Source organism: Bufo gargarizans, unplaced genomic scaffold (genome assembly GCF_014858855.1).
Source record: "Bufo gargarizans isolate SCDJY-AF-19 unplaced genomic scaffold, ASM1485885v1 original_scaffold_889_pilon, whole genome shotgun sequence".
Lineage (NCBI taxonomy): Eukaryota > Metazoa > Chordata > Amphibia > Anura > Bufonidae > Bufo > Bufo gargarizans.
The window spans coordinates 351,023-423,111 of record NW_025334745.1 but is presented as its reverse complement, the minus strand read 5'-3'; the positions used below and the strand labels follow the sequence as shown (position 1 = coordinate 423,111).

The window sequence follows — 72,089 nt, the reverse complement described above, 5'->3', positions numbered from 1 at the left end:
CAGCACACGGCTATCTCAGTCCCATAGGGACTGGAAATTACCCCGTGCATTCTCTGTCCATATGTCCGTTCCCCAAAAAACAGAACTCGTCCTATTATTTATAGGACTGCTCTATTAGGGGCCGGCTGTTCCATCCCGTAAAATGCACACCATCGGTATCCGCGTTTTGCAGATCCACAATTTGCGGACCGCAAAACATTCAACAGTCGTGTGCATGAGCCCTAAGAAACATAGAACCAGCCCTGCACCTCACATGGAGACAGAGATCTCCCCATTCATTGCTCTGATTTATTTAATGCTGGCAGCTGTCCTTTCTCAGGGGGCATGTCCTTTCTGCTGCAGCCCTTTCCCTGTAACAGCTACAGCTTCTAACAGAAGATACGACTGGTGACAATTGAAGTTTCAAACTAAGCTCCTGCGACCACCTTAGTGGTGGACAAGAAATAAGGAAAAAGAGCTACCAGCAGGTGGCGCTATACAGATACATTTTATTGAATAGCTCATTGACTATACAACATTTTTAATTACATGCAATTGCAGAAGTATTCAGATCCAGGCGCTGGTTTGAAAAATAAAGAATATTTTTTCGTGGCACAAACCCTTTAAGAGTTATGCGACCCTTTAACAGTCATTGTCTACGATATAAATATGCTTTATCGGATTTATCCCTTATCCTCTATAGGAGAAACAGACTGCCATAAAATTACTGCAAGGACGAGTCGGCGGGGGGGGGGGGGGGGGGGGGCCTTGATTATCAGACCTCTCGTGATCATGAAGGGATCGGATCTGGAAGGTGGATTAGGGAATTGTGTAAATGCGCTTTCCTAATTACAGCGCACGGAGACGCCTACATTCAACAAGGATGCGAAAGGCAGAATGGTAAGAACTGTTACCGCTAAGGGTCGTCCGTCAGTTATTCAGGGGCAATTACTTCTTCAACTGCAGGATTAACGCCACGCATGCTGCGGATAGTCAGGATCTCTGTGTCTAATGATAAGAGGCAAATACTTTACGAAATCCTCGCAACGACTGGTGGAGTGAATCTGACAACAGACCCGGGTGCAGCTCAGCAGTTGTCACACGCCTTCCTCTCGCAGAAGGAGATCCGCCTGAGTGCGTCTATACTGAGAGCGGTGGAGATGTGTGACGAGAAGGGAGACGAGACTTGTCGCAGCGTCTTCCCCTATAGCGCAAAATCCCTTTAAAGGGGTTGTCCAATACTATAAAAATGTATATGCCGGGCCCCTCACAGGGAATATACTTACCTACTCCCTGCGCCCCCTAAGCTTAGAGGGGTTTTGCCATCACATACAATGGGTGCATATCGCTAGGATATCCCCCCCCCCCATTGTCTGATAGGTGCAGGTCCCACACCTACAACGAGAACGGAGCGGGGAAATGAATGGAGGGCGCACAGCGCATGCGCAGCCGCCCTCCATTTATTTCAGAAATAGAAATGAATGGGAGCAGGGGCCGCGCATGCGCTGTGCGCTCCCATTCACTTGTATGGGGGCAGCGCTTGGTGGTGGACAGGCCTCGGATGCTCCAGTCACAGCTCCCCCCGCTCTGCTCGCCTTGTAGGTGCGGGTCCCAGAGGTGGAACCCGCACCTATCAGACAATGGGGGCATATCCTAGCGGTTAGGGAAGGGAAAAATTACGGGCCAGTGCTTTTTCCCTACCCTAACCGCTGGTGAGGCTCCCAGCGCATGTGCAGTGTCAGCCGGTGTCCAGCTGAGAACATCTATCCGATTACCGCGCATGCGCACTGGCCCATAATTTTTCCCTACCCTAACCGCTGGCAAGGCTCCTGGCGCATGCGCACTCTGCTGTCAAATTTCCCTACCCCGTTGTTGTGTGCCTGCGCGGCGCTGCACACCTCCTCACGGCATGTCCGGTGCGACCAGAAGTGACAAGGGTAGGGAAATCTCACGAGGTAGGGAAATATAACGTTACACCCCCATTGTTTGTGAAGGGAATACCCCTTTAAGGGCTCATGCACACGGCCGTTGCCATATTGCGGCCCGCATACAGTGGGTCCATAATACACGGGCACCGGCCGTGTGCACCCCGCATCACAGAGGCAGACCCATTCACTTGAATGGGTCCGCAGTCCGGGAGATGCGGTGCGAAACGGAGGCACGGATCAGAAACCCATGAAAGCGGGTTTTCTGCCTCCGCACCGCATACTTTTTTGTTGCAGACTGTCGGATGCGGATCGCAGACCCCGTTCATGTGAATGGGTCCGGGATCCGCATGCGGCGGCCCCACAGTTGGTGCCGGTGCATTGCGGACCGCAAATTGCATAAGCCCTAAGTGTACAGGACTGATGGATATACCTGAGCGCTATCCAGTGATCGGATACTTATCAACTGTCCTGTGGGTTATGGAAAACCCCTTTAAGAGCTATCCCCTAGCTGGCCCTGTGCTTTGGGTCTGATGCATGACGCTCCGCTCCATGCTTTGGTTGCTGCTCAGGTAAAAGTAGTCATGACAGCATTATTATCATTCATTTTACCGCCAGCATTATATATATATACAGACGTGGACAAAATTGTTGGTACCCTTTGGTCAATGAAAGAAAAAGTCACAATGGTCACAGAAATAACTTTCATCTGACAAAAGTAATAATAAATTAAAATTCTATAAATGTTAACCAATGAAAGTCAGACATTGTTTTTCAACCATGCTTCAACAGAATTATGTAAAAAAATAAACTCATGAAACAGGCATGGACAAAAATGATGGTACCCCTAACTTAATATTTTGTTGCGCAACCTTTTGAGGCAATCACTGCAATCAAACGCTTCCTGTAACTGTCAATGAGACATCTGCACCTCTCAGCAGGTATTTTGGCCCACTCCTCATGAGCAAACTGCTCCAGTTGTGTCCGGTTTGAAGGGTGCCTTTTCCAGACTGCATGTTTCAGCTCCTTCCAAAGATGCTCAATAGGATTGAGGTCAGGGCTCATAGAAGGCCACTTTAGAATAGTCCAATTTTTTCCTCTTAGCCATTCTTGGGTGTTTTTAGCGGTGTGTTTTGGGTCATTGTCCTGTTGCAAGACCCATGACCTGCGACTGAGACCAAGCTTTCTGACACTGGCTAGTACATTTCTCTCTAGAATTCCTTGATAGTCTTGAGATTTCATTGTACCCTGCACAGATTCAAGACACCCTGTGCCAGACGCAGCAAAGCAGCCCCAGAACATAACAGAGCCTCCTCCATGTTTCACAGTAGGGACAGTGTTCTTTTCTTGATATGCTTCATTTTTTCGTCTGTGAACATACAGCTGATGTGCCTTGGCAAAAACTTCGATTTTTGTCTCATCTGTCCACAGGACATTCTCCCAGAAGCTTTGTGGCTTGTCAACATGTAGTTTGGCATATTCCAGTCTTGCTTTTTTATGATTCGTTTTCAACAATGGTGTCCTCCTTGGTCGTCTCCCATGTAGTCCACTTTGGCTCAAACAACGACGGATGGTGCGATCTGACACTGATGTTCCTTGAGCATGAAGTTCACCTTGAATCTCTTTAGAAGTCTTTCTAGGCTCTTTTGTTACCATTCGGATTATCCGTCTCTTAGATTTGTCATCAATTTTCCTCCTGCGGCCACGTCCAGGGAGGTTGGCTACAGTCCCATGGATCTTAAACTTATGAATAATATGTGCAACTGTACTCACAGGAACATCTAGTTGCTTGGAGATGGTCTTATAGCCTTTACCTTTAACATGCTTGTCTATAATTTTCTTTCTGATCTCTTGAGACAGCTCTTTCCTTTGCTTCCTCTGGTCCATGTCGAGTGTGGTACACACCATATCACCAAACAACACAGTGATTACCTGGAGCCATATATATAGGCCCAATGGCTGATTACAAGGTTGTAGACACCTGTGATGCTAATTAGTGGACACACCTTGAATTAACATGTCCCTTTGGTCACATTATGTTCTGTGTTTTCTAGGGGTACCATCATTTTTGTCCATGCCTGTTTCATGAGTTTATTTTTTTACATAATTCTGTTGAAGCATGGTTGAAAAACAATGTCTGACTTTCATTGGTTAACATTTATAGAATTTTAATTTATTATTACTTTTGTCAGATTAAAGTTATTTCTGTGACCATTGTGACTTTTTCTTTCATTGACCAAAGGGTACCAACAATTTTGTCCACGTCTGTATGTCTGTGCTATCCTCTCCTGTGCGCGCCGTGCGTCTGCAGAGCGCTGTCCTCCTGCACCCCCTCCCCTCCGATGTGTGTAGGAGGGGGAGACCCCTGTGGGGAACGGCTGCACATTGGTTCCTGCGCTGCTCGGCTTTCAAGAACAGGATGAAAATCTACACAGATTAATGAGAGGCGCCTCGGAGGAAAGAAGAGGCGATGAAGATGAGATGTCTCCTGCCCTTCCTTTATAAAGCAGTGCTGACAATAATAAAGCAGGACACTATTTCGTGGCGCTCTCCGTGGTTGTCACTCTCCAGACTTTCCTCGGCTAAGATGAAGACTCCAGGTCAGAAACATGGTCAAAACTCACTCTTTTGGTCCCCCCCCCCCCCCCCCCCCCCCCACGAGTAATCAGCAGAGATATCCAGGAAACAAAACACAATAATGCCCAGTTCCGTAATATAAAAGGTAAAGGCTGGAGATTAAAGGGGTCAGTATCTGATCAGTGGGGGCCCAACACCCGGGACCCCCGCCAATCAGCTGTTTGAGCAGACACAAGCGCCCCTGTGTGGGCTGCTGCCTTCTCGCAGCTTACCTAGCACAGCGCCGCACATTGTATGATGGTGGTGCTTGGTATTGCAGCTCAGCCCCATTCACTTGAAGGAGCCACGTGACCGATGAACGCGTTGTCACCGGCCATCAGTAAAAGAAAAGAGCATGATGATTCCCTGAAACAGCTGATTGGTGGGGGGCCAGGAGTCGGGCCCCTGCCGATGTGATAATGATGACCATAATCTTTACCTGGACAACCCCTTTAAGACCTCTTTCCCATAAGTGATAAAGAACGCATCACTTGTGAAAAAACGGATGGTTTTTAATGTAAGTTGAATTAGTTTTGTTTAAGTTGAATTTCAGTCGTTTTCTCCATCAGGATTGCATACATTTCACATCCGTTTTTTGCGAGGGTGAAGAAAAACGGAAGTATAATGCACAGCACCTCCTAGCAACCATCTGGGAAAAACATGGACTGCACCCGATGCATCGCGTCTGCTGTTTTTTTATTTTTTATTCACTCACTCATTGACTTGAAGGAACCAGTCCTGCGTGAAAAACGGATGGAGATATTACATGGAAAATTCAAGTAGTCAGCGGCGGTGACAGCTCCGCTTCACGCAGCAATTTTATTGGTAAGAGGTTTCCATGTTTCTATGGAAGGGAAAATAGCGTGGAAATTGCTCTGAAATCCCAGCATGTAGGGGGTTGTCCCATCACGGGAACGTATCTCCTAGGCTAGGGGATAAGTGTCTGCTCGGTGGGGCTCCAGCCTACCCCGCTGATCTTGAAGGGGGACAGTGTTAAGCCTCATTCATACGTCCGTGAAAAGGTGGTTAGTGATGCCTCCGTGAAGGATCCGTGTCCATTTTATGCTGTCCGTGTGTCATCCGTGTTTCACGGACACCGTGCAGCTGAAAAATAATTTTCAAAGCATCTCTTCCTAATGGTCCGTGAAGCACAGATGAAATCCGTGTCGCATCCGTGGTCTTCACGAACCCATAGACCAGGCATGCTCAACCTGCGGCCCTCCAGCTGTTGCAAAACTACAGCTCCCATCATTCCCGGACAGCCTACACATCTATCAGCCTCCAGCAGGGCATGGTGAGAGTTGTAGTTTTTACAACAGCTGGAGGGTCGCAGGTTGAGCATCCCTGCCATAGACTATAATGAGTGGACAAAAAAGAGCAAAAACACGGACCCGCGGAACGTGGTGAAAACACATTAAAATGAATGGGTGCGTGTGCTGTCTGTGGAGAACACGTACAGCACACGTCTGTAGAACACTGTGTGACATGTGAATGAGGCTTTTATCGCATGCATGTCTGACCCTCCATTCAACTCCACGGGACTGGCGAAGATGGGTGAGCGCTTGTACCCGTGTACATGTGCCGCTCGAGTCAAATGGAGGAACATGGGCTACAATTCTCGTGACCATTGGGGTCGGTTGGAACCCCACCGATCAGACTGCGGATAGGAGATACCCTTACTTGTGAATTCCATATGCTTTTGTATGACCGCCCAATAATCAAGAACTTCTGATAATCAGGTTCCACTGAGGGAAGGACGCTTGGCGGCTGCTGGCTTCCTCACTGCGCCTGCGCCGAACAGCGCGAGATTTACACTGCAGACACGGCCGGCGGGAGGAGAGCAGCGCTGCCTGGCCCTGTCAATCAAGAGAAGAAGGGGCGTGAAAAGAGGTGGGAGAACGGAGCTGAGATTTACCTACCTCGTGAGATCCCCCTACCCTCGTCACTTCCGGCCGACGTGAGTAGGTGTGCCGCGCAGGTGCACAACAACGGGGTAGGGAAAATTCACAGCAGAGTGCGCATGCACCGGGAGCCTCACCAGCGGTTAGGGTAGGAAAAAATAACGGGCCAGTTCGCAGGCGCGGTGATCGGATGGAATGGATGTTCTCAGCTGGACATCGGCCGACACTGCGCATGTGCTGGGAGCCTCACCAGTGGTTTGGGTAGGGGAAAAGCACTGGCCCGTAATTTTTCCCTTCCCTAATCGCTGGTGAAGCTCCCAGCGCATGCGCAGTGTCGGCCGGTGTCCAGCTGAGAACATCCATCCGATCACCGCGCCTGCGCATTGGCCCGTAATTTTTCCCTAACCGCTGGTGAGGCTCCCGGCGCACGCGCAGTGTTGGATGGTGTCCTCCAGCTAATTCTGCTGTCGTTATGCAGGTGCAACGCCCCCCCCCCCCCACCCGCGCTCCTAGAGGCTAATTAGCATATTATAAAAGTTCATTTTTCTCAATAACGGCTATAGGCAGTGAGATGGCGCTAATATAGTTATGTACAGCTGACGGTAGCACATCCCTAGTGTCCGCCAGCTTAATACTTAATAGAGTCTCTCTTCCTTCTGGGATTCCCACCGATCCCTTGGTTGAACTTGATGGACTTATGTATTTTTTCAACCGTATTAACTATGTAATTGCTCTACCACCACTGCTGGAAGCCAGCTCCCAGCATCCACTACTCATTCAGCATAGCCGAGCTGGCTAACATTAGAGGCTTCCGCTGCATTGTAGGCTGCCGATGGTCAGCGACCGTTCTGCTGACCCCAGCTCTGTCCGGCCTCTGCTCTCCGGGAGGCTCCCAGTGCTTCTCCTCGTTTGTCCCTAAGGCTAGATATAGACAATCCTGCCATTGTGATCCCGCCTGCAGCAGTGACATCACGGAACAGTGCAACCTCATGTCAATCCCCTTATCCATGAAGAATACGCCCGTCTGCAGCGCTCGCCGCTCTCATCAGCACGTCTGACTTAATAGCCAGCACTAAACTGTCTGCCGATACAATGGCCCGCGCTGTCCGAGAGTGGCAGTAAAATATGCCGAACATACCCTAAGTGCATAATTGTAAGCTTTCTGCCCGGACTATCACAGCTCTGTGGTCGCGGGCGGCTGCTCCGGTATTGACGTAACCTACTTTCCGACGAGCAGCTAAAGGATTATTCGTACTGAGACTCTGAATGTGGCTGCGGCTTATAAGTATCTGCCCCCACTAAGCCGCTCTTTCTCTACCTGCTATAAAATCTTACATCCCGATTGATCTTTGGCCTCCTTCTACATTCACATTTCTATGCAGCGCAGGCGTTTCGGCCTTGTACCTCTAACTCTCACCCAGCTCTGGCAGGGGGTACAGAACAGGCGTCTGCATGGTGCAAACGTGAGATCGAGCAAAGGAAAAGTGTACAGTTTTTCATGTAGTGTAATTCCTTGAATCTGGCAACCAAAAATGTTGATAGGATACAAGATAATCTGGAATTTCACAAATACGGCAGCCTGAATCGGAGATGAATAATGGACGGGGACAGATGGTATGTCAGAGGGTTCTTTTTGACTTTTTGGACATTCTCTACCTCTACGTGAGTGTTTTATATTTGTGTCTAACCATCTGGAATGGTTCCATTACGATATATGCCACCAAAATCAGATCGGCTGGGCCCCAACCTCAGCGCCCCCCCATCAGCTGTTTCGAGGTACGGAGCTGTCAAAGTTCTGGTGCTTGGTTCCAGCTCGGCAGCTCCCAATAACAGATAAAGATCTTCGGGGATTCCGTCGTGGTTCGGACTTTGCAAAGGATAGGTCAGCACTATTAAAGTCTCGAAGAATCAAGCCAGAAATTGATGTATAACAGTCTCTTTTTACCTGCAAAATATAACTCGTGGCACATGCAGGAGCAATAAATATAAAGTGCAGTTTCTCCAGCACTGGTTGAAGAGGTATGGTGGCAGGTTGGATGGCAACACTTGTGAATTTAGGTGTCCGCTCTAGTATAGGCTTAATGTTAGTCTGACCTAGCGATAGTTTAGGCAGGTGTGGTGTCTGAGCTGTAGTCCCTCACCTTGCAGCAGGGTCTGTAAAGCTGTATCTCGCTGATCACTCTGCTGTCTTGTTTCTAAAGTGTTACTTGAGGCACGGTTAAGTTGTTCTCACCTAAGAAGAATATCTGGTTCCTCAGTTTCCCTCACAGGGGAATAAGATACGGTTCCTGAGAGTAGGAGCTCTGACATGTGCCTCCTCACTATCTGAACAGTAACTCCTTCCTCTCCATTCCTTTCTGTCTGATAGTCTAGAACTTCTCCTCCTGGCAGGAAGCAGGACCAACCCCCTCCTACCAAGAGGGGAGGAACAGGGTGGTTAGCCCTGTCCCTGCCAACCATAATCTTCTCTGCTGGAAAAAATGGCCAATATATGAAAAATGCAAAACATTACAAACATTTGCAGATACCCCCAGGTCTGGGGTACTGCAATGGGTTAAGTTGCAATCTCAGCCATTTCCTGCTGTATTGAGACAGGAGCAGAAACTAGAGCCCAGCGGGAACCCCGACACCGTGGTAAGGGCAGTGTCGGAGGATGGGAGGGGTGAGGGCAAATTGTGTTATGTTTTTGCAGCATGGGGGGAAAGCTTTTTTTTTTGCACTGGAATACCCCTTTAAAGCATTCTCAGTAGTTTAAAAAAAAAAAACAAAAACAGCTGGACAACCCCTTTAAATGTGTCACTCCGACGTTCTCATAATTGAAAACATATCATAATCCAAAATGTATCAAGTTCCGATGATGCCAAATTAGAAAAAATAAAAATACTGCACAGATTTTTTCCTTTGCTCTGACCACCCGAAATCCGGCTCCGGTCGGGAGGACTGTCCTAAGGCTGTAATCGGAACCCATTGATGCCAGATTAACGGAATTCTGCCGTGTTCGAAGCAAGTGATCGCAGAGACGGAGCACAGTGATGTCAGCGCCCCTCAGCTGCTGCACAACCTCTTTGGAGATGAGAGCTTCCTGACAATCACTGGTTTATCAACATGTAGTGCCCTGTTCTTAAAGAAGTTCTGCAGCAGCTGAAGTGTGTATTTCCAGTGGATGTCACATGAGGATAGTGGGGCGATCACCGAGATATTTCACATTCCTCATAGTCTTTCCAGGTGCAAAGGTCTGGTTTCAAAAACAGTTAAGCCCCTCCCCCAACCCTGTACATGAGGGGGGGTTATAACCATGTGAGGAGCTAGTCATCCGGGAAATAAAGCCGGACTTGGCGGCAATGTAATAACAGGGATTCTCTGGTCCTCCTGGTAGATAAGGGTGCATTAAAGGGATATGCCCTACATATCTGATAGATGCCGCCCCCTGGAGGTCACAGGTGGTCGGGCTTCTCTGTGTCTGTCGCTCCCATCCACTTGTACGCTTGCTCCATTGTTTCCATAGTTCCGACCACAGCATCCAGGCTGGATGTGGTCAGGGGGCCCCGTTCTCGGTGCAGAGGTGGGACCTGCAGACATTTCCGACAAATCCTGTGGACTGTGTGCAATCTTCCCCTTGCTGATCTGCCAGTGTGTCAGTCTTCACAGCAGTTCTGGCATTCTACTCAAGAACCAGGAGGATCAGGATGAACAGTGCTCTAAGCTCCATCTAGAAAGCAATACTCAGTACACAGAGACCACCTCACCTTCTTTTGGACAAGCGCCTGTTATGTAAAAATCAACGTTGCATTTACGGAGACCCCCCAACAGCGCCCCCATAAGGTCCACGGGAATAGGAAAAACTGCTGCAAAATCCTTAGCAATTGTACGGGATTTCCCTGCGGCATTCAGTGGATTTTTGCACCGCGGACAGGTCCTGGAGGGGGGTCCAGAAGAAAGGGGCTATCCATGAGCCGCCTTACAGCGACATCTACAGTGCCCCCATAACAGTGACATCCACAGTGCCCCCATAGTAGTGACATCCACAGTGCCCCCATAACAGTGACATCCACAGTGTCCCCATAACAGTGACATCCACAGTGCCCCCATAACAGTGACATCCACAGTGCCCCCATAGTAGTGACATCCACAGTGCCCCCATAACAGTGACATCCACAGTGCCCCCATAGTAGTGACATCCACAGCGCCCCCATAACAGTGACATCCACAGTGTCCCCCTAACAGTGACATCCACAGTGCCCCCATAACAGTGACATCCACAGTGCCCCCATTACAGTGACATCCACAGTGCCCCCCATAACAGTGACATCCACAGTGCCCCCCATAACAGTGACATCCACAGTGCCCCCATAACAGTGACATCTACAGATCCCCCATAACAGTGACATCCACAGTGCCCCCATAACAATGACCTCCACAGATCTCCCATAACAGTGACCTCCACAGTGCCCCCATAACAGTGACCTCCACAGCGCCCCCATAACAGTGACATCCACAGTGCCCCCATAGTAGTGACATCCACAGCGCCCCCATAACAGTGACATCCACAGTGTCCCCCTAACAGTGACATCCACACTGCCCCCATAACAGTGACATCCACAGTGCCCCCCATAACAGTGACATCCACAGTGCCCCCATAACAGTGACATCCACAGATCCCCCATAACAGTGACATCCACAGTGCCCCCATAACAGTGACATCCACAGTGCCCCCATAGTAGTGACATCCACAGTGCCCCCATAACAGTGACATCCACAGTGCCCCCATAGTAGTGACATCCACAGCGCCCCCATAACAGTGACATCCACAGTGTCCCCCTAACAGTGACATCCACAGTGCCCCCATAACAGTGACATCCACAGTGCCCCCATTACAGTGACATCCACAGTGCCCCCCATAACAGTGACATCCACAGTGCCCCCCATAACAGTGACATCCACAGTGCCCCCATAACAGTGACATCTACAGATCCCCCATAACAGTGACATCCACAGTGCCCCATAACAATGACCTCCACAGATCTCCCATAACAGTGACCTCCACAGTGCCCCCAAAACAGTGACCTCCACAGCGCCCCCATAACAGTGACATCCACAGTGCCCCCATAACAGTGACATCCACAGTGCCCCCATAGTAGTGACATCCACAGCGCCCCCATAACAGTGACATCCACAGTGTCCCCCTAACAGTGACATCCACAGTGCCCCCATAACAGTGACATCCACAGTGCCCCCATTACAGTGACATCCACAGTGGCCCCCATAACAGTGACATCCACAGTGCCCCCCATAACAGTGACATCCACAGTGCCCCCATAACAGTGACATCCACAGATCCCCCATAACAGTGACATCCACAGTGCCCCATAACAATGACCTCCACAGATCTCCCATAACAGTGACCTCCACAGTGCCCCCATAACAGTGACCTCCACAGCGCCCCCATAACAGTGACATCCACAGTGCCCCATAACAGCGACATCCACAGTGCCCCCATAACAGTGACATCCACAGTGCCCCCATAACAGTGACATCCACAGTGCCCCATAACAGTGACATCCACAGTGCCCCCATAACTGTGACATCCACAGTGCCCCCATAACAGTGACATCCACAGTGCCCCTATAACTGTGACATCCACAGTGCCCCCATAACAGTGACATCCACAGTGCCCCATAACAGCGACATCCACAGTGCCCCCATAACAGTGACATCCACAGTGCCCCCATAACAGTGACATCCACAGTGCCCCCATAACAGTGACATCCACAGTGCCCCCATAACTGTGACATCCACAGTGCCCCCATAACAGTGACATCCACAGTGCCCCTATAACTGTGACATCCACAGTGCCCCCATAACAGTGACATCCACAGTGCCCCATAACAGTGACATCCACAGTGCCCCCATAACAGTGACATCCACAGCGCCCCCATAACAGTGACATCCACAGCGCCCCCATAACAGTGACATCCACAGTGCCCCATAACAGTGACATCCACAGTGCCCCCATAACAGTGACATCCACAGCGCCCCCAAAACAGTGACATCCACAGCGCCCCCATAACAGTGACATCCACAGTGCCCCATAACAGTGACATCCACAGTGCCCTATAACAGTGACATCCACAGTGCCCCATAACAGTGACATCCACAGTGCCCTCATAACAGTGACATCCACAGTGCCCTATAACAGTGACATCCACAGTGCCCCATAACAGTGACATCCACAGTGCCCTCATAACAGTGACATCCACAGTGCCCCCATAACAGCGACATCCACAGCGCCCCCATAACGGTGACAGTCACAGTGCCCCCATAACGGCGACATCCACAGCGCCCCCATAACAGTGACAGTCACAGTGCCCCCATAACAGTGACATCCACAGTGCTCCCATAACAGTGACATCCACAGTGCCCCCATAACAGTGACATCCACAGTGCCCCCATAACAATGACATTCACAGTGCCCCATAACAGTGACCTCCACAGCGCTCCCATAACTGTGACATCCACAGCGCCCCCATAACAGTGACAGTCACAGTGCCCCCATAACAGTGACATCCACAGTGCTCCATAACAGTGACATCCACAGTGCCCCCATAACAGTGACATCCACAGTGCCCCATAACAATGACATCCACAGTGCCCCATAACAGTGACCTCCACAGTGCCCCCATAACAGTGACATTCACAGTCCCCCCCCATAACAGTGACATCCACAGTGCCCCCATAACTGTGACATCCACAGTGCCCCCATAACAATGACATCCACAGTGCCCCATAACAGTGACCTCCACAGTGCTCCCATAACAGTGACATCCACAGTGCTCCATAACAGTGACATCCACAGTGCCCCCATAACAGTGACATCCACAGTGCCCCCATAACTGTGACACCCACAGTGCCCCCATAACAGTGACATCCACAGTGCCCCCATAGTAGTGACATCCACAGTGCCCCCATAACAGTGACATCCACAGTGCCCCATAACAGTGACATCCACAGTGCCCCCCATAACAGTGACATCCACAGTGCCCCCATAACAGTGACATCCACAGCGCCCCCATAACAGTGACATCCACAGTGCCCCATAACAGTGACATCCACAGTGCCCTATAACAGTGACATCCACAGTGCCCTCATAACAGTGACATCCACAGTGCGCTCATAACAGCGACATCCACAGTGCCCCCATAACAGCGACATCCACAGCGCCCCCATAACAGTGACAGTCACAGTGCCCCCATAACAGTGACATCCACAGTGCCCCCATAACAGTGACATCCACAGTGCCCCCATAACAGTGAGAGTCACAGTGTCTTCGAAACAGTGACATCCACAGTGCCTCCATAACAGTGACATCCACAGTGCCCCCCATAACAGTGACATCCACAGTGCCCCCCCATAACAGTGATATCCACAGCGCCCCCATAACAGTGACATCCACAGTGCCCCCATAACAGTGACATCCACAGCGCCCCCGTAACAGTGACATCCACAGTGCCCCCCCATAACAGTGACATCCACAGCGCCCCCATAACAGTGACATCCACAGTGCCCCCCCATAACAGTGACATCCACAGTGCCCCCATAACAGCGACATCCACAGCGCCCCCATAACAGTGACAGTCACAGTGCCCCCATAACAGCGACATCCACAGCGCCCCCATAACAGTGACAGTCACAGTGCCTCCATAACAGTGACATCCACAGTGCCCCCATAACAGTGACATCCACAGTGCCCCCATAACAATGACATTCACAGTGCCCCATAACAGTGACCTCCACAGTGCTCCCATAACTGTGACATCCACAGCGCCCCCATAACAGTGACAGTCACAGTGCCCCCATAACAGTGACATCCACAGTGCTCCATAACAGTGACATCCACAGTGCCCCCATAACAGTGACATCCACAGTGCCCCCATAACAATGACATCCACAGTGCCCCATAACAGTGACCTCCACAGTGCTCCCATAACTGTGACATCCACAGTGCCCCCATAACAGTGCCCCCATAACAATGACATCCACAGTGCCCCATAACAGTGACCTCCACAGTGCTCCCATAACAGTGACATCCACAGTGCTCCATAACAGTGACATCCACAGTGCCCCCATAACAGTGACATCCACAGTGCCCCCCATAACTGTGACATCCACAGTGCCCCATAACAGTGACATCCACAGTGCCCCCATAGTAGTGACATCCACAGTGCCCCCGTAACAGTGACATCCACAGTGCCCCATAACAGTGACATCCACAGTGCCCCCCATAACAGTGACATCCACAGTGCCCCCATAACAGTGACATCCACAGCGCCCCCATAACAGTGACATCCACAGTGCCCCATAACAGTGACATCCACAGTGCCCCATAACAGTGACATCCACAGTGCCCTCATAACAGTGACATCCACAGTTCCCCCCATAACAGTGACATCCACAGTGCCCCCATAACAGTGACATCCACAGTGCCCCCATAACAGTGACATCCACAGTGCCCCCATAACAGTGACATCCACAGTGCCCCCATAACAGTGACATCCACAGTGCCCCCCATAACAGTGACATCCACAGTGCCTCCATAACAGTGACATCCACAGTGCCTCCATAACAGTGACATCCACAGCGCCTCCATAACAGTGACATCCACAGTGCTCCCATAACAGTGACATCCACAGTGCCTCCATAACAGTGACATCCACAGCGCCTCCATAACAGTGACATCCACAGTGCTCCCATAGTAGTGACATCCACAGTGCCCCCATAACAGTGACATCCACAGTGCCCTATAACAGTGACATCCACAGTGCCCTCATAACAGCGACATCCACAGTGCCCCCATAACAGCGACATCCACAGCGCCCCCATAACAGTGACAGTCACAGTGCCCCCATAACAGTGACATCCACAGTGCCCCCATAACAGTGACATCCACAGTGCCCCCATAACAGTGAGAGTCACAGTGTCTTTGAAACAGTGACATCCACAGTGCTCCCATAACAGTGACATCCACAGTGCCTCCATAACAGTGACATCCACAGTGCTCCCATAACAGTGACATCCACAGTGCCTCCATAACAGTGACATCCACAGCGCCTCCATAACAGTGACATCCACAGTGCTCCCATAGTAGTGACATCCACAGTGCCCCCATAACAGTGACATCCACAGTGCCCTATAACAGTGACATCCACAGTGCCCTCATAACAGCGACATCCACAGTGCCCCCATAACAGCGACATCCACAGCGCCCCCATAACAGTGACAGTCACAGTGCCCCCATAACAGTGACATCCACAGTGCCCCATAACAGTGACATCCACAGTGCCGCCATAACAGTGAGAGTCACAGTGTCTTCGAAACAGTGACATCCACAGTGCCTCCATAACAATGACATCCACAGTGCCCCATAACAGTGACCTCCACAGTGCTCCCATAACAGTGACATCCACAGTGCCCCCATAACAATGACATCCACAGTGCCCCATAACAGTGACCTCCACAGTGCTCCCATAACAGTGACATCCACAGTGCTCCATAACAGTGACATCCACAGTGCCCCCATAACAGTGACATCCACAGTGCCCCCATAACTGTGAACTTCCACAGTGCCCCCATAACAGTGACATCCACAGTGCCCCCATAGTAGTGACATCCACAGTGCCCCCATAACAGTGACATCCACAGTGCCCCATAACAGTGACATCCACAGTGCCCCCCATAACAGTGACATCCACAGTGCCCCCATAACAGTGACATCCACAGCGCCCCCATAACAGTGACATCCACAGTGCCCCATAACAGTGACATCCACAGTGCCCTATAACAGTGACATCCACAGTGCCCTCATAACAGTGACATCCACAGTGCCCTCATAACAGCGACATCCACAGTGCCCCCATAACAGCGACATCCACAGCGCCCCCATAACAGTGACAGTCACAGTGCCCCCATAACAGTGACATCCACAGTGCCCCCATAACAGTGACATCCACAGTGCCCCCATAACAGTGAGAGTCACAGTGTCTTCGAAACAGTGACATCCACAGTGCCTCCATAACAGTGACATCCACAGTGCCCCCCATAACAGTGACATCCACAGTGCCCCCCCATAACAGTGATATCCACAGCGCCCCCATAACAGTGACATCCACAGTGCCCCCATAACAGTGACATCCACAGCGCCCCCGTAACAGTGACATCCACAGTGCCCCCATAACAGCGACATCCACAGCGCCCCCATAACAGTGACAGTCACAGTGCCCCCATAACAGTGACATCCACAGTGCCCCCATAACAGCGACATCCACAGCGCCCCCATAACAGTGACAGTCACAGTGCCCCCATAACAGTGACATCCACAGTGCTCCATAACAGTGACATCCACAGTGCCCCCATAACAGTGACATCCACAGTGCCCCCATAACAATGACATTCACAGTGCCCCATAACAGTGACCTCCACAGTGCTCCCATAACTGTGACATCCACAGCGCCCCCATAACAGTGACAGTCACAGTGCCCCCATAACAGTGACATCCACAGTGCTCCATAACAGTGACATCCACAGTGCCCCCATAACAGTGACATCCACAGTGCCCCCATAACAATGACATCCACAGTGCCCCATAACAGTGACCTCCACAGTGCTCCCATAACTGTGACATCCACAGTGCCCCCATAACAATGACATCCACAGTGCCCCATAACAGTGACCTCCACAGTGCTCCCATAACAGTGACATCCACAGTGCTCCATAACAGTGACATCCACAGTGCCCCCATAACAGTGACATCCACAGTGCCCCCATAACTGTGACATCCACAGTGCCCCCATAACAGTGACATCCACAGTGCCCCCATAGTAGTGACATCCACAGTGCCCCCATAACAGTGACATCCACAGTGCCCCATAACAGTGACATCCACAGTGCCCCCCATAACAGTGACATCCACAGTGCCCCCATAACAGTGACATCCACAGCGCCCCCATAACAGTGACATCCACAGTGCCCCATAACAGTGACATCCACAGTGCCCTATAACAGTGACATCCACAGTGCCCTCATAACAGTGACATCCACAGTGCCCCCATAACAGCGACATCCACAGCGCCCCCATAACGGTGACAGTCACAGTGCCCCCATAACGGCGACATCCACAGCGCCCCCATAACAGTGACAGTCACAGTGCCCCCATAACAGTGACATCCACAGTGCTCCCATAACAGTGACATCCACAGTGCCCCCATAACAGTGACATCCACAGTGCCCCCATAACAATGACATACACAGTGCCCCATAACAGTGACCTCCACAGCGCTCCCATAACTGTGACATCCACAGCGTCCCCATAACAGTGACAGTCACAGTGCCCCCATAACAGTGACATCCACAGTGCTCCATAACAGTGACATCCACAGTGCCCCCATAACAGTGACATCCACAGTGCCCCCATAACAATGACATCCACAGTGCCCCATAACAGTGACCTCCACAGTGCCCCCATAACAGTGACATTCACAGTCCCCCCCCATAACAGTGACATCCACAGTGCCCCCATAACTGTGACATCCACAGTGCCCCCATAACAATGACATCCACAGTGCCCCATAACAGTGACCTCCACAGTGCTCCCATAACAGTGACATCCACAGTGCTCCATAACAGTGACATCCACAGTGCCCCCATAACAGTGACATCCACAGTGCCCCCATAACTGTGACACCCACAGTGCCCCCATAACAGTGACATCCACAGTGCCCCCATAGTAGTGACATCCACAGTGCCCCCATAACTGTGACATCCACAGTGCCCCCATAACAATGACATCCACAGTGCCCCATAACAGTGACCTCCACAGTGCTCCCATAACAGTGACATCCACAGTGCTCCATAACAGTGACATCCACAGTGCCCCCATAACAGTGACATCCACAGTGCCCCCATAACTGTGACACCCACAGTGCCCCCATAACAGTGACATCCACAGTGCCCCCATAGTAGTGACATCCACAGTGCCCCCATAACAGTGACATCCACAGTGCCCCCATAACAGCGACATCCACAGTGCCCCCATAACAGTGACAGTCACAGTGCCCCCATAACAGTGACATCCACAGTGCTCCATAACAGTGACTTCCACAGTGCCCCCATAACAGTGACATCCACAGTGCCCCCATAACAATGACATTCACAGTGCCCCATAACAGTGACCTCCACAGTGCTCCCATAACTGTGACATCCACAGTGCCCTCATAACAGCGACATCCACAGTGCCCCCATAACAGCGACATCCACAGCGCCCCCATAACAGTGACATCCACAGTGCCCCCATAACAGTGACATCCACAGTGCCCCCATAACAATGACATCCACAGTGCCCCATAACAGTGACCTCCACAGTGCTCCCATAACTGTGACATCCACAGTGCCCCCATAACAATGACATCCACAGTGCCCCATAACAGTGACCTCCACAGTGCTCCCATAACAGTGACATCCACAGTGCTCCATAACAGTGACATCCACAGTGCCCCCATAACAGTGACATCCACAGTGCCCCCATAACTGTGACATCCACAGTGCCCCCATAACAGTGACATCCACAGTGCCCCCATAGTAGTGACATCCACAGTGCCCCCATAACAGTGACATCCACAGTGCCCCATAACAGTGACATCCACAGTGCCCCCCATAACAGTGACATCCACAGTGCCCCCATAACAGTGACATCCACAGCGCCCCCATAACAGTGACATCCACAGTGCCCCATAACAGTGACATCCACAGTGCCCTATAACAGTGACATCCACAGTGCCCTCATAACAGTGACATCCACAGTGCCCCCATAACAGCGACATCCACAGCGCCCCCATAACGGTGACAGTCACAGTGCCCCCATAACGGCGACATCCACAGCGCCCCCATAACAGTGACAGTCACAGTGCCCCCATAACAGTGACATCCACAGTGCTCCCATAACAGTGACATCCACAGTGCCCCCATAACAGTGACATCCACAGTGCCCCCATAACAATGACATTCACAGTGCCCCATAACAGTGACCTCCACAGCGCTCCCATAACTGTGACATCCACAGCGCCCCCATAACAGTGACAGTCACAGTGCCCCCATAACAGTGACATCCACAGTGCTCCATAACAGTGACATCCACAGTGCCCCCATAACAGTGACATCCACAGTGCCCCCATAACAATGACATCCACAGTGCCCCATAACAGTGACCTCCACAGTGCCCCCATAACAGTGACATTCACAGTTCCCCCCCTATAACAGTGACATCCACAGTGCCCCCATAACTGTGACATCCACAGTGCCCCCATAACAATGACATCCACAGTGCCCCATAACAGTGACCTCCACAGTGCTCCCATAACAGTGACATCCACAGTGCTCCATAACAGTGACATCCACAGTGCCCCCATAACAGTGACATCCACAGTGCCCCCATAACTGTGACACCCACAGTGCCCCCATAACAGTGACATCCACAGTGCCCCCATAGTAGTGACATCCACAGTGCCCCCATAACAGTGACATCCACAGTGCCCCATAACAGTGACATCCACAGTGCCCCCCATAACAGTGACATCCACAGTGCCCCCATAACAGTGACATCCACAGCGCCCCCATAACAGTGACATCCACAGTGCCCCATAACAGTGACATCCACAGTGCCCTATAACAGTGACATCCACAGTGCCCTCATAACAGTGACATCCACAGTGCCCTCATAACAGCGACATCCACAGTGCCCCCATAACAGCGACATCCACAGCGCCCCCATAACAGTGACAGTCACAGTGCCCCCATAACAGTGACATCCACAGTGCCCCCATAACAGTGACATCCACAGTGCCCCCATAACAGTGAGAGTCACAGTGTCTTCGAAACAGTGACATCCACAGTGCCTCCATAACAGTGACATCCACAGTGCCCCCCATAACAGTGACATCCACAGTGCCCCCCCATAACAGTGATATCCACAGCGCCCCCATAACAGTGACATCCACAGTGCCCCCATAACAGTGACATCCACAGCGCCCCCGTAACAGTGACATCCACAGTGCCCCCCCATAACAGTGACATCCACAGCGCCCCCATAACAGTGACATCCACAGTGCCCCCCCATAACAGTGACATCCACAGTGCCCCCATAACAGCGACATCCACAGCGCCCCCATAACAGTGACAGTCACAGTGCCCCCATAACAGCGACATCCACAGCGCCCCCATAACAGTGACAGTCACAGTGCCTCCATAACAGTGACATCCACAGTGCCCCCATAACAGTGACATCCACAGTGCCCCCATAACAATGACATTCACAGTGCCCCATAACAGTGACCTCCACAGTGCTCCCATAACTGTGACATCCACAGCGCCCCCATAACAGTGACAGTCACAGTGCCCCCATAACAGTGACATCCACAGTGCTCCATAACAGTGACATCCACAGTGCCCCCATAACAGTGACATCCACAGTGCCCCCATAACAATGACATCCACAGTGCCCCATAACAGTGACCTCCACAGTGCTCCCATAACTGTGACATCCACAGTGCCCCCATAACAGTGCCCCCATAACAATGACATCCACAGTGCCCCATAACAGTGACCTCCACAGTGCTCCCATAACAGTGACATCCACAGTGCTCCATAACAGTGACATCCACAGTGCCCCCATAACAGTGACATCCACAGTGCCCCCATAACTGTGACATCCACAGTGCCCCCATAACAGTGACATCCACAGTGCCCCCATAGTAGTGACATCCACAGTGCCCCCGTAACAGTGACATCCACAGTGCCCCATAACAGTGACATCCACAGTGCCCCCCATAACAGTGACATCCACAGTGCCCCCATAACAGTGACATCCACAGCGCCCCCATAACAGTGACATCCACAGTGCCCCATAACAGTGACATCCACAGTGCCCTATAACAGTGACATCCACAGTGCCCTCATAACAGTGACATCCACAGTTCCCCCCATAACAGTGACATCCACAGTGCCCCCATAACAGTGACATCCACAGTGCCCCCATAACAGTGACATCCACAGTGCCCCCATAACAGTGACATCCACAGTGCCCCCATAACAGTGACATCCACAGTGCCCCCCATAACAGTGACATCCACAGTGCCTCCATAACAGTGACATCCACAGTGCCTCCATAACAGTGACATCCACAGCGCCTCCATAACAGTGACATCCACAGTGCTCCCATAACAGTGACATCCACAGTGCCTCCATAACAGTGACATCCACAGCGCCTCCATAACAGTGACATCCACAGTGCTCCCATAGTAGTGACATCCACAGTGCCCCCATAACAGTGACATCCACAGTGCCCTATAACAGTGACATCCACAGTGCCCTCATAACAGCGACATCCACAGTGCCCCCATAACAGCGACATCCACAGCGCCCCCATAACAGTGACAGTCACAGTGCCCCCATAACAGTGACATCCACAGTGCCCCCATAACAGTGACATCCACAGTGCCCCCATAACAGTGAGAGTCACAGTGTCTTCGAAACAGTGACATCCACAGTGCTCCCATAACAGTGACATCCACAGTGCCTCCATAACAGTGACATCCACAGTGCTCCCATAACAGTGACATCCACAGTGCCTCCATAACAGTGACATCCACAGCGCCTCCATAACAGTGACATCCACAGTGCTCCCATAGTAGTGACATCCACAGTGCCCCCATAACAGTGACATCCACAGTGCCCTATAACAGTGACATCCACAGTGCCCTCATAACAGCGACATCCACAGTGCCCCCATAACAGCGACATCCACAGCGCCCCCATAACAGTGACAGTCACAGTGCCCCCATAACAGTGACATCCACAGTGCCCCCATAACAGTGACATCCACAGTGCCCCCATAACAGTGAGAGTCACAGTGTCTTCGAAACAGTGACATCCACAGTGCCTCCATAACAATGACATCCACAGTGCCCCATAACAGTGACCTCCACAGTGCTCCCATAACTGTGACATCCACAGTGCCCCCATAACAATGACATCCACAGTGCCCCATAACAGTGACCTCCACAGTGCTCCCATAACAGTGACATCCACAGTGCTCCATAACAGTGACATCCACAGTGCCCCCATAACAGTGACATCCACAGTGCCCCCATAACTGTGAACTTCCACAGTGCCCCCATAACAGTGACATCCACAGTGCCCCCATAGTAGTGACATCCACAGTGCCCCCATAACAGTGACATCCACAGTGCCCCATAACAGTGACATCCACAGTGCCCCCCATAACAGTGACATCCACAGTGCCCCCATAACAGTGACATCCACAGCGCCCCCATAACAGTGACATCCACAGTGCCCCATAACAGTGACATCCACAGTGCCCTATAACAGTGACATCCACAGTGCCCTCATAACAGTGACATCCACAGTGCCCTCATAACAGCGACATCCACAGTGCCCCCATAACAGCGACATCCACAGCGCCCCCATAACAGTGACAGTCACAGTGCCCCCATAACAGTGACATCCACAGTGCCCCCATAACAGTGACATCCACAGTGCCCCCATAACAGTGAGAGTCACAGTGTCTTCGAAACAGTGACATCCACAGTGCCTCCATAACAGTGACATCCACAGTGCCCCCCATAACAGTGACATCCACAGTGCCCCCCCATAACAGTGATATCCCACAGCGCCCCCATAACAGTGACATCCACAGTGCCCCCATAACAGTGACATCCACAGCGCCCCCGTAACAGTGACATCCACAGTGCCCCCATAACAGCGACATCCACAGCGCCCCCATAACAGTGACAGTCACAGTGCCCCCATAACAGTGACATCCACAGTGCCCCCATAACAGCGACATCCACAGCGCCCCCATAACAGTGACAGTCACAGTGCCCCCATAACAGTGACATCCACAGTGCTCCCATAACAGTGACATCCACAGTGCCCCCATAACAGTGACATCCACAGTGCCCCCATAACAATGACATTCACAGTGCCCCATAACAGTGACCTCCACAGTGCTCCCATAACTGTGACATCCACAGCGCCCCCATAACAGTGACAGTCACAGTGCCCCCATAACAGTGACATCCACAGTGCTCCATAACAGTGACATCCACAGTGCCCCCATAACAGTGACATCCACAGTGCCCCCATAACAATGACATCCACAGTGCCCCATAACAGTGACCTCCACAGTGCTCCCATAACTGTGACATCCACAGTGCCCCCATAACAGTGACATCCACAGTGCCCCCCCATAACAGTGACATCCACAGTGCCCCCCATAACAGTGACATCCACAGCGCCCCCATAACAGTGACATCCACAGTGCCCCATAACAGTGACATCCACAGTGCCCTATAACAGTGACATCCACAGTGCCCTCATAACAGTGACATCCACAGTTCCCCCCATAACAGTGACATCCACAGTGCCCCCATAACAGTGACATCCACAGTGCCCCCATAACAGTGACATCCACAGTGCCCCCATAACAGTGACATCCACAGTGCCCCCATAACAGTGACATCCACAGTGCCCCCCATAACAGTGACATCCACAGTGCCTCCATAACAGTGACATCCACAGCGCCTCCATAACAGTGACATCCACAGTGCTCCCATAACAGTGACATCCACAGTGCCTCCATAACAGTGACATCCACAGCGCCTCCATAACAGTGACATCCACAGTGCTCCCATAGTAGTGACATCCACAGTGCCCCCATAACAGTGACATCCACAGTGCCCTCATAACAGCGACATCCACAGTGCCCCCATAACAGCGACATCCACAGCGCCCCCATAACAGTGACAGTCACAGTGCCCCCATAACAGTGACATCCACAGTGCCCCCATAACAGTGACATCCACAGTGCCCTATAACAGTGACATCCACAGTGCCCTCATAACAGCGACATCCACAGTGCCCTCATAACAGCGACATCCACAGTGCCCCCATAACAGCGACATCCACAGCGCCCCCATAACAGTGACAGTCACAGTGCCCCCATAACAGTGACATCCACAGTGCCCCCATAACAGCGACATCCACAGCGCCCCCATAACAGTGACAGTCACAGTGCCCCCATAACAGTGACATCCACAGTGCCCCCATAACAGTGACATCCACAGTGCCCCCATAACAGTGAGAGTCACAGTGTCTTCGAAACAGTGGCATCCACAGTGCCTCCATAACAATGACATCCACAGTGCTCCCATAACTGTGACATCCACAGTGCCCCATAACAGTGACCTCCACAGTGCTCCATAACAGTGACATCCACAGTGCCCCCATAACAGTGACATCCACAGTGCCCCCATAACTGTGACATCCACAGTGCCCCCATAGTAGTGACATCCACAGTGCCCCCATAACAGTGACATCCACAGTGCCCCATAACAGTGACATCCACAGTGCCCCCATAACTGTGACATCCACAGTGCCCCCATAGTAGTGACATCCACAGTGCCCCCATAACAGTGACATCCACAGTGCCCCATAACTGTGACATCCACAGTGCCCCCATAGTAGTGACATCCACAGTGCTCCCATAACAGTGACATCCACAGTGCTCCATAACAGTGACATCCACAGTGCCCCCATAACAGTGACATCCACAGTGCCCCCATAACTGTGACATCCACAGTGCCCCCATAGTAGTGACATCCACAGTGCCCCCATAACAGTGACATCCACAGTGCCCCATAACAGTGACATCCACAGTGCCCCCCATAACAGTGACATCCACAGTGCCCCCCATATCAGTGACCTCCACAGCGGCCCCATAACAGTGACATCCACAGTGCCTCCATAACAGTGACATCTACAGTGCCCTATAACAGTGACATCCACAGTGCCCTCATAACAGTGACATCCACAGTGCCCTCATAACAGCGACATCCACAGTGCCCCCATAACAGCGACATCCACAGCGCCCCCATAACAGTGACAGTCACAGTGCCCCCATAACAGTGACATCCACAGTGCCCCCATAACAGTGACATCCACAGTGCCCCCATAACAGTGAGAGTCAGTGTCTTCGAAACAGTGACATCCACAGTGCCTCCATAACAGTGACATCCACAGTGCCCCCCATAACAGTGACATCCACAGTGCCCCCCCATAACAGTGATATCCACAGCGCCCCCATAACAGTGACATCCACAGTGCCCCCATAACAGTGACATCTACAGCGCCCCCGTAACAGTGACATCCACAGTTCCCCCCTATAACAGTGACATCCACAGCGCCCCTATAACAGTGACATCCACAGCGCCCCCGTAACAGTGACATCCACAGTGCCCCCCCCATAACAGTGACATCCACAGTGCCCCCATAACAGTGACAGTCACAGTGCCCCCATAACAGTGACATCCACAGTGCCCCCATAACAGTGACATCCACAGTGTCCCCATAACAGTGACATCCACAGTGCCCCCATAACAGTGACATCCACAGTGCCCCCATAGTAGTGACATCCACAGTGCCCCCATAACAGTGACATCCACAGCGCCCCCATAACAGTGACATCCACAGCGTCCCCATAACAGTGACATCCACAGTGTCCCCATAACAGTGACATCCACAGTGCCCCCATAACAGTGACATCCACAGTGCCCCCATTACAGTGACATCCACAGTTCCCCCCATAACAGTGACATCCACAGTGCCCCCATAACAGTGACATCCACAGTGCCCCCATAACAGTGACATCCACAGTGCCCCCATAACAGTGACATCCACAGTGCCCCCATAACAGTGACATCCACAGTGCCTCCATAACAGTGACATCCACAGTGCCTCCATAACAGTGACATCCACAGTGCTCCCATAACAGTGACATCCACAGTGCCTCCATAACAGTGACATCCACAGCGCCTCCATAACAGTGACATCCACAGTGCTCCCATAGTAGTGACATCCACAGTGCTCCCATAGTAGTGACATCCACAGTGCCCCCATAACAGTGACATCCACAGTGCCCCCGTAACAGTGACATCCACAGCGCCCCCGTAACAGTGACATCCACAGTGCCCCCATAACAGTGACATCCACAGTGCCCCCATAACAGTGACATCCACAGTGTCCCCCATAACAGTGACCTCCACAGTGCCCCCATAACAGTGACATCCACAGTGCCTCCATAACAGCGACATCCACAGTGCCCCCATAACAGCGACATCCACAGCGCCCCCATAACAGTGACAGTCACAGTGCCCCCATAACAGTGACATCCACAGTGCCCCCATAACAGCGACATCCACAGCGCCCCCATAACAGTGACAGTCACAGTGCCCCCATAACAGTGACATCCACAGTGCCCCCATAACAGTGACATCCACAGTGCCCCCATAACAGTGAGAGTCACAGTGTCTTCGAAACAGTGGCATCCACAGTGCCTCCATAACAATGACATCCACAGTGCTCCCATAACTGTGACATCCACAGTGCCCCATAACAGTGACCTCCACAGTGCTCCCATAACAGTGACATCCACAGTGCTCCATAACAGTGACATCCACAGTGCCCCCATAACAGTGACATCCACAGTGCCCCCATAACTGTGACATCCACAGTGCCCCCATAGTAGTGACATCCACAGTGCCCCCATAACAGTGACATCCACAGTGCCCCATAACAGTGACATCCACAGTGCCCCCCATAACAGTGACATCCACAGTGCCCCCATAACAGTGACATCCACAGCGCCCCCATAACAGTGACATCCACAGTGCCCCATAACAGTGACATCCACAGTGCCCTATAACAGTGACATCCACAGTGCCCTCATAACAGTGACATCCACAGTGCCCTCATAACAGCGACATCCACAGTGCCCCCATAACAGCGACATCCACAGCGCCCCCATAACAGTGACAGTCACAGTGCCCCCATAACAGTGACATCCACAGTGCCCCCATAACAGTGACATCCACAGTGCCCCCATAACAGTGAGAGTCAGTGTCTTCGAAACAGTGACATCCACAGTGCCTCCATAACAGTGACATCCACAGTGCCCCCCATAACAGTGACATCCACAGTGCCCCCCCATAACAGTGATATCCACAGCGCCCCCATAACAGTGACATCCACAGTGCCCCCATAACAGTGACATCTACAGCGCCCCCGTAACAGTGACATCCACAGTTCCCCCCTATAACAGTGACATCCACAGCGCCCCCATAACAGTGACATCCACAGCGCCCCCGTAACAGTGAAATCCACAGTGCCCCCCCATAACAGTGACATCCACAGTGCCCCCATAACAGTGACAGTCACAGTGCCCCCATAACAGTGACATCCACAGTGCCCCCATAACAGTGACATCCACAGTGTCCCCATAACAGTGACATCCACAGTGCCCCCATAACAGTGACATCCACAGTGCCCCCATATTAGTGACATCCACAGTGCCCCCATAACAGTGACATCCACAGCGCCCCCATAACAGTGACATCCACAGCGTCCCCATAACAGTGACATCCACAGTGTCCCCATAACAGTGACATCCACAGTGCCCCCATAACAGTGACATCCACAGTGCCCCCATTACAGTGACATCCACAGTTCCCCCCATAACAGTGACATCCACAGTGCCCCCATAACAGTGACATCCACAGTGCCCCCATAACAGTGACATCCACAGTGCCTCCATAACAGTGACATCCACAGTGCCTCCATAACAGTGACATCCACAGCGCCTCCATAACAGTGACATCCACAGTGCTCCCATAACAGTGACATCCACAGTGCCTCCATAACAGTGACATCCACAGCGCCTCCATAACAGTGACATCCACAGTGCTCCCATAGTAGTGACATCCACAGTGCTCCCATAGTAGTGACATCCACAGTGCCCCCATAACAGTGACATCCACAGTGCCCCCGTAACAGTGACATCCACAGCGCCCCCGTAACAGTGACATCCACAGTGCCCCCATAATAGTGACATCCACAGTGCCCCCATAACAGTGACATCCACAGTGTCCCCCATAACAGTGACATCCACAGTGCCCCCATAACAGTGACATCCACAGTGCCTCCATAACAGTGACATCCACAGCGCCCCCATAACAGTGACATCCACAGTGCCCCATAACAGTGACATCCACAGTGCCTCCATAACAGTGACATCCACAGCGCCCCCATAACAGTGACATCCACAGTGCCCCCATAACAGTGACATCCACAGTGCCCCCATAACAGTGACATTCACAGTCGTCGTCCCCATAACAGTGACATCCACAGTCGTCCCCCCCATAACAGTGACATCCACAGTGCCTCCATAACAGTGACATCCACAGCGCCCCCATAACAGTGACATCCACAGTGCCCCATAACAGTGACATCCACAGTGCCCCCATAGCAGTGACATCCACAGTGCCCCCATAACAGTGACATCCACAGCTCCCCCATAACAGTGACATCCACAGTGCCCCCATAACAGTGACATCCACAGTGCTCCCGTTATAGTCACAGTCTCAGTGTCCCCATAATAAGGACGATCACACTGCCACCTTTACAGTGAGTTACAAGCAGCATAGTAACTTGCAAACCTGTTATGGCAGACAGTATAACTCCCAGCATGTACCAAATACTGAGAGTTGTAATACCATACACATCTGGTGAGCGGTCCCCGGACGATCTGCCTGTAGTCATACAGAATACAGAGACTGAAGGAGCCGCTCACCGAACAGTCGCTGCTGCTGCTGTGACGTCATGGAGGAGTCTCACCTTCATGTGCTGGATTGTGCAGTGCTGCCTCTATGCGGTTCCATAGTGTAGTGGTTATCACGTCTGCTTTACACGCAGAAGGTCCTGGGTTCGAGCCCCAGTGGAACCATGATTTTCTTCTTTCATATTATTACTGTGTTATTATGATATTATTTGTCTATTGCTGCCTTTTTCTCATATTTTCACTCTTTATTTTAGATTTTTCTATCTGGCACGTGACGTCATTCTACAGAGGCCGCTGTACGTGTGACCAGGAGGTAATGTTTGAGGCGACAGCGGGAGATTCCCTCAGAGAGCGGAGCTCTGGACGGCGAGCGCGCGCACAGCGAGGGGCTGCTGCTTTTGTAAAGTTATTTTATTTATTTTTTTTCTTGCAAATTTACTACATTTTGTTCGTCTGAAGTGTTTTATGTGGTGAATGTTCCCATATGACAAGTGTAGACAGGATGCTGACTGGAGGCTGCCAAGGAGTGGGGAGGGGGGGGGGGGGGGAGATACCTCAGATTTACTCACGTTTGGCGCCATTTTGCTTATTTAATAGACTATTTATATATAACAGATAGAGAGAGAGAGAGAGAGAGAGAGAGAGAGAGAGAGAGAGAGAGAGAGAGAGAGAGAGAGAGAGTCTCTCTCTCTCACTGTCTCACACTATCTCTCTCTTTCTCACTCACTATCTCTCTCACTCACTCACTATCTCTCTCTCACTATCTCTCTCTCTCTCTCTCTCTCTCTCTCACTATCTCTCTCTCTCTCTCTCTCTCTCTCACACACTATCTCTCTCACTGTCTCTCTCTCACTATCTCTCTCTTTCTCTCTCACTATCTCTCTCTCTCACTCACTCACTATCTCTCTCTCTCACTATCTCTGTCACTATCTCTCTCTCGTCCAGAGTTATTGCGTTTCCATGGAGACTCGCAGTCAAGATGGCGGCATATTGTAGTATAGGCCGCCAGCAGTAAGTGAAGGCTACTTTCACACTTGCGGCAGGCAGTTTCGGCGAGTGAACACCCTGCCAGTTTCGTACTAATGCTAGCCCACTGTGCCCAGTCCGCTCCGGCCCCATTCACTATAATGGGGACGGGTTGGAGGTCCGGCTGCAGCACGGCAAACAAACCGAGAGGCGGCCGGACAAAAACCGCAGCGTGGTGTAGTTTTTGTCCGACCACCTCTCGGCATGTTTGCCGTGCTGCGGCCGGACCTCCGATCTGCCCCTATTATAGTGAATGGGGCCGGAGCGGACGTCCGGCGGCACAGTGGGCTAGCATTAGCACGGATCCGGCAGGCTGTTCCCCCGCTGGACCGTGGAAGTAGCTAAGTCGGTGTCATCTACCAGACGTCTTAGTGTTGCTGCCTATCAGATACTTTTATTTAGAAAGTATATCACCGTATGTGAAGAATTTTCCGTTAGTGCAGACGTTCGCCCCCCATGCAGGTGCGCTTGAGAACTGGAGAGAATCAGCAGCGGTGTGGGAGCGGTGAGTAGTGATTGTTGCTTTACTCCACTCCGACCCCATTTCTAGTTTAAAGGGGTCGTCCAGCCTTGATTAAATAATGGTCTACCCTCCGGACAGGAAATCACTAGCTGATCTGACGCCCGGGACCCCTGACGATCAGCGGTTTGAGAAGGCACCGGCGCTCACAGTAGCGGGCGGCTCACCAAGCGCCGCGCCGTACATTATAGAGCGGCGGTGCTTGGTATCGTACTGAGCGCCATTCACTTCTATGGGGCTGAGCTGCTCCTAGGCCAGAGGTCAGCAACCTCCGGCACTCCAGGTGTTGTAAAAACTACATCTCCCATCATGCACACTTGCTTGGCTGTTTTCTGAACTCTCACATCAGTGAAAGGAGCATGCTGGGAGTTGTAGTTTCACAAGAGCTGAAGTGCCGAAGGTTGCTGATCCCTGTTCTAGGCCATGTGACCGAGCAACTTGTCGTCACGCAGCCTAGGAAAAGCAGAGAGAAGGCCGCGGCGCTACTGCCTTCACAAACAGCTGATCGGTGGGGGTCCCGGGTGTCGGACCCCCATCATTCAGATACTGATGTCCTATCCAGAGGATTGCTCATCAGTGTAAAACTTGTAGAAAACCTCTTTAAATTATATCCCCGGAATAACCTTTTAAAGGGTCACTGAGCTTTCCAAAAACTTGATGTATTAAAGCAACATAATATAGGTTTTGATGGGTGGGGGTGTGAGTGCTGAGACCCCCACCGATCGCTAGAACGAGGAGAGAGAAGCATCCCCATCTCACTGAGGGGGATCGGCTCTATAGAAAGTCTGGTCTCCATTCAGTCTCCTGCGGCGATCGTGGGGGTCTCAGCATTCAGACCCTCGCAGATCAAAACCTATATTATGTTGCTTTAACATCAAGTTTTCTGAAAGCTCAGTGACCCTTTTAGGCCCTATTTACACATCTGTGTCTGTTTTATGACCAGTGTTTGATATGTGAATACGTCCGTGGAAGATCCGTGTGTCATCCGTATTCCATGTGGACGGCTAGAGGAATTCAACTAGTGGTCCATAAAAACCACTGACAGAACATGGACGCCATCTGTGCTCTGTCCGTGGTTTTCACAGACCCTAGACTTCAATGGTCCGCACCACAGATCACAGTAGTGCACGCTTCCGCACCACACTAAAGTGAATGTATGCCCCCCAACCTTTGAAAAGCCAAAGGAGGGACGACATTAGCGGTGCGCATAGAGCGGCAATTTTTTTTTCACCAAGTCACGCCCCTAACCCCGCCCAGTACCTAACTATACACGCCCAATGCAGCCCAGTCCCCTTTGTCACTCACAGACTTCAAGTGAACGGGAACAGCGCTGCAGCAGCCAGCCGCACAGTGGACGGCGGTGCGTAGTCCCGCCGCTGATTGGTAGGGGTGCAAGGTGTCAGATCAAAAACGCGTGAGGCTTTGATCCATCAGGTGAGGACACAGGCTAGGGCTGCGCGACAATTTTTATAATAATAGTCTATGGTGTCGCACTGCGACACGACAGATGGATTTTTCTGCAACAGTCGCAGCGCGACACCGTAGACTATGATTATGAAAATTGTTGCAGTGTAGTTGTGCCCTATGTGTCGCCGGACTTATTGCCGTCGTGTAGCCCTAGCCTAAAATCCATTTTCTGTCTTTGGTTTCAAAAACTGCATTGAGGAATCTGAATGTGTAAACCAAGCCCGAGGCCGCTTTCAGACAGTGATTATGAGCCAAAACCAGAAGTGGATCGTACCCAAAAATAAGGTATAATCAAAAGATTTGCTCCTGTTCTGTGGTTTTGACCCGCACCCGCTTTTAGCTCGCAGTCCCTGATGGAAATCACAAATCAAATACCGACCAAACAATGACTGTGTGAAAGCAGCCGGGAGGTACGACCACACATTCAGGTTTTTAGTTTTTGTCAAATTGTGTATTATTTTTGGGGCATCTTTTCTGGTGGGCTCATGGACAAAACATCCGCAGGTCCGTGCCTGTATTGCGGCATGCAAACAGCGGGTTTGCAATATACGGGCACCGGCCGTGTGCGCATCGTATCACGGATGCAGACCCATTTGCTTGAATACGGTGCGGAACCACAAAACCACATAAATGTAGTTCATGCACTTACTTTTTTGGCTGTGCGGACTGTGGGATGCGAATCGCGGACAGCACTCAAGTGAATGTGTCTGCTTGTTATATTAGAATCATATACTGACTTTTATAAACCAGAATTTTTGTTTTTTAGGAGGACATGCAAGACCCTTTGGATGGTGAGCTTTACAACTGGAAGTTGTGTTTTGAGTAGATATTCAGTACTGTGCAAATGTTTTAGGCAGGTTTTAGTGAGGCATCTGATTGGCTCCAAATGTATTCTGTGGTAGGACAACTCCAAACATACAGCCAATGCCATTAAAGGGGGTGGCCCCTTTTAGACATTGGTGGCATGTCGCTAGGATATGTCACCAGTGTCTGAGAGGTGCAGGTCCCACCTCCGGGACCCACAACTCTCTCTAGAATCAAACTGAACTTAAAGTGCGTAGCCACCCGCCATTTATCTCTATGGGAGTGCCAAGAATAGCCGAGCGGCGGGTCTGCTATCCTTCACTTTGCCGGCTCCGTGCTTTAGATAGATGTGTCCAGAAGCGGGACCTGCACCTATCAGACATTGGTGGCATATGCTAGCGATATGCCGCCGGTGTCGGAAATGGGCCAACACCTAAGAATATTCTTTAGCGTAAAGAAGAACATGGAGTCCTGGAAGTGACGATATGGCCCCTACTTAACTGAGTCTAGGATTACATGAAGAGACATGAAGGATTTGAGCAAGTCTGCATCCTCAGATATGTGCTTAGTTCTTCAAGATGTTTGGAACCACCTCCCTGCTGAGTTCCTTCAAAAACAGTGTATGAGTATCTGGAAGAAGTAATGCTGAAGGTGAAGGGCGGCCCCACCGAATACTGAGTGGATGTAGATTCCTCTTTTGTTGATTCACTTTGCTTTTTAACTGGTGAAAATAAACTATCATCACTTCTATTTTTGAAAGCATTCTCACTTTGTAGCATTTTAACACCTGCCTAAAACTTTATCACAGTACTGTATTATAATGGGTAAGCTGGAGATTCTTGTCTGTAGCACTAAAATGTTCTAAAATTATGTGAAATGGTTTGTGTGTTGTGTTTATGTAGTAATAATGGTAAAAAATTGTCTTATAACTGTGGTGGGTTGGAAAAGTTGGAGAATGCGGGCATCGATCCCGCTACCTCTCGCATGCTAAGCGAGCGCTCTACCATCTGAGCTAATTCCCCTGCTGGCAGCCTCTCCGCTTGTGTGCGGATCAGCAAGGTCTGAGGAATGCTGCTTTCTCCGGAACGGCTATGGCTTGTTTAACGGGTCCCCGCAACAGCACATGAAACCCGGCTCCTAAACTGTGAAAGGGTTAACGCAAGTCATAACGGTCATTGTCTACGTACTGTACAGACTTGTGAAAGACGACAAACCCCTCTTCAAGCCTGGTCACACTTCTAGCTTGACTTCAAAGGGTTAAGATACAAGTGATGCAAAAAACAAGTTAAACGGTGGCGGGTAATATAATTAGGGAGGTACGAGTCGCCGAGTTCAGATCCAAGTTTTAAAATGGTTTTGCGGTTTAAAAATCTCGAGAGATTTCGGGAATAACTCACTTTGCCTCGTCGGAGGCCATACATTTTAATGTTATACGAAGACGGATCTCTGTACAGCATTAAACCGAAGTGTTGAGTGAAGCAACTTCCAATCTAGGATCCAAAGTTTGCGTCGCTCATCCCTAACTATATACTGCCCCCCGTGATCCGGTATATGGCTGTAAATTTGCGTATAAACTGGCAAAAAGCACATTTGTCTTTGGCTATTAGAACTTCCTATCAGGTAAAGCACATGGGCAGGTAAGTGTAACTGCTAGACGATCACTTACCACCTATAGGTCTCTGTGGCGCAATCGGTTAGCGCGTTCGGCTGTTAACCGAAAGGTTGGTGGTTCAAGCCCACCCAGGGACGTGGTCTTTTTTTTTTTGCCTTATTTTTCTCTTGTGACTTTTTATAACCTACTCATTTTTAGCATCCATTTTGACTAGTTACGCTCAGATCTCACTGAGGAGAGAAAAGGGAATATGAAGTGTGATGTGGGTAGTTACTGTCTTAGGGTACTTTCATACTAGCGGCAGGATGGATCTGATAGGCTATTCACCCTGTCGGATCCGTCCTATCGCTATTTCGCCGGACCGTCGCTCCGTACCCATTGACTATAATAGGGATGGGGGCGGAGCTCCGGCGCAGTGCGCGGTGAGAGGCCGCCGGACAAAAAATTCGGACATGCAGTACCTTTCGCCGTGCTGCGCCGGAGCTCCGCCCCCGTCCCCATTATAATCAATGGGGACGGAGTGGCGGCACGGCAAAATAGCGGCAGGACGGATCCGACAGGGTGAACAGCCTGTCGGATCCGTCCTGCCGCTAGTGTGAAAATAGCCTAAGGCTACGTTCACATCTCTGATTACCTGTTCCGGCATTGCCGGATAGTGCGGTTCACTGCCGGACCCCATAGACTATAATGGGAGCTGACGGGGATTTGGCCACTTTTCGGAGTGACAGGTTTCAGCCAGACAAAAAAAATTTGCCAAAACGCAGTACTTATGCGAAAAAGCAGATGGGTCCTGTTATAATCTATGGGGTCCGCTGGTGCACTGCAGTATCCAGCAATCCGGCGAACTCGGAGATGTGAACATAGCCGTAGAGTCAACTTTATAAGTTTTCCGAAATAAAATGTTTAGAGCTTTTCTTTACGTTCTCTCGTCATTCACTACTGGACCTTGAGACGCATAACAGTAACCACAGCTTTTATAAAAGAAGGCGGAACAAGCTGCATTTTGTAATTTTATTTTAATGCGGTTTTGTAATTTATGAGCAAGAATTATTCCTGAAAATTATGTGGCGCTAGAAAAAGTATTTGGAGAATGCGGGCATCGATCCCGCTACCTCTCGCATGCTAAGCGAGCGCTCTACCATCTGAGCTAATTCCCCTCCCTGTGAGAGCACAGTGCGCGTCCAAGGACAGGAATTTATCAGCAGTGCAGGACCGCCACCATCAGCTCCGATAAATGTGGAGGGCGACGCTGCCTTATTGTGGAAGCTGTGCTACGTGTTCCCCTCATTCTGCATTGTGTCTTTGCAGAGCCCTTATGCAGGGACTGGATAGAATATTTATGAGGCGACTTTCACACTTGTGTCGTAGTTTTCCGGCAGAGGATCTCAATACCAGAAAAAAAAAAATTCTGTTTAGTCCTCATAGAAAGAGATCCGTTTCGGATGCATCAGGAGACCTTCCGTTCCGGCAGCATTGCGTTTTGTGTCCGGTCATAAAAACGGATTCAGCACCAAAAACAATCCGTTGACAGATCCGTTTTTTTCCGTTTTGATTTCACACAACCACATCCTAACGGAACGGATGCGTCCTGATGTGCAAAATCAAAGCAGATCAGTTTAATTCTGGTATTGAGATTCTCTGCCGGATCTCAATACTGGAATTAACAACGCAAGTGTGAAAGTAGCCTGAAGTGTACAAGTTGCTGTGGTCACTATATAGTTGTCTTCATGACCAGATTTACTAATCCTAAAGATGGCTTAAAGGGGTTGTGCAGGCAATGTATATTATAGGTCAGGGATCAGCAACCTCCGGCACTCCACTTGTTGTGAAACTACAAGTCCCAGCATGCTCCATTCATTTCTATGTGAATTCTTACAAGAGCAGGCATGCATGCTGGGAGTTTAAGCTTAGGCCGGCTGTCGAGACCTGCACCAGGTTTACCCTAGGGGTTCAGGCTCGGTGATGAATGTGGTGCAGACACTTTTCACGGTCACTATACCAGCTAATGGCTGGTTTACTTTGAGACTGATTTTAATTTTTTTTTTTAAGCCAGAATTGCGGCACAAAATGGTGCATATTAGGCCCCATCTCTTTTCCGGTGAGCCCTGCCCCTTCCCTCCGAACCTCACCCCTGAAGCATGTTAGAATAAGTGTAGAAACAATGCCAGTTTGTGCCATTTGTAGACAGTGGGCGCAGACACATTAGTAAACCTGGGCTGCTGTGTTGCTGCATAATAAAAATCATGCTGTCATTTTTCAACACCTAAGGCTACTTTCACATTAGCGGCAGGCTGTCCCGGCGGGTGAGCAGGCTGTCGGATCCGTCCTGCCGCTCCGTCCCCATTGACTATAATGGAGGCGGAGGTCCGGCGGTGGCACTGCATGCTTATTATGTCTTACTACTTACTCACCATATTCTGACAGCTATAACTTTTTATTTTCCTCTACAGAGCTTTGTGAGGGATTTCGTTTTTTAATGGTACCATTTTGGGATATATAAAACTTTTTGATAATTTTTTTAATTCAATTTTTGAGGGTGACAGGGTGACCAAAAATGGCGAATCGTGGATTTTCATTTTTTTTATGTTTATAATGTATATATTTTTTCTACATAGTAATATCTAGTCCCCTTAGGAGACTTGAATATGCAATCTTCTGATCACTTGTCCCTGGACCACAATGGAGTACCGAGGTGGAGGGAGAGTGAGTGTTGAACACAACGACAAAGTGGAAAGAGGCAAGAAGGGGCTTTATGTTAAAAATATCCAAGCAGAAGAGCCTGGGAATGGTGAACTGTGTCTGAAAGACATTCTGGGCCCTGTTGTTCCATTTTGTCAGTGTCCTCCAAGGTGTATACTTTAATCCCATGGCTGAATTTTGAAAATAAACGCTGTGCACGTAGACTTTTCCATATTTTGCTATAGACCTTAAAATGTCATCTGTCCACAGCGTATAAGCAAAAACAATTACCAAAAAGTGTCACAAAGTGTCACACGACTGTATTATACTTCAGTAAATGGCACACTGACCCCTGCAATTCAATGGGGCCATGCACACCGCCATTCTTTTCACAGATCCTTGTGCCCAATCCGAGTATCTCACTACAGGCTCTAGTCTTCCCCCAAAGGAAAATCCTGTTAGGGCTTATTCCCCTTATGCACACAAACATATATTTTTTTCCGTTCTGTTTTTAAACAGGTCCGTATGCGGAAACATTCACTTCAATGGGACTTAATATTATATTTTTTTTGGGTACCTGTGGTTTTTGTGGCACTTTTTTTCTGACATCTTTCACACAGGGTGTGTCTCACCACTAGCGCTTGCTTCGTGGTGTCCCCCCCGTAGAGAAGGTGATGGTAAAACGCATGCTGTGTTTTTTTCTAAACACAACTAAATTAACAAAAATACCAGTATCCAAAATAGAAAAAAGTGAAAACTCAGCTCTGAAAAAGCTTTTATGCAGACGGATCTGCGGATCCGTCTGCTAAAGTAGCCTACAGACATGGATCACGGACGCGGATGGCAATCTTGTGTGCCTCCGTGCTTTTTCACGGACCCATTGACTTGAATGGGTCCGTGAACCGCTGTCCTTCCAAAAAAATAGGACAGGTCATATTTTTTTGACGGTTGGGAAACACGGATAGTGGACGCGGATGACAAACGGTGCATCTTCTGAGTTTTCAACGGACCCATTGAAAGTCAATGGGTCCGCAGAAAATCACAGAAAACGGAACAATGGACACGGATGCACACAACGGTCGTGTGCATGAATCCTTATGCCGTGTTTTTTCCTCACGAATATCTGCTCCCCGGGCAGGCACCCTAAATCTTACCTTTACATTTCCCCTTTCTTTTGAATCCACTTTTGTCTTTTTGCTTAAAAGACTGACACACAAAAAACTGCCGCATTTTTCCCCAAAACTAATAGTATGTGAAGCTAACCTAAGTCCCCGTTTACGCAGAGAATTTTAACAGCATTATTCGAGGCGGATTCTGCTTCAAAAAGTCTCAGGGGGCCCCCACTGAATGCGCCTACATTTGCCTTCCATAGCAGCCATTAATAGCTGTGACCGCACCAAGAAAGGACATGTCGTGAATGGGGCCTAAGGGCTCATACACACGAACATGCGTTGGTTGTGCCTCTGCTGCACAGGCTCTGACCGCGTGCCTGCCATCTGTGGATGCGGACCTATTCACTTGAACCGGATCCGCTATCCGCATCTGATGGTGCATACCGCAAAAAAGTAGTGCATGCGTGTGGAGGCACGGACAGAAAACCCACGGAAGCACTCCATACTGCATCTGTGGGCTTCCGATCCGTGCCTCTGTGCAAGTGAATGTGATGCAGTGTGCACGCGGCCGGTGCCCGTATATTGCAGGCCAGATGTTTGCGGCACACATTTTTGTGCATGAGCCCTAAACTGTAATCCCATGTGCAAATTTTGTTGCTGAACGTTGTTATTAAAAAAATAAAATAAAGCCCTAGTTGTGGTGTTTGGTAATATTGGCTGACATCAACCAAGGCACGGGATTTAACATAGATATTCGCGTACATGCATGCCCAGCTCTTTAACACGCAGTCCCTGCCTGGGTCCATCTTGGCGTGCTTGTGGTATCTGTTAGGCTATGCTCACACTAGCTGCCAGCATTTTTATAGACATGAGGGCAGTTACTAGCCTTACACAGTTTTCATATTCAGAAAGTGAGAACAGATGCTTCCCTCTGATTGTACATAGTGACAGTCTGACCAGTGGGACAGGTCCCGGAAGACGCGTGACAGCTGCAAACAGCTCTTCCTTCCTGAGACCGTATCAACCTTACTGAGCCGCCGGGAACTAATGTGCATAAAGGGGCTGAAAAATCTTTCTATACAGGTGACTATAAAATATAACACTTGTGCCAGGGCTACACAGCGATCTTGGCTGCGTCGTGCACCACTCAACCACGGATGGCTGCGTGGTAGTGCAGACACTGAACTGATCCCAGAATCACAAAAAAAAATCCAAAACTGTAGAATTTTTTGTGATTTTGTGTTTGTGCCAACTTGTGTTCGCCATGTAGCCCCAGAATGCTAACAGGTGTTCTGGGTGCCGTGGCCATGTCCAGGGGCTCATATGTAAGTTTGTACAAAGTGAAACTTTTCTGCTAGTCTTTAAAAAAAAAGGGTTTCCCAGGATTTTTCTTAACACGAGCCATCATTGTGAGATTGGTGTCAGCAGAATGATGGGGCCCTTCTATATCTTCCCTGATACAGCAGTTCACACTGTCCATATATGCCAGTGATCACGCGTGATGTGAACATGTGAAGAAACAGAGACTCAGCCGTCATCCGAATGTAAGATCTGCAATAGATGCCACAAGTATCACCTTTGCCAGGCTTCACCCACAGATGGACGCAGTAGTGTAAAATATATATTGCCCAATCAGTTTTTTGACTTTATAGTCGGTTACATTATATAATTACGGTACCTACAAATAAAATGTTAAGGTTGTGCACTAATAAAGGTTTTTGGTTTTTTTTTCAAAAAGAAAGCACCTAAGCAATACTATAAAATAATTCCCGAATACACCAGCAGGTGGCAATACCCTATCAGGCTACCTACGCCGCGACTGCATTTCATCTCCAAAAGCATCAGCGCCAAGATCCGTTTCTATATACAAACATCTCTTGAACATTTCCCATGAGAACATTTCGCTGTGGGACTGGTATTGTGCCTGTTGGCTGAAGAACACAGCGACTATGCAAAACAAATTTGGCTTCGTAGAGGGACTAGTTTGGGAATTTGGAGGGTCAAGCCATGAACGCACTTCTCGAAACTTTGCATGTTAATATATACTGTACGTTGCTGGGGTATTTTTTTTTTTGATAAACAAAACACTAACTAATGCACAATTGACCACATTTGTCATCAGGTTTTTGACATGTGTTTTTTTTTAAGAAGCCACATTTCAATGTACAAAAACGATTTTATATGCAGCTTGGGCCGTTCATATCTGGTATTTTTCCTTTCATCTGATATATATATAGATAAAACACTGTAAAGAAAATCTCAGCAGATTACGCTTTCAGATGCAAAAAGTACCCATATGCATACCGACCCATCATCTGCCAAAAAGGACACTGTTAGGCTGGGTTCGCATCACGTTTTTCCCATCCTTTTAACGTATACAAAAAACGTGATGCCTCAGACTGATCCCATACAGTGGCATCCGTTCACCATAGAGTTCCATTGTAAAAAACTAAACCCAAAAAATCAATACATTTTTACCAGATACAAGAACGTAGTGTGCTGCGTTTTTGTATCTTTTCTATTTTTTGTAATGTATACGTCAAACGGAGGCATAAAACATGATGTGAACCCCCCCCCTTAGCGTATATTTTGTGCATGGGGTCCTATGGATACATTTACCAGTTTTTGGCATGAGTTGAGCCTTTTCTAATAGGGATATTTCAACGTGCAACAGAATTGTGCAGATTTGAAAAGTGAGCGTGGCCTCACAGGATATGTAATTTCTACAACATTTATTGCGTTGAGTGAGGAGAAAAGGAACACATTTGGTGAAAAAATAAAATAAAAATCTGCTTGTAGCAGACATAAAAAGATTTAAAAAATGACCAAAATTTGGTAAGAAGTGTATGCATTTCAATAAGTTTGCAGCAAATCTTGCCAACACTGGTGTAAATACAACATCAGTAATAAATGTGGGTAAACAGAGATATTTGCAGGTTTTCCCATAAACTATCAGAATGCTTGAAAAAGTCACCCATAGAAGTAAATGGGGCTGTGTGAAAACGCATTGCATCTGTGTGAAAACGCATTGCATCCGCAAGCGGTGGTGCGTTTTTCACTGATGGCTGCTAAGAGATGTTGTTTGCAAACCTTCAGTTTTTTTTTTTATCACACGCGTGAAAAACGCATTGCACCCGCGCGGAAAAAACTGAACCCAATCACAGACAAAACTAACTGAACTTGCTTGCAAAATGGTGCGAGTTTCACTGAACTCACCCGGACCGAATATGTATCGTTCGTGTGAAAGAGGCCTAAGTCTGTACAAAGTGCGGTCTGGATGCAGTGCTAAACACGTGTTAGCATACTCCTTTTTAAAGGGGGTAAAAAAAAACAAAAAAAACCTTCATGTAAATTGCAGATAGAAGTGTAAACCATCTGTATGGCATAGAAGGAGTTAATGAAACGATAGCAAAAACTGTAAACACTCCACAGACAGAACCAATGGCTGATAAGAGAAGGTTAAATCTCTGCCAACCAACCAGATCCTAACAACCAGGAAAGGGGACTTTGTATTGGCTTCCTGGGCAGATAGCGTGTCACCATGGCTGCAGAGATACAGCTGTTGCTAGGCGTAGCTCCCGCCTGTGCACTCACACAACTTCCTCTGCATTAGAACTTCACAACAACAGAGAGTCTCGTGTCGGTCTCAGAGGTTCCCTGCAAGTTCTTCAGCACTTAGGGCCCCTTTCACACGAGCAAGTTTTCTGTGCGGGTGAAGTGCGTGACGTGAACACATAGCACCCGCACCGAATCCTGACCCATTCATTTCATTGGGTCTGTGTACATGAGCGTTTCTTTTTCACACATCAGTTTTGCGTTGCGTGAAAAAAAACAGCATGTTCTATATTCCACGTTTTTCACGCAGGCCTGGCCCCATAGAAGTGAATGGGGCTTCAGTGTAAAACACATTGCATCCGCAAGAAAGTGCGGATGCAGTGCATTTTTCACTGATGGTTGCTAGATGTTTGTAAACCTTCAGGTTTTTTTTAGCAAGCGCGTGAAAAAATGCATTAAAACGCATTGCACCCGCGCAGAAAACAACTGAACACAATTGCAGACAAAACTGACTGGACTTGCTTGCAAAATGGTGCGAGTTTCCCTCAACGCATCCGGACCTAATCAGTCATGCTTGTGGCAAAGAGGCCTTACAAAAAAAGGCAAAAAAAAAAACAAACCTCCACTAAAGCACTAGCTTCTCTTTAGGGAAAATAAAGCATGAAAACAATGTGCAGTGCGTGATGATAAAAAAAAACACAAGCAGTTTCTATGGCTTTTTTTTTTAGAGGTTAATAAGCAAACCTAAATGCACGTGTGCAGGGCCCCCATAGGAGTTCTCCAGAATCAGAATATTGATGGAGATCCAACTCTCAGCACCCACACCTATCAGCTGTCTGATGATGGTCCAACACACTTGAAAGGGCCAAAGCTGCTATGTTAAAGGGGTTGTCTTATCACAGTCAATGGGGGCATATTGCTAGGATATGCCCCCCATTGTCTTATAGGTGCAGGTGCCACCTCTAGGACCTTTACCTATATCGGGAATGGAGCCCTGAAAGTGGTGGAGGGCGCACTGTGCATGCAGCCGCCCGCCATTCATTTTCTAGGAGGCCGCCAAAAATAGCCAAGAGCTGGTCAGCTATTTCCGCCAGGCCCAAAGAAGTAAACGGGAGCGGTGGCCAGTCATGTGTGGTGCGCTCCCATTCACTTCTATGGGGAGAGCGCTTGGTGATGACCGGACCGGAGTCCTCCAGCCACCACTTTGCAAGGCTCCGTTCCCAATATAGGTGCAGGTCCCAGTGGTGGGACCCGCACCAATAAGACAATTGCCCCTATTGTCTGAGATGACCCATTTAACAAGAGTACCGCGGCCCCTTCAAAACAGGTTATCGGCAGGGCTGTCGAGAGTTGGACCCCATCAATCTGATGTTGATAGCCTATCCATACTATCAATATTCTGATCCCAGAAACTCCCTCTGCTAAAATTACAGCAGGTTTGACATCACTCCCCTTTCATATGGTGGATTTAGACGGGACGATTCTGCAGCCGATCTAAACAGTGATCTGCTGCTCAAACACACAGTGGAGGCGATCGCGCAGTGGAGGCGATCACTGCATGTAAATGTCTCTCCTTTACTGAAAGATCAGCCGACTGTCGGTAAGGAAACGTTCCTTCCCAACAGTCGGCTGATCACTCAGTGAAGGAGACACATTTACATGCAGCGATCGCCTCCACTGTGCGATCGCCTCCACTGTGCGAGGACAAGGGATTGCTATTGTATGTTTGAGCAGCAGATCACTGTTTAGACCACACAATCGGCTGCCCAGAAGTTTTCATCGGTGGTGCCTGTAGGCATTTCGCTCGTTTATCGGCGGCACATTTACATGGCCAGATTGTCAGGGATGACCATTCGCAGGAATGGTTGTTCCCGATGATACTTTACATTTGCCTTAGAGACAAGCGAATCGATTGCTTCACCTGCAGAAGAAGAGGTCCCTATCTGCATCTAGATTGACAGGGCATTTACCTCGGCCCTGATCATTTCCTGCCTGCGCCGCTGCTCCAATTACCTGAGCAAGATCAGAAGCGCCGAAGAAGAGTAGCGGCGCAATCGCTGCTCTGAAGCAGAGCTTCCTCCCTTGCTTGGCTAATTGGAGCAGCGGCGAAGGCAGGAAATTGTCAGCGCCGGACCAATGATCTGACAATTTATCGGGAAGGGAGCAGATGCACCCGATCACTGTCAAATGATCAGCAGAGCTTAGTGCCGCCTTTACATGTAGCATTCACCTCCAATGTATGGGGGCAAGTGAACGGGAACGGTGATCGCTTGTTCCAATAAGATATATTTATATATTTTCTCTCATTGATCCAGCACCACGACCTGCTGCGCAGGAATAATGATTTTCCATGCGAGCAGAACAGCACGATCCCCGGATGCCTTTCACACAGGCAGATTAATAGGAAGCGGCGTTTAAACAAACACTTATCCCCGATTATTTGCTTGATAACCAGTCCATATAAAAAGGACCTTTAATTTCCGGCCCTGCCAATCTAGCGGCAGGTGGGCGCTTCTTGACCTGCAGTGACAGCCCTCCACAGGTGAAGAAGTCCTGCTAATGAGACAAGTCAATTCGCCCATCTTTAAATTTGCATATTAATGAGAAGACTAATCTTGGAATCCAAGAGCTATATAAGTAAGGGGTAAACAATCAGTGCACATCTAGGGCTGCCAAAAATACAGATGTGCCTGACCCTTTATACACATTCTGTATCTAATCACAATTTGGCACATTTGTCCTATCGAAAGCCGGGGCGGCGTATACGGCTACGGGCTCTTTCACACCTGCGTTCTTGTCTTCCGGCGTAGAGTTCCGTCGTCAGGGCTCTATGCCGGAAGAATCCTGATCAGGATTATCCCAATGCATTCTGAATGGAGAGAAATCCATTCAGGATGCATCAGGACGTCTTCAGTTCCGGAACGGAACGTTTTTTTTGGCCGGAGAAAATACCGCAGCATGCTGCGCCTTTTGCTCCGGTCAAAAATCCTGAACACTTGCCGCAAGGCCAGATCTGGAATTAATGCCCATTGAAAGGCATTGATCCGGATCCGGCCTTAAGCTAAACTTCGTTTCGGCGCATTGCCGGATCGGACGTTTAGCTTTTTCTGAAAGGTTACCATGGCTGCCGGGACGCTAAAGTCCTGTTTGCCATGGTAATAGTGGGGAGCAGTATACTTACCGTCCGTGTGGCTCCCGGGGCGCTTCAGAGTGACGTCAGGGCGCCCCACGCGCATGGATGACGTGATCACACGGATCACGTCATCAATGCGCATGGGGCGCTATGCCGTCATTCTGGAGCGCCCCGGGAGCCGTACAGGCGGTAAGTATACTGCTCCCCGGCTCCCCACTACTACTATGGCAACCAGGACTTTAATAGCGTCCTGGCTGCCATAGTAACACTGAACGCATTTTGAAGACTGATCCGTCTTCAAATGCTTTCAGTTCACTTGCATTTTTCCGGATCCGGGATGTAATTCCGGCAAATGGAGTACACGCCGGATCCGGACAACGCAAGTGTGAAAGAGGCCTTAGTCGGATACATTAAATTCCAGTAGTCTGCTCTTTTGCCGGAACAGACTACCGGAGTTCAACACTTGTGAACCAAGAATTTCAAATGCACTTCAGGGGTGCAATTAAAGGGGTATTCCAGTTATAAAATGACCCTGTACTAGTGGAGCCCCCAGAAATGAACCGAGAGGCCTGACGGGAATGTGCGTGTCCGCTCCATTCATTTCTATGGGTGTTTCAGAGATAGTCGAGTACAGCAAGTGTCCCTGCTCATGCAAGTAGATGAGGCAAATATATATTTTTTTACAGTTTACCCATTCTTTAGACGGGTGCACTTCTGTCTAGGAGCCGTTGATTTCAGTGGGGTTCTTTTGGCTTTAAAAATGGCAAAACATAGTATTAGTGTTGAGCGAACTTGTGTTTTAAGTTCGGCGTCTAAAGTTCGGGTTATCGAAGTATCCCGTTATGGATTCCGCTACCACGGACCATAACGGAATTTAGAATCCATAACGGGATACTTCAATAACCCGAACTTTAGACGCCGAACTTAAAACAAGTTCGCTCAACACTACATAGTATGTCTTATATCCGACGGCCACTATTCACTGGCCGTAAAAAAACAAAACAAAAACATCCATGTTTATAGCCCTATAGACTTAAACTGGCTGTTACAAGTTTTCCCAGTGACATGGGACTGCAGCCTTAAACCACAAGATAACCCAGCTGGAGCCATCAGGCTCGGTGAGATAAGAGACTGTTTTGTAAGCACTTCTACAACTCCGTTCTAGAGTTGTCCAACTGAACATTCAAAACAGCCGGCAAGTGTCAAGCAATTGGCTATAAAGGACAACATGAAAGCCGTCAGACGCAGCGTGTCTCTTTTATCCCTCACATACACATCGGTGGCGACCACTCTGCATATCCTGTTGATGAGGGAGATAGTAATCAATAGAATGACCTAGAACATTAAGGGTCTTTTTACATGGACATGTGACCAGGCAGATTATCACGTAGGAGCGTTTGTATAAATACTCGTTCCTGATAAGTGGCCTGTGTAAAAGGTGCAATCACCCTATGAACGAGCTGATATCAGTTTATCGGGTTATGGTTTTGTTTTTCTGGCCAAAAAAAATAAAAGTTATTTTTCTGGTCAGAAGAAGAGAAAAACAAGCAGATCTTGTGCATCAGTTATGCACACATGGCCCCCATTGGAAGCATTTCTGCCTGAGATCCGTATAGATAATAAAAAATAAAAAAAAAGTCTAAGATAGAAATGGCGGAAACAGATGCCAAATGTGCATGCACAGGATGTGTGTTTTTTTTTTGTTTGTTTTTTAACAGAACTTTGTTTTTCTGTTCTGGTAGATCAGAAGAACGGAAAAACAACGGCATGTGAACTCTCGACGCCTTAGGCCTCTTTCACACAAACGTATTGGTTCCATGCTCTGGGGACAGCAATTTGCAGTCCCCAATGCACGGGCAACATCCGTGCGGCGGCCGGGACGGATCCAGACCCATTCAACTTGGAGTTGTGATCCGTCTGTTCCACAAAAATATAGAACAAGATCACATTTTTTGCGGAACAGAAGCACGGCTCGGAACCCCGCGGAAGCACTCCGTTGTGTTCTGTTCCATGCTTCCATTCCACACTGCATCTCAAGTGAACGGGTCCGCATCCATGATGCAGAATGCACATGGCTGGTGCCCCGTGTACTGCGGAACCGCCATATGCGGCCACGGGAGCACTACGGCTGTGTAAAGGAGGCCTGACAGCTCCTTCGTTTTAAGGTGGTCATACACCTTCAGTAGCTGTTGGCTGAATGCAACATTTCTCCCAACTCTTCCACACTCAGCCAAGCATGAATGGGTTTTCAGTCGCGAGAGATGGGGCAGTTTATTGGCCATTATCCCCAATAATCACTGCATGTAAAAGGTGCCACTGACTAACAAGCAAATGCTCATTCGACAGGTAAAGCATAGTGGATGCAGACAGCAAATCATCCTGTGTAACAGAACCCGAATGCAGACAAGCAAGTGTTCCCCTACAAAGGATGATTACTGCATGAAGGTAGCTCTCGCCTTCTGACAAGCAGGCAATTATCAGGAACACACTGTTCATTACAGATAACTGCCTGCAAAGTAATGAGGTTGTGTGAGATAATTAAAATAGACTTATAGGACGACACCCTATAAAAATCCCCAAATATTTTTTCTAGCTGTACTGTTCCGATTCGTCCACCACTGTTTGTAGACAGCATGTGACTGCTGCACCCGATCACCGTCCTCCGTGCTGGACAGTAACCGGCTGCAGTGGTGATTGTAGACAGCATGTGACTGCTGCACCCGATCACCGTCCTCCGTGATGGACAGTAACCGGCTGCAGTGGTGATTGTAGACCGCATGTGACTGCTGCAGCCGATCACCGTCCTCCGTGATGGACAGTAACGGGCTGCAGTGGTGATTGTAGACAGCATGTGACTGCTGCACCCGATCGCCGTCCTCCGTGATGGACAGTAAAGGGCTGCAGTGGTGATTGTAGACCGCATGTGACTGCTGCACCCGATCACCGTCCTCCGTGATGGACAGTAACGGGCTGCAGTGGTGATTGTAGACAGCATGTGACTGCTGCACCCGATCACAGTCCTCCGTGCTGGACAGTAACGGGCTGCAGTGGTGATTGTAGACCACATGTGACTGCTGCACCCGATCACCGTCCTCCGTGATGGACAGTAACCGGCTGCAGTGGTGATTGTAGACAGCATGTGACTGCTGCACCCGATCACAGTCCTCCGTGATGGACAGTAACCGGCTGCAGTGGTGATTGTAGACAGCATGTGACTGCTGCACCCGATCACAGTCCTCCGTGATGGACAGTAACCGGCTGCAGTGGTGATTGTAGACAGCATGTGACTGCTGCACCCGATCACCACCCTCCATGATGGACAGTAACCGGCTGCAGTGGTGATTGTAGACAGCATGTGACTGCTGCACCCGATCACAGTCCTCCGTGATGGACAGTAACCGGCTGCAGTGGTGATTGTAGACAGCATGTGACTGCTGCACCCGATCACCGCCCTCCGTGGTGGACAGTAACCGGCTGCAGTGGTGATTGTAGACCGCATGTGACTGCTGCACCCGATCACAGTCCTCCGTGATGGACAGTAACCGGCTGCAGTGGTGATTGTAGACCGCATGTGACTGCTGCAGCCGATCACCGTCCTCCGTGATGGACAGTAACCGGCTGCAGTGGGGATTGTAGACAGCATGTGACTGCTGCACCCGATCACCGCCCTCCGTGATGGACAGTAACCGGCTGCAGTGGTGATTGTAGACCGCATGTGACTGCTGCACCCGATCACCGTCCTCCGTGATGGACAGTAACCGGCTGCAGTGGTGATTGTAGACCACATGTGACTGCTGCAGCCGATCACCGTCCTCCGTGATGGACAGTAACGGGCTGCAGTGGTGATTGTAGACAGCATGTGACTGCTGCACCCGATCACCACCCTCCATGATGGACAGTAACCGGCTGCAGTGGTGATTGTAGACAGCATGTGACTGCTGCACCCGATCACAGTCCTCCGTGATGGACAGTAACCGGCTGCAGTGGTGATTATAGACAGCATGTGACTGCTGCACCCGATCACCGCCCTCCGTGGTGGACAGTAACCGGCTGCAGTGGTGATTGTAGACCGCATGTGACTGCTGCACCCGATCACAGTCCTCCGTGATGGACAGTAACCGGCTGCAGTGGTGATTGTAGACAGCATGTGACTGCTGCACCCGATCACCGCCCTCCGTGGTGGACAGTAACCGGCTGCAGTGGTGATTGTAGACCGCATGTGACTGCTGCACCCGATCACCGCCCTCCGTGATGGACAGTAACCGGCTGCAGTGGTGATTGTAGACAGCATGTGACTGCTGCACCCGATCACCGCCCTCCGTGATGGACAGTAACCGGCTGCAGTGGGGATTGTAGACAGCATGTGACTGCTGCACCCGATCACCGTCCTCCGTGATGGACAGTAACCGGCTGCAGTGGTGATTGTAGACCGCATGTGACTGCTGCAGCCACACAGTGGTAGGACGTCAGGACCAGCATTGGAGAAAGGGGAGAGTCTTTATTTTAAAACATCGTAGGGATAATCTAAGATTGTTAAATAATCTCAGAACCTGTTCAACTCACAAGAGAGCAAAATAATTGGGCATTGAAAACCACATCCAATTCTCCTCTCCCAGCATAACCTGTTGGGGACTCTCGTGCACATAATATAGTGGTGGGTTGGGCTGACAATGATCAAAAGGTAGTCTCAGCATAGACAATGGGGGCATATCGCTAGGATATGCCCCCATTGTCTTACAGGTGTGGGTCCCACCACTGGGACCCGCACCTATATCGAGAATGGAGCTCGGCCATTTTCGGCGGCCCCATAGAAACGAATGGAGGGCGGCTACGCATGCTCAGTGCGCCCTCCTTCACTTTCGGGGCTCCATTCTCGATATAGGTGCGGGTGCCACCTCTGCGACTTGTACCCATCAGACAATGGGGGCATATCCTAGCGATATGTCCCCATCATCTGTGACAGACAACCGCTTTAACATAGTAGCCATGGGACCTGCACCTGTAAGACAATGGGGGCATATCCTAGCGATAGGCCCCCCATTGTCTGAGATGAGAAAACCCCTTTAATGTAATTCAGTTTTTTACGGTGTATGCCCTTCCCCCTTTGTTGGAAGAAAACGCAGCATAAAAACACAGGTATGTTATTGCAAATACCAAATGCTTTTTTTTTTCTTGCTACAGGTGGCAACATCCCTTAGGGCTCATGCACACTAATGCATTTCTCCATTCCAGCTTTTTGTGGCCTGGATGCAGAACCATTAACTTCAATGGTCCCAAAAAATAAAAAATTTTTTTTTTATAAATCGCCATTACAAACAAGGATAGGACTGTTCCATTAGGGGCCGGCCGTTCTGTTTCGCAAAATGCACAAGGCCGGTATCCATGTTTTGAAGATCTGCAATTTGTGGACCGCAAAACGACAACGTCTGTATGCAAGATAACCTCCACCAAATGCTTGCTATTCCAGTTTTGATGGCTGTGCATCGATGATAAACTTAGGGGGTCATTTACCAACATACTTACGTCAGATTTTGGTGTAAAAGTAGTCACAAGACACCTTTGTAACTTTTCAAAGGACTTATAAATAATGGTCCTGCTCCAGCAGCTCAGACCACCGGTCTTTGCAAATGACCACCTTACAGGCTTAGTGGTATTCCAGTTGGTACAAGTTATTCCCTATCCAACTGGAATATCCTTATAGGAATGAAAGGATCATAGCTTGACATAAGACGTCCTGATCAGTATCCCATTAGAGGACATGGGTTGCAATATCCACTGACAGCCGATTTGTATATACAGTTCATACATCTGAAGGCAGTTTGATATATACCACAGGATGGGCACGATAAAGCGCAGTATAGGGTTTTTACTGTATCCCTCAGTATAGGAAAGCACAGCCTACATTTTCTGTTTGGTGCATAGGACCCTATGGCTACATATGGCACATACCCCCTCAAGCCTTCACGTCATACACAAAACATGGGAGCAGAGTACTGTTCATAAGGACAAACATGACATCATGAAAGTAATCCTGAAGACTCCTGTAGTCAGCCTCTCCCTAGTCAATGGCAGTTGTTGTAATCAATGGATGATCTTATATAATGAGGCCTGGACACCGGTTAGTAAATGTCCGAAATCTTTGACTGCCACTCGCAGAAGCCTTTCCTTAGTAAGAAAATACAAGATTATCCACACAAAACAGAATTACACATATATCAGTATTTAAAAAAAAAAAAAATGCATATTAACAACAGCAACATTTCAATCTTCAGTAGCAAAAATACATTCTCAACTCTTAGTTTGTCAATAGGCAAAGGCTTTTTCGCCAGATGTTAGGGCGCACAGTTACAACACATTTAGGGCACATTCACACGAGCACACATTGTGGTCTTCAAATAACATATGCCGCCCGTGTGCATTCCAAAATTTGCGTAACGGGAGGCCCATTAGGCTAGATCAGGCATGGCCAACCTGAGGCTCTCCAGCTGTTGTAAGACTACAACTCCCACCATGCCCTGCTGATAGCTGTAGGTAGCCTGGGCATGCTGGGAGTTGTAGTTTTGCAACAGCTGGCGAGCCTCAGGTTGGCCATCCCTGGGCTAGATGCACACAAACGTATGGGTTTTGCGGTCCGGGGCATAAAAAAATAAAAATAAATCCATATGACTTTTTTTGCGGATCCATTGTAACAATGCTTATCCTTGTTCGCAAAACGGACAATAGGACATGTTCTATATTTTTGCGGAGCAACGGATGCGGACAACACACGGAGCGCTGTCCGCATCTTTTGCGGCCTCATTGAAATAAACGGGTCCGCACTCGTTCCGCAAAATTGCAGACTCATGCATACGATCGTGTGAATGAGCCTTTGATGTAGAGAAATTTAAATAGTGGCTTTAGCTACACAAGTGAATAATGGAAAAATAGGAGCATGGATAGAGGTTTACCAGAAACCTGCTCTAATGTCCCCGTCAGTCTGTCCGTACATTCATGTGGTCACTTTTCAGGGGGTTGACAATTGAAATAAAAAAATAAAAAACCTGTAACCCATTCTGGCCCTTTATTATCCCAACCCCTAAAATATCGAAGCAGTTAGTGAAGTCAGCAGTGTCTCATTTAGGCCAGGTACCAGCAACCTCCGGCACCGCAGCGGTGCTCAAACTACAATTCATTTCTATGGGAGTTATTGTATTGTACAGTGACAATAAAGGCATCTTATAGAACAGCTGAACAAGTGGGGATGCTGGGAGTTGTACTATAGTAGCAACAGGAGTGCCGAAGGGTGGCGACCCCCAATTTAGGCTCAGGATACAGCCATACAAGGCATTCTTTCCAGAGCAGAAATTCTGCGGATGTCACCCAGGGCAGAATCCAACATACATTGATATGCTCCGCAAAAAACACACACACACACACTTCCTAAAATCTCCCACCACTTTGCTGGGACAGTGAAGCTCTTTGGATTTTCTGCACACAAAGCTATAGAATATACATCCCGTTTGCACTTACCCCAAGAGTGGCTGGAACTTTGGATATAGTCTAAATCAGTCATGCTCAACCTGCGGCCCTCCAGCTGTTGCAAAACTACAACTCCCAGCATGCCCGAACAGCCTACAGCCGGGCATTGTGGGAGTTGTAGTTTTACAACAGCTGGAGGGCCGCAGGTTGAGCATGCCTGGTCTAAATAATTGACCACGTAACGCAGTTAAACGTGCAAGGGACAATGCAATTCCCTCAACACCAGTAGCCAACACCCTAGACCAGGGATGCTCAACCTGCGGCCCTCCAGCTGTTTTAGGCCGACACCATGCCCTTCTGTAGGCCGATAGCTGTAAGCTGTCCAGGCATGCTGGGAGTTGTAGTTTTGCAACAGCTGGTGGGCCACAGGTTGAGCATCCCTGCCCTAGACAGACTATCCTAGAGCCCATAAAAACCCAAGTACAAATGAAGCAAATGTAGTTTAATTCTCAGTAATAATGGTTGCTAGAAAATGGTCGCGCATGTGAATTCCCAGTCTCAACCTCCTTCTTGTAACAGTTGGTTAGCAGATTGGCTTTTTTGGTCAGCTTTGTTAGGACAGACAAGAGCCCTCTTAAATGATGCTGAAATTGGTCCACTAGGTCACCAGTCTCTTCCTCTGGCGCTTCCTTGTCAGGGCAGCGATCTTCCGTTTTTCCGTTTTCATGATGCACGCCCCATTTCATGTCGTTTCTCAGAGACTTCAGAAGGAGATAGGAATCATAGAGATTATTGTTCTGGCCAAGGAGATCCTTAGGTTTGATGGGCTCTTCCGGTTCTTCTTTGGCTGGGGTAATGTCCTGTAGCATACTGGGAACCATGATCGTCTCATCCATGATGGTCGTGGCAGTGTTGAAACGGTGGATGGCATCTAGGAGGGAATGGCGGTGCGGACTGTACTCTGACACTTCCATGGCGCTTTAGTCTGAAAATAAATAAATTATATATAATTAGACCACTTAACTTTTTTGCACACTTGTTTTAATGGCCTTTCCACGGAAGCTGCGGTGGATGAGGGGTTGGTAGCGCCTAGGCCACATGTGGGATAAAATGTGACACCTCATGGCCTAGGGAAAGCTGCGAGAAGGCCGTGGCGCTACTGCCATTGTCTTCTCAAACAGCTGATCAGCGGGGCTTCCAGGTGTCGGACCCCCACTGATCAGATCCTGATTTAGGCCTCATGCACACAGCAGTTACCCGGCACGCAAAGAGCGGGTACGCAATATGCGTGCACCGGCCGTGTGCTCCCCACATTACGGATGCGGACCCATTCACTTGAACTTCCGTGGTGCTTCTGTCCATGCCTCCGCACCGCAAAAAAAATAAGAAATATAAAACAAGTTTTATTTTTTTGCGGTGCAGACGGATCACAGACCCATTCAAGTTGAATATATCTCGATCCTTCCCGACCGCAGCACGGATGTTGCCCGTGCATTGGGGACCGCAAAGTTCTACGTTTAGGCATACAAATACCGCCGCAAAATGCTGACTAGAGAACCGCTTTGTAAAAGTTGGTTAAACTTAATCTTTTTGCTTCTTTTTTCTTCTGCAGTTGTCTCCCTGAAAATAGTGTTAAAAAGCACGAGGTTTGTAAAAATGGCAGTTTCAAAACTGAGATGTACTAATGAAGTATCTAAGGGTCTGGGTGTTGTGATCCTAGGAGAGAAGAAGTGGCCCCTCTCTCTGGAGCAGATATGCCGAGCATGCATGGGTAGAGGTAGGTGGCTGTTGACTATCCTCCCCTTACTTCGCTCTAAGCTCAGGCACACTTTCTTTTGGCATAACATCATGAGCCAGGTGTACATAGAGTACAGGAAGATGGTGCCACCCAGTGCTCCCCACGCTGGAGGAGAGGAGAGGCGCTGCCCAGGCTTAGTCACTTTTACAAAGCCGGTTTCTGGTCAGGGCTAGCCGTGGTGTTTGTAAGCCTAGCCCAAATGGAACCTGCACACAGAAATAGTCATTTTGCACATCTCCCACGTTTTAGCTTACAAATACTGTACTTATACACAACACCCAAGTGTGAATGAGACTAAAAAAAAAAAAAAAAAAAAAGGAAGAAGTTCAGGACCCAACGTTTGCAGCCCGCCATAAAACACCGACACATCCGGACTGTACTCACACAGGGATGTAGTGTGCCACCATTGTGCAAGCCATACAATGAATGTGCTCTGAATAAATGAGCCTTTGGCTTTTTTATCCTTCTGTCAAAAAAAAAGGAAGCAATGTAAACAGAGCCCAACCCTGCACAACGAGCAGACTTCAAGCATTGTCTGCAAACAGCTTGCTGAGACTTGTAGTTCAAAAAACAGCTAAAGCAGTTATGCCTTCTACAAAACATTAAAAAAGCTTTAAGAAAACTTTTAAATTTCCACTGCAATACCTTATCTGTGAGTCAAAAGTTCTAACCAAGACAGATGATGGGTAAGAGATCAGATCCACCCAAACCAAAGATCTCGGTCATACTAATTCATTGCCGGCTGTGCATCCCCTGATACATACAATACACCGCTCCCTAGACATAGTGTCGGTTACCATTAGATGGTCATCCTTCCTCTCTGTCCAGGTTCCAGCACAAAGTCCTTTCTTAAAAGACTTGGCACCTACAAGCAAGCAAGCACTGCCCCCTCGCCCAGCTGCTGCTCTATTTATGGAGGAGGCCACCCTGCTGCAGCTCTGCTCCTCAGCTGATCCTCTGCTATTGGCCAGCAGCGCAGAACAGCACACCCTCATCTCTGCACCTCTTCACTGCCAGAGGAGCCTGTCTGACGCTCACAAGTCCTGAGTCTAGGCTGTGCCCTGCGGCAGTGCGAGAGTTAAAAGCAGGATGTTATTCTCTGTAGGATTGGGGGGGGGGGGGTCAGAACAATGCTAGGTCTCTTTCACAATTGCATACTTGATCAGTATTTTGTATCTGTTTTTTTTTGTGTGTTTTAAAAAAAAAAGTTTCCATTATATTTTTCTGTGTTTATCATCCTTTCCTGGTTTTGGCATAGAAAAAAAAAATAAAAAGAGACAAAAACTAATGAAATACACAAGTGTGAATGAGACCTTAGGTTGGTTTCAACATGATCATTAGGGCGTATTTTTCTTCCGTTTCTGTTCCGTTTTTTATTTTTATTTATATTTTTATTGTAATTTTCTATAGAAAACAGGGGGGTAAACAGGATACCAAGGTCTAGGCACGCAGGCCATACTGATATATTAATTGCGAGTATAAATTGAATACAAAGTTGATACAAAGTCGATACATGTCAGACTTGGAAAAGACAAGCAGACAAATAAGTGTCTGTTCCGTTTTTTTACAGGTCCGTATAGGGAACCATACATTTCAATGGGGCTTAAAAAAAATTGGAAATGACTCCGTGTGCAATCGATCCGCAAAAAAATAAAAAGGATGTAACACAAATGTCATCCGTTTATTTTGCAGATCCGTGTTTTGTGGACCGCAAAATACATACATTGCATTGCTTGGACCAAACTCACTTCAGTTCCAGTCCTACTGCAGGTCCAATGTCTTATAGGCCTCATGCACACGACCGTTGTTTCATTCCATGTCCGTTGTTCCGTTTTTCGTGATTTTCTGCGGACCCATTGACTTTCAATGTATCCGTTGAAAACTCGGCTAATGCACCGTTTGTCATCCGCGTCCGTGATCCGTGGTTGCAGTCCGTCCAAAAAATATAACCTATCCATTTTTTTTTCACGGAAACGGTTCGCGGACCCATTCAACTCAATGGGACCGTGAAAAACCGCGGAGGCACACAAGATTGTCATCCGCGTCCGCATCCGTTTTTTTCCTATCATTTGCATGGCAAACTTGACTTAGACTTTTTTTTACTTTCCTTCATGTCTGGTGATCCTCCAAAAATAAAGGAAGACACACGGAAACAAAACCGGAAACAGATCACGGAACAACGGAACCCCATTTTGCGAAACAGAACACAACAAGGGTCGTGTGCATGAGGCCTTAGGGCGTATTTTTCTTCCGTTTCTGTTCTGTTTTTTTTACAGGTCCGTATAGGGAACCATTCATTTCAATGGGGCTTGAAAAAAATTGGAAATGACTCCGTGTGCAATCGATCCGCAAAAAAATAAAAAGGATGTAACACGAATGTCATCCGTTTTTTTTTTTTGCAGATCCGTGTTTTGTGGACCGCAAAATACATACTGTCGTGTGAATGAGCCCTTCGATTGCATTCACATGGCTCTGTGTGGTCCAAGTGACAGCTGCATTGCTTGGACCAAGCTCACTTCAGTTCCAGTCCTACTGCAGGTCCAATGTCTTATACTCAAATGATGCTGTGAGTACTGAACAGTACTGCTGATAGATCATTATGATGCAGTGAGCTTGGCTCACATGAGATGCAGTCGCGTGAGGAAATGTAGTTGCCACACAGACCACACACTGCCATGTCAATGCAGCCTTAAGGCCCCTTTCACACGGGCTAGAATTCCGTGCGGGTGCACTGAATCCGGACCCACACACTCCAATAGGGCTGTGCACATGAGCAGTGATTTTCACGCATCACTGGTGCATTGCATGAAAATCGCAGCAATGCAGGCCCCATAGAACGCAGCAAAAAGTAAATGAGGCTGCGTAAAAATCGCAAGCATCCGCAAGCAAGTGCGGATGCGGTGAGATTTTCACGTATGGTTCTATAGACGGCAGGACGTTCTGTGCCACAAAATGTGGAACACACACAGCCGGTATCAATATGCAGTGTAAACCTGCGGAGAGGATTTGAAGTCAGCAACATGTCGACTGCGGATTTCACTCTTTGCAATGGAGAAGCTGAAATCCACAGCCATTTCTGATTTCTAATGCAAAAACCGCATTCGACGCATGTTGTTTTTGCAAAAACAAAGGGGGTCATTTACAAAGTCTTTTTATGCCAGTCTTTTACGCCTTCATTTTTTGACATTTCACGCCGGCTTTGTTGTTGGAAGATGTCCATAATTTATCACGGGGCGTGCACCCTGTCATAAATTAGGTGCATCTTTGGTAGTTCTTGTGTAACACCCCAGAGTTGTGTTACTAAACTCTTCTACCCCGCTACAACCTGTTAAGAGCCTAAACCTTGTCATCTCATGTAATTTCACATAATATCCTCACAACTGTGCATTCTAAACCTTGTCAAATGTATAACTGTTGCAATTTTCATGTTCACCAGCAGGTGGCAGCAATGTTCTGGCAAGGAGCTAAGTTTCAGTTTAGTGTTTCTGAGCTGGAATAGTTCATTCCAGTTCAGCTCCCCCCTCTGTGAGCAGAGTGGGTTGCTCCCACATCCTGCCTCATGGGTGGAGAAGGAAGTTAGAGTGAGTGTGCCAGCCACCCCGGCTAGGAGAAGGCTCTGCGTGTAGAAGCTCCCAGATATAGGATCTTGTCTCGGCTGAGACATTGATCATCTATGTCGGTAAGACAGTCAGAGAATTCAGAAGGAGAATTCTCGAACATGTCAATGATGTTAAGAATAAGGAGGCGACCCTGATTGCGACACATGTGAATGAGGTCCACGATGGTGATCCCAGGTCCCTCCGCTTTACTGTTCTTGAATTGGTACACCCATCTCCCCGTGGGGGCGATTGGGATAGGAGGATCCTACAAAAGGAAAGTGAATGGATCCATAGACTCCGGTCTCAATCCCCCCATGGTCTTAATGAAAGACTCACATTTTCATGCTTTTTGTGACCTGTTTAGCTTCTTGGCCTCTAGGCCTATCCCTGATACATTCTTTTTTAGGGTCCAATTGAGCACATCTCTCTATTGATCGGCCACTACATTATGTTTCAGCTTATCGTTGCCAGTTATATCTATGTACACTGGACTCTGTGAGCGCCATTGGTCTATGTGAATATTATCTTGAAGGCTAACCATGGCCTTGTTTGAGAGACCGAGCGTGGCTGTATATATGTATTGGATTTCCTCTGGACACAGTGAGTGACTCTCTTGAATAAGGCCTTTGCTGGTGGTGGTGCCTCACGTAATTTATTTTGGTGCTTGGATGTAGATCTTTGCATATATACATCTGTATATTTTCCTCTCTTTTCTACAGGTATCCACTCTGGATCTACCACGCTAAAATTAAGTGCCTTAAACATCAAGACTGTTGGTGTTTGTCCCTCCCTCCCTTGCTCCCAGTAAGGTCATCTGGTCCAATCTTTTAACTGTACTATTGACCGTCATTTGACACCATTGTCAGCCGAACGGGTGTATCGCGGTTGTCCCAATATTCATTGGGCCTCCCTCCGTTCGACATCTGTCAATCTAGCTATCTAACAAAATCCATTTACCCCCTGATGATCCCACACCGTGGGGGAAACGCGTTGGGGTTGAGCACAGGAATGTCTGTGTGATCAATAGTTATCTTCTTAGGTGTCGTGTATTGTTTTATGTAGTCGGTTGCACCGTGTACCTCTTGGCATTATATACCATCAGGGCTGTATACACTGTGCATTTTGTTACATCCTTTCTGTCCATGCCTATACCAGTCCACCATTAGATTACTTATCATTAGCCCATACACAGTAGGGCCAACTAGGAGCTGCCAGATAGGTTCGAGGACGGGGGGGTCTCCACCTTCAGGAGTCGCCCCTGGGCAGAGGGCCTAGTTCTAGGTATTGCAATTATAGTCACCTTACTCCCCATTTCTTAATAGTATCTTGGTGGACGGTTATATGTATGGACATTATAGGACAACTTGTTTGCTATATGAGTATTATTAAAGTTTATCTTTCTGTAAGGGTTATGCTGTAGCTGGACTAGAAATTCTTACCTCTAACCCATTATATAGATTTGTATCCATTAAGGCTGGATTATTGATCATCCCCAGCCTGAGCCCTTCAGCCTCAGCTGAAAGAAGCAAGCAGATCACTCCAATTCCAGGAAGAAGCATACCCTGTGAAGATAGCTGTGAGTACAGTCCAGAGACCCAGGAGAAGCCATATTCCTCCTCAGCTAGTCAGTCCCCATATAGCAGAAGATAGAAAGTGCAGAAGCCAAATTCCTGCCACAGTTTAGAGCTAACAAGCAGCTGTCCTTTCCTGCAAAGCTCCAGGTACATGAGAGAGCAGAAGATATATTCCTGCCACACATTGCCAATACCTGCTGGGACCAAAGACGCTGCACGCTGCAATTGGCGTCACAAACAAACTATAGACTATTATATCACCTACACCTGACCCAGCCATTGCATATTTTGGCGGCAGAGTGCATACCCCGGTCCAGCTCACCGCACTTGCACCTGCCGGAAAATCTACACCGGACCCTTTTCCTGGTGTAAAATTAGTACGTTTGGAGGCAATAGCTATTGAAAGTGCATTTTCTGCCAATCCAAGCATGCATATCCAACAGCTACTGAAGGTGTATGTCCAGCATTTTTTACCCTGCTTTCCTGTTGACAGCACTAGACAGGGACAGGGGAGAGCAGGACAAAGCTACTTTTTGTGAAACTTTTCTCAACAGGAGTGGTGAGAATTAGAACTTTTATTCTGCCAGGTTCTGCTCCTGCAGCAGCCCCCCGCCTCCCGCTCTAAATGATAGCTGCAGCGTCAGTTCAGCCATTACTTCAGTGATTTCCATCAGTGATTTTTAAACCAAAACAAGGAATGGAGCTTCCATTGATAAGGTAGAATGGAAAAATCTTTACTCGTTCTGTGTTTTGGCTAAAAATCACTGATGGAAATCACTGACTTAAGGGCTCATGCACACGACCGTGTGCTGGCCCTTCCCGTGCATTGGAGACTGCAATTTGCGGTCCCCAATGCACGGCAACATCCGCGCGGCTGCCGCAGACAGATCCAGACCCATTCAACTTGAATGGGTCCGTGATCTGTCCGCACCACAAAAAAGTAGTGCATACACAACTTTTTTGCGGTGCGGAGGCACGTACAGTAAACCCACGGAAGCACTCCGTAGTGCTTCCGTGGGGTTCGGTTCCGTGCCTCCGTTCCGCATCTCCCGGATTGCGGACCCATTGAAGTGAATAAGTCCGTGATGCGTAATGCACACGGCCGGTGCCCCTGTATTGCATACCCGCCGCAATACGGCCACGGGAGGCACACGGTCGTGTGCATGAGACCTAACACTGAAATGTGAACTAGGCCTGAAGCCGCACCTCTGGGCACTTGTACAGGCAGAATCTGTCAGAATAAAACTTCATATTCTACCCCCTCCTGATAATAAAAGCTCCACAAAAGGTATATTTGTACCGTTCTCACGACCGCTATCTCTATTCATATTGCTGTCAGCAGTTCAGCATGGTCAAAAGTGCTGGCAGACTCAATTTAAATACCATGTGTCTTTCCTATGTCCTTGCTTTAGACATACTGTACATTGTGAGTAGGGAGGCCACATGTAGCTTCTGAAAAAAAAAGGGGTTCAAGCAACTTTTATATAATGTGTACGGCCAGCTTTATATTTGAAATGACATGCTACTGAAAGAAGAAGCCCCAAAATGTGTCCATGTCCTACATCTTATACCTCCTATACAATCCTTTCTGTTTATACGCTATCTATAGAAATATCTCTGAGTATTTGTGTAGTACTTCTTTGTCTCGCAAGACTGGTATGGGGCATTTCATGTTCAAGAATTAAGACCTCGTTCACATCACCGTTTCTCCTTTCCGTTCTCCGGCTCCGTTGAGGAGAAGGACGGATTCTGCAGATAACTGAGACCTAACTGAGCGTAACGGAGCCTAAAGACCCCATAGACCAGGCATGTCCAAACTGTGGCCCTCCAGCTGTTGCAAAACTACAACTCCCAGCATGCCCTAATAGCTGTAAGCTATCCAGGCATGCTGGGAGTTGTAGTTTTGGAACAGCTGGAGGGCCGCAGTTTGGACATGCCTGCCATAGACTATAATGGGGTCCGTTCAGTGTCCGCTCAGAACATGATTTTTGAGCGGAGACGAAAGTCCTGCATGCATCATGTTCTGAGCGGACACCGAACGGACCCCATTATAGTCTATGGCAGGCATGTCCAAACTGTGGCCCTCCAGCTGTTGCAGAACTACAACTCCCAGCATGCCCTAATAGCTGTAAGCTATCCAGGCATGCTGGGAGTTGTAGTTTTGGAACAGCTGGAGGGCCGCAGTTTGGACATGCCTGCCATAGACTATAATGGGGTCCGTTCGGTGTCCGCTCAGAACATGATGCATGCAGGACTTTCGTCTCCGCTCAAAAATCATGTTCTGAGCGGACACTGAACGGACCCCATTATAGTCTATGGGGTCTTTAGGCTCCGTTACGCTCAGTTAGGTCTCAGTTATCTGCAGAATCCGTCCTTTCCGTTCTCCTGCTCCTCAACGGAGCCGGAGAACGGAAAGGAGAAACGGTGATGTGAACGAGGCCTAAGACCATTGGCCAGTTTTACACATTTGCAACAAAACCACCCATCTATCGAAATAACACTTATTACTAGCAGCACATTGTCCAGAAACCATGAGTCTGAAATCCAACCTCATAATCAGGATTTTTTTGAAGTGATGTCTGAGCTACACTCATTTTTGTCACTTTTATAGATTTACACATTAATAGTGAAAGACGTAAAAACAACTGATGGGTTCTCTGTCTGTTCTGCTCTGGAACCAGCAACAAGCAACTGACCGAGGCAGGAAGTCCACCATCCAGGGGAGGAAGTGTCTACAGGAAACAAGCAAAGGACAGAGAACTGTGTGAGACATTTAAAGGGAATCTGTCACCAGCGACCTCCCTATCCAGCTGTTTGCATAGACATATAGTTCACCTGATTAAAACGCGTTTTTCTGTTTTGTTGATCCAAGGTTCAGTCCCCAAGTTATGATACTTTTAATTAATAACTGATGGGGGTTAAAAAAAATGGGGGTTAGAGCCTCAGATAAATGCCCAAAATGTGGGGCTGAGAAGGCTGATCTCATGCACTGTTTCTGGAGATTTTTTTAAATTGATAAGGTATTGGAAAGATATTTTAGAGATAATATCATTATATTTGGGTATTCACGTTATTGAAGATCCAGTCGCTTGTATTTTGGGGGTCATGACACACCTTAAATTAAAAAGAGAGATACAATTGGTATTGGGTAAAGTCCTATTTCAGGCCAGATTGCTGATTCTTTGAAAATGGATAAATAAAGATCCCCCTACAGTGGGACAGTGGCAGGAAGCAGTGTTTAATTTGATAAAACAGGAACAGGCGCTTGAGAGATACAGGGATAGAGAGGGAAAAACTGATATAATATGGAAGAACTGGTGGAAACAGGGCCATAGTGTTTGATATTATTACTTGTGTTCTTTCCTTTTATATATATATATATACAGACGTGGACAAAATTGTTGGTACCCTTTGGTCAATGAAAGAAAAAGTCACAATGGTCACAGAAATAACTTTAATCTGACAAAAGTAATAATAAATTAAAATTCTATAAATGTTAACCAATGAAAGTCAGACATTGTTTTTCAACCATGCTTCAACAGAATTATGTAAAAAAATAAACTCATGAAACAGGCATGGACAAAAATGATGGTACCCCTAACTTAATATTTTGTTGCGCAACCTTTTGAGGCAATCACTGCAATCAAACGCTTCCTGTAACTGTCAATGAGACATCTGCACCTCTCAGCAGGTATTTTGGCCCACTCCTCATGAGCAAACTGCTCCAGTTGTGTCCGGTTTGAAGGGTGCCTTTTCCAGACTGCATGTTTCAGCTCCTTCCAAAGATGCTCAATAGGATTGAGGTCAGGGCTCATAGAAGGCCACTTTAGAATAGTCCAATTTTTTCCTCTTAGCCATTCTTGGGTGTTTTTAGCGGTGTGTTTTGGGTCATTGTCCTGTTGCAAGACCCATGACCTGCGACTGAGACCAAGCTTTCTGACACTGGCTAGTACATTTCTCTCTAGAATTCCTTGATAGTCTTGAGATTTCATTGTACCCTGCACAGATTCAAGACACCCTGTGCCAGACGCAGCAAAGCAGCCCCAGAACATAACAGAGCCTCCTCCATGTTTCACAGTAGGGACAGTGTTCTTTTCTTGATATGCTTCATTTTTTCGTCTGTGAACATACAGCTGATGTGCCTTGGCAAAAACTTCGATTTTTGTCTCATCTGTCCACAGGACATTCTCCCAGAAGCTTTGTGGCTTGTCAACATGTAGTTTGGCATATTCCAGTCTTGCTTTTTTATGATTCGTTTTCAACAATGGTGTCCTCCTTGGTCGTCTCCCATGTAGTCCACTTTGGCTCAAACAACGACGGATGGTGCGATCTGACACTGATGTTCCTTGAGCATGAAGTTCACCTTGAATCTCTTTAGAAGTCTTTCTAGGCTCTTTTGTTACCATTCGGATTATCCGTCTCTTAGATTTGTCATCAATTTTCCTCCTGCGGCCACGTCCAGGGAGGTTGGCTACAGTCCCATGGATCTTAAACTTATGAATAATATGTGCAACTGTACTCACAGGAACATCTAGTTGCTTGGAGATGGTCTTATAGCCTTTACCTTTAACATGCTTGTCTATAATTTTCTTTCTGATCTCTTGAGACAGCTCTTTCCTTTGCTTCCTCTGGTCCATGTCGAGTGTGGTACACACCATATCACCAAACAACACAGTGATTACCTGGAGCCATATATATAGGCCCAATGGCTGATTACAAGGTTGTAGACACCTGTGATGCTAATTAGTGGACACACCTTGAATTAACATGTCCCTTTGGTCACATTATGTTCTGTGTTTTCTAGGGGTACCATCATTTTTGTCCATGCCTGTTTCATGAGTTTATTTTTTTACATAATTCTGTTGAAGCATGGTTGAAAAACAATGTCTGACTTTCATTGGTTAACATTTATAGAATTTTAATTTATTATTACTTTTGTCAGATTAAAGTTATTTCTGTGACCATTGTGACTTTTTCTTTCATTGACCAAAGGGTACCAACAATTTTGTCCACGTCTGTATATATTTTTTATTTTTTATTTCCTCCCTCTCTCTCTCTCTTCTTCCAACTGGGTGGGTGGGGGGGGGGGGTTTATAGGGGTTTAAAATATGAATATATGGATGTTTATTGTAATGGACCCTTTGGACGGTCCGATATTGTATATGTTTTTGTATAATGGATTGTTGTGGCCATCCTCTCCCTTGCTGCTTTGATTGGCAGGGCAGTGGTAAAGCATCATGGGAGAGGATGGCTGCAAGAGCAGTGGTGACACCCTCATTGCACTGGTTACCTCTACTTGCAGCGCTGCCAAGGTGGTGAGGCCCCACTACACACTATGCGCTGGCACTTGCCTGTACTACATATTGGTGAGAGTTCCTGTCAGGCTGCTCAGCCATGATGGCATATCATAGGCAGAATCACAACATTACCACTATTGTAAAGCAGTGCAGTGAGTAGTGAGGTCCGACTCCTAGTCAGCTCTGTGAGTGGAGGCAACCAGTCCTGCTCACATGCTAGGACAGGATGCTGGCGGCCATTTTAAATCATTATTTGAGAATCCCTTTAAGAAAAAGCATAGCTCGGGAATGGAAGCTCGGATCAACCCAAAAAAACTTAGAACCGAACCCGAGTTCGGGAAATGTTTTTTTTACAGTAGAAATCAATTTATGAAGTTATTACGCAAAGTCTCGCGAGACTTCGTGAAGTAATAACTTCGGCTCATCGGAGCCAATACATTCTGATACTGTACGGAGCGCTCGCTCCATACAGTATTGAAACAAAGTTTTATGCGAATCAACTTCGGATGTTTCATGGTGCCTTGTAGGTCTGGAACACACATGCAACTAATTAGATGGGTTGTCCGAGAGCGTAAGGGCTTGTGCACACGACTGTTGTTTTTGTTCGCATCCAATACTCCTATTTGTGTGGGTCAGATGTGGACCCATTCACTTCAATGGGGCCGCAAAAGATGGGGACAGCACGCGGTATACTGTCCGCATCCGTATGTCCGTTCTGTTACACTCGCAAAAATATAGAACATGTCCTATTCTTGTAATGCAAGGATAGAACAGTTCTATTATGGGCCGGATGTTCCGCAAAATGTGGAAGGCACACGGCTGGTATCTGTGTTTTGCAGATCCGGAATTTGCGGACCACAAAAATGGCTACGGCCATGTGCATGAGCCATAATACTGATGACCTAGTTTCTACCTACCTTCCTAGTCCCTGTGCGCCATCGTACGCAAATCTGTTCCTGGGCTGGTGGGAGAATACCATAGTATTCAGAGATGAATCTATGATGGAATTCCAAAGTGTTTTAAAATGGGCACGTTTCATTGATGACGTGTTTGTCATATGGAAAGGGAGTCTGGAGTGCTTCTCTAATTGGGTCCAAGAACTCAATAAAAATGAGATTGGCCTCCACTTTACATCAGAATGTCATCAATCTAAACTCCCATTCCTTGATATCGTTGTCGGGATTGACCAAAGCGGTCGTCTGGAGACCTCCATCTATCGGAAACAAACCTCCACCAATTCCCTCCTGAGGTGGGAAAGTAGCCACCCCTACCCCCTCAGGAAGGGAATACCGCGGGGTCAATACCTGCGATTAAGGAGGAATTGCTCCAGACGCTCCGATTTCATTAGACAAGCTGCAGACCTAAAAACTCGTTTTTTTGGTCGGGGTTACCCGACAGGTGTATTAACACCAGCGTATCAAATGGCATTGAACAGGGATAGAGCGTCACTACTCACCCCCCGGAAGGAGACCCTTCCACCCACTGGCGAAAATAGGGAAATCCGCCTCATAAGCACATACAATGGTTGTTCCTCTGCTATTAGAGAAATCATCTCTAAACATTGGCACGTCCTACGGATGGACGAAGACATTTGTAAGGTCATAAAGGAGCACCCCAGCATCACCTATAGGCGTAGTAGAAGTATTCGTGATCTTATGGTGCACAGCCACTATACACCAGTGGCCCAAAAGAAAACATGGCTTGAAAGAGGCGTTATTGGTAATTTTAAATGTGGAGGTTGCGTGGCGTGCCCCTTTATGACCAAGACAAAAGTATTCAGGAGTAACAATACAGGTAAAAGTTACACAATACAAGATTTCATCAATTGTAGAAGCATGGGAGTGATCTACAAAATCACATGTACTTGTGGAGTAGAATATATCGGTAAGACAACTAGAGAACTGAGGAGGAGGATAGGAGAGCATGTCGGTGACGTTAGAAATCGGAGAGATACACCTGTGTCACGACATGTAAACACTGAACATGATGGAAAACCCGACTGCCTTTCCTTCACGGGAATTGAAAGAATTACCGGTAAGTCGGGAATCAGACGGGGGGATGTGGACAGGAGGATCCTACAATGTGAAGCAAAATGGATCTTCTACTTGAAAACTGTCCACCCCTTCGGTCTAAACGAGCAAGAAAATTATAGTTGCTTCATATGACTGTAGTGCTGCTATAATATAATATACCACCTGCACTGTAGGGTTTATCCATGCGCACACCTAGCGAAGGGCAGGTATAGGTTATCTTTAATAGATAAATTAGCATAGCACTTTTAGTGTAAATATAAAAACATAATTCATTTTGGCTTCTGTCGGCGCGATTATACCGGGATTTAGGCTTGAGCTTGATCATTCTGTCAGATTAATATCCTATCTTCATTTATACTTGTGATTGAGCATTACTAAAATAGCAGGCAAGCTATCAAATGCAGCATATGGGCTTTGCAGAAGCGAGCTGGGCAGTTGCCCAGCAACTGGTGACGCTCAGACGCAGGCCCTGACCTCACTTCCGGTGAGCCCGCACCATGTGATGCCAGCTTCCGGTCCGGTGAAACGCACGCGAGCGGCGTGCGTTCCACACACTATTCCAGATACTATGGCTATTGCGGACAGGTGAGACAGGTAATCGGGGGGCGTACTTGTACTGGGAGGTGGGGTACTTAAGTGGTGGATAGCAACCAACAATTGCTCACCCAGATGACCATTTTGGGTGAGACAGACAGCTTACATGGGACACTTCCCATGTTATGGCGTGGATATGACCCATTGAATATCCAGAGTGGAAGTACGAGGCTAAACAATACCTTCTTCTTTCAGTAAGTAATCTGAGTCTTTAATATACTTATTTAGAGTTACCACTCAGAGTATTTAGTGATCTATAATTAGTATATATTTGTAATTTGTTTCCAGTTACCCTTGAAAACATAGTTGAAGTCCCCTGATGAGGTCTGGACATTGAGACCGAAACATGGCGTGTAGGGCTGCGCAATTAGGGTATTAATAGGATTAGGCCCCTACTGAGGGTAAGGTTCGGTATGGGGTCGCCCCTGTCGGGGCGGGTGCTCCATGTGTGCTAGGCAGGTGTGTATCTAGCTCCCAGCCCACTTTGAGGTAGGAAAGACACAATAGGGCATTACAGGAGTACTCACACTGCCCAAGACATCAGCACCCAGATCACACAGATTCGGGTAACCATCGAATACCTGAACCACCCCCCACAGGCCGAGGCATCCACTAGATGTGGTAAGATCAAACCATTTTTTATCTCAACGTGAGACCTTATCCGTAGAGGTATTTGTAAATCTTGTTTGTCTTTGGCGGTTTGTCTTAATCATTGTTGTAATAATTATTGATTTTCACCCATTCGTAATTTTAAAGGACTTAGTAAACGTTATATTTTAATAATTCTCATTCACATAAATAATTCAGTAATACTTGGGTGTGATTATATACCGCCACACATTACGTTGTGCGCTGGTATAACCAATCTTTATTTAAGGGTGTATGACTTGATCACTTTTTATTCAATTTTCTTGGGAGATAAAGTTATGAAAAAACGGCAATTCAGCCTTTATGGGCTAACTTTTTTGAAATATTTTAATAGTATGGGTGTTTTCGCATACGACGATGCCCATAATGTTATTCTTTTTTTGTTTATTTGTATTATGGGGAAAGTGGGGTGATTTTAAGTTTTTTAGATTTTCAAAACTTATTTTAACTTTTTTTAATTACTTTTCATCAGATTGCAACTTATACAGAATAATGGAAATTGCTCCATTATTTTGTAAAAAAATCACTATATCACAGTTTAGTGCTGCCACCTAGTGGCCTGAACTGGGATATACTAACAATGAGCCTGGAAGCCTAGTACAGGCCGCGGCTCGTTTTTAGATCAGGTTGCTTTCTCTGATGTCCGCTGGGGGAAGGTGCGTCTTAACAGGAGGCCCGCACTCTCAGATGCCGTGGTGACATTTGACAAATGCCACAAGGGGGCCCACTGAGATTTATCGCCCAAGGGCCCACATGAACCTGGTGCCGGCCCTGGGTGGTGGGGAGAACAAAACCTTCAAAATGAAAATTGGCCTGGTCTTTAAGGAGTTAAAACTTTAAAAAAAAATAGCAAAGAAAGTGTTATAAAAATAAACCCTTGCAGAAGGCCTCATGCGTACGACCATGTGTATTACAGTCCTCAAACCACAGATCTGCAAAATACGGACACCTTCTCTGTGCACTCGCTCCAATCAATAGAAATGACTATTCTCATCCACTAGAAGAGGACATATTCTATAATTTGCGGAACAGACACACAGGGAGCCATAAAAATACAGATGTGTCCATGGCCACATAGAAAGGAATGGGTCAGTGTGCGATCTGCAAAAAATGTGGATAGTACAGGGATGAAAAATACGGTGGTGTGTATGAGGCCAAATACTGAGCGAACAGACACTTTACAGACTGGAGACTTCTGTGCCCCATTTCGTATGATTGTGTGTGTCGTGTCTCAGACAGAACCCGGGGCTGTGGACAAGCTGTAAATATTCAGCCTTTACGTTCCCGTCTGTTCCGCGGATCATCGCTGGATTAAATATTTACATTCCTGGAGTCCTGGCTGCTTGTAGAAGCTGAAACCCAAGCTCCACCATCACAGATCTAGTAGGGCAGCAAATGGGCCCCATGGATGTGCACGGAATAGATCATTTGGGTGTTATTTGTGCATTTTAAAAACACGCATAAGAACCCCTACAAAAAAAAAAAAAAGCTACAAAGCCTCGTGTGCGAATGCAGACCCTTAGGCCTTTTTCACACGAGCGTGACGGATCGGCTCCAGATGCGTTCAGTGAAACTCGCACCATTTTGCAAGCAAGTTCAGTCAGTTTTGTCTGCGATTGCGTTCAGTTAATTTTTTTCCGCGCGGGTGCATTGCATTTTGATGCGTTTTTTTTACGCTCGTGATAAAAAAAACGGAAGGTTTACAAACAACATCTCCGACCAACCATCAATGAAAAAACGCATCGCACCCGCTCTTGCTTGCGGATGCAATGCGTTTTTCACTGAAGTCCCATTCACTTCTATGGAGCCAGGGCTGCGTGAAAAACGCAGAATATAGAACATGCTGCGCTTTTAACGCAACGCAGAACTGATGCGTGAAAAAAAACTAAAACGCTCCTATACACAGACCCATTGAAAAGAATGGGTCAGGATTCAGTGCGGGTGCTGTGCGTTCACGTCACGCATTTCATCTGCGCGGAAAACTCGCTCGTGTGAAAGGGGCCTTAGGGATGTTTAACACGAGCGGATGCCGTGCGTGACATCCGCTGCGTGAATGACAGCAAAGACCCGCTGCGGACAGCAGAAGCACGGAGCAGTAACATGACTGATAATGCCTTGTGGCTGTCTGTGATCTCTTTACTACGAAATCACAGTGAGATAAAGTTGTCACCGTGATTTTGTAGTAAAGAGGTCACAGAGAGCCACAAGGCATTATCAGTCATGTTACTGCTCCGTGCTTCTGCTGTCCGCATCGGGTCTTGGCTGTCATTCACGCAGCGGGTGTCACGCACGGCATCCGCTCGGGTGAAACAGCCCTTAGACATTGGCAAGGGCAGTCTGGCCATATAACCTACAGGGAGATTTCCTAGTGTCTGATGCCCATGAGACCGCCCGAGCCCTCCTCACTGCCGCTGGCCAGGTACACAACAATCCGGTGCTCCCAGCATCAGGTACTTCCGCACTTGGCCAGAACCTGCAGAATTCAGCTGGACCCTCATCCTGGATATGGTGATAGGGCAGTATTTTATGCTGCACTGCGATATTTGGTCTTGCTGGGGTGGGAGTTTGTGCTGCAGTACAGCATTGTTGGCCCCACGTACATCCGTTATCCCTGCCTTCTGTCAATTTGGACTCACCTTAAACTTGTGGCCAAAGTTTTTTATTTTTTATTTTACAAAAGCGGTGGTCCAACCCCCGAGCAGCGGAACTCGCAGTAGCCTTCTCACAGCTTTTCCTAGGCCCAGGGGCGTACCTAGAGCATTTGGCACCCGGGGCGAACCCTTTGTTTGGCACCCCCCCCAAGAAAGTTAAGAAAGCATGCACAAACTTGTTTCAATGTTTTCAATAATATTTATTACAAATTTTCGGATCCGCAAAACACATGCGGACGTCTGAATGGAGCCTTACAGGGGGGTGATCAATGACAGAGGGGTGATCACCCATATAGACTCCCTGATCACCTCCGTCATTGATCACCCCCCTGTAAGGCTCCATTCAGATGTCCGTATGATTTTTTACGAATCCACGGATACATGGATCGGATCCGCAAAACACATGCGGACGTCTGAATGGAGCCTCACAGGGGGGTGATCAATGACAGAGTGGTGATCAATGACAGGGGGGTGATCAGGAAGTCTATATGGGGTGATCAGGGGTGATCAGTGATTCGAAAGGGGTTAATAAGTGACAGGGGGGGGTGTAGTGTAGTGGTGTTTTGTGGTACTTTACACAGCTACCTGTGTCCTCTGGTGGTCGATCCAAACAAAAGGGACCACCAGAGGACCAGGTAGCAGGTATATTAGACGCTGTTATCAAAACAGCGTCTAATATACCTGTTGGGGGTTAAAAAAATCACATCTCCAGCCTGCCAGCGAACGATCGCCGCTGGCATGCTGGAGATCCACTCGCTTACCTTCCGTGCCTGTGTGCGCGCGTTCACAGGAAATCTCGCGTCTCGCGAGATGACGCGTATATGCGTCGCTGTGCGCAGCGCTGCCACCTCCGGACCACACATCTGCGTTAGGCGGTCCGGAGGGGGTTAATAAAATAGAAACCTGCACCCCCCAAAAATCACTTTCCATCTGCACCAAAAAGAAAAAAAATCCAAATCCCCATGAATAAAATGAACAAATCCTGCACCCCCCCCCCCTTTAATTACACCCCCTCCCTTAATAACACCCCCCCTTAATTACATGGTGTAATTAAGGGGGGGTGTTATTAAGGGAGGGGATGTAATTAAGGGGAGAAGAGAGGGTGTAATTAAGGGGGGGGTGCAGGATTTGTTCATTTTATTGATGGGGATTTGGATTTTTTTTCTTTTTGGTGCAGATGCTGCAGCAGATTGTTGTTTTAGTTCTCCAATGCCGCGCACAATCCGCGGAGAAGCAGCCCCATGTCCTCCAACACATAGAGCTTGTAGCGGGTTCTAATCCGTTCACCGAGCGAGGATGCTCACTCCGCAAAACCTACAGCGCGGTGTAATCAATAAGCCGTCCAAAGAAAATATTGATAATGAGATGAGCTT

General features: G+C 48.3%; 1 protein-coding gene, 1 long non-coding RNA gene and 4 other non-coding genes across 10 annotated transcripts; 3 read left to right on the top strand and 3 right to left on the bottom strand.

Annotated features, from left to right (window-relative positions):
- Positions 1–29,248: 29,248 nt before the first annotated feature.
- On the top strand, positions 29,249–29,321 carry TRNAV-UAC. Its single transcript has one exon. It is a non-coding gene; the product is annotated as a tRNA-Val (tRNA).
- A 4,601-nt stretch (positions 29,322–33,922) lies between these two features.
- On the bottom strand, positions 33,923–33,995 carry TRNAA-AGC. Its single transcript has one exon. It is a non-coding gene; the product is annotated as a tRNA-Ala (tRNA).
- Positions 33,996–34,648: 653 nt separating this feature from the next.
- Positions 34,649–34,722, top strand: TRNAN-GUU. The gene has a single exon. It is a non-coding gene; the product is annotated as a tRNA-Asn (tRNA).
- A 947-nt stretch (positions 34,723–35,669) lies between these two features.
- TRNAA-AGC lies at positions 35,670–35,742 on the bottom strand. Its single transcript has one exon. It is a non-coding gene; the product is annotated as a tRNA-Ala (tRNA).
- A 3,605-nt stretch (positions 35,743–39,347) lies between these two features.
- LOC122924177 lies at positions 39,348–40,085 on the top strand. Its single transcript, XR_006387379.1, has 2 exons — positions 39,348–39,459; positions 39,840–40,085. It is a non-coding gene; the product is annotated as an uncharacterized LOC122924177 (long non-coding RNA).
- A 12,924-nt stretch (positions 40,086–53,009) lies between these two features.
- Positions 53,010–55,261, bottom strand: LOC122924176 (mid1-interacting protein 1-B-like). 5 transcript variants are annotated; one of them, XM_044275119.1, is made up of 3 exons: positions 54,966–55,212; positions 54,705–54,786; positions 53,010–53,507 (listed from the first exon to the last, which is right to left on the bottom strand). In XM_044275119.1, the coding sequence occupies exon 3, from the start codon at positions 53,494–53,496 to the stop codon at positions 53,032–53,034; it is 465 nt and encodes a 154-aa protein (XP_044131054.1). In that variant the 5' UTR covers positions 53,497–53,507; positions 54,705–54,786; positions 54,966–55,212; the 3' UTR covers positions 53,010–53,031. The 5 variants fall into 5 exon arrangements, with proteins under 5 accessions (XP_044131054.1, XP_044131055.1, XP_044131053.1 ...); XM_044275120.1 differs by having other exon boundaries at positions 55,118–55,202; XM_044275118.1 differs by lacking the exon at positions 54,705–54,786 and having other exon boundaries at positions 55,118–55,261.
- Between the last annotated feature and the right edge of the window lie 16,828 nt (positions 55,262–72,089).

Coding starts and splice junctions, on each gene's coding strand:
- LOC122924176 (XM_044275118.1), bottom strand. CDS start 53,496: ATGGAAGTGTCAGAGTACAGTCCGCACCGCCATTCCCTCCTAGATGCC.